Source organism: Prionailurus bengalensis, chromosome A2 (assembly GCF_016509475.1).
Source record: "Prionailurus bengalensis isolate Pbe53 chromosome A2, Fcat_Pben_1.1_paternal_pri, whole genome shotgun sequence".
In the NCBI taxonomy this organism is placed as follows: Eukaryota; Metazoa; Chordata; class Mammalia; order Carnivora; family Felidae; genus Prionailurus; species Prionailurus bengalensis.
In genome coordinates, this window is record NC_057348.1 from 140633207 (window position 1) to 140705295 (window position 72089).

Here is a 72089-nt window from a genome sequence, read left to right on the forward strand (position 1 = left end):
CAGAAAATATCCTCTTTCATATTTTCATCTCCATAATAATAGTGACTTGTCCAGCAAAAAGCAAGAGCTTCAGAATTAGCTAGAACTGGGTTGGTGCGCAAGTTACTTAATTTTTGCTAATGCTTACTTCCTCATTTAGAAAATGAGGATGATAATTCTTACCCCAGAGTGTTATGGAGACATTTGAATGCCATAATTAATTGTTTACTAAAAATCCTTAAATGACTTCATAATTCATTATTGATTATCTGATTTTAGAGACTTGGTTGAAACTGCTTTCCTGTAAACAGTCTCTTCATGACATTTTAATTAGAGGCTTGCTCTACTTAGGTTAACATTTAAGGTATAACAAATACTGCACATTTGTTTAAAGCAGTTTAGGCACCCAATAAATACTACTTGTATCTTGGATTTTTAAAGTTGTAGCTATTGCATATTAGGAATTAAAAACAAATGAGCCATACTCAATTGAATAAAAACAGTATTTGGGGGGGCACCTGGGTGGCTCAGTCAGTTAAGCATCCGACTTCAGCTCAGGGCATGATCTCGCGGTTCATGGGTTCGAGCCCCGCATCCGGCTCTGTGCTGACAGCTCAGAGCCTGGAGCCTGCTTTGGATTCTGTGTCTCCCTCTCTCTCTACCCCTCTCCCGCTCATGCTCTGCTTCTCTCTCAAAAATAAACATTAAAATAATTTAAAAATATTAACAAATAAATAAAAACAGAATTTTTTTCCTCAAAATTATAAACATTCATTGAGTAACTAAAGTACTAATTATATTCAACCTCAAGAGACTCACTGCCCTTTAATTGTGTTGACAAGTGAACCTATGCCTTGGAAGTTTCTTTTTGAATCTTTGAAGTTATCTCGTTATCTGTTTGTTTTGTGTGTGTTTGTTTTTTTTTTTTTTTTAGCAGAAGAGTAGGTTTCATAAAGATCTTGTCACCATCCCCCAACCTCACACTTGGCCCATCCCCCAACCTCATAGTTGGTCACAACTCTTCAAAAATTCTGAAGCAGAATTTCTGATGCCGAAATTCTGTTTTCCCCATTCTCTCAGAATTCCATTTTTTCTTGTGCCGTCTTCCAGGAGGTGAGTCTCAGGGACACTCCCATCCCGTCATAAAGTAGCCAGATCCTTTGTTGCCAGTCACTCTGATTTCCTGTTTCCCTTGTCTCAGGTGAGAATCCTAGGGCACTTCTGCTCTCCTCTGTTCTCGGTGAAGAGACAAGTACAACTGCTGCCTGCTCTTCTCATTTTCAAGGGTAAATGTGCTCAGGTTTTTATGGACTAGTGTAGGGGGACAGAAAGAACTATAAATATTAATGAATCCTTATAATGGCATTACAAGGTTGACTTTGCAGCTAATTTTTCTTTTTGGATAGCACCTGTCACACATTTTGATATATGTGATGTACTAGATGTATTTGTTTATTTTCATAACAACAGCAGTAATGGTTATTAATGATTACTCGTATCTCGTAGATGTAGTAAACATGCTAACAGCCAAAAGAAATTTGATGCTGACTAATAATTTTGTTAATTAACTATTGCTTCTTTGAGTTTTGGGAACTGATCTTCCTCCTCTTCTGTGAAATGGAAGCAGAGCTAGCTGGTTTGGCCAAACGGATGCATAACCAGCAAACGTTGTAGAGATGTCTGAATTCTACGCTAATAATTGGTTTTGCTCTTCTTTGTTTTAAATGTCACTTATTCTTGTGTCACTTACTTATTCCACTCATCCAATTTAAACCGTCCGGATAAATGACATTTGACAAGGTAGAAAAATATTTCCATTGGGCTGAGGGAAGAGTTTGAAGGCTGAGCTTGAATAGGTTGCTTTCCAAGTGGACTCTTCCACAAGATGCCAAGAAGCAGTCACAGGTGAATTCATGCAAGGCACAGTAACGGCCAGGGCCAGTTGATCTGCTGGTAGAGTCATGATCCGGGAGACTTTCTTATGCAGGTTCCCTCGCAGAACGTGCTGGGTGCTGATGAATGCCATTGGTAAGGCACAGCCACATCATCAGATGTGGCTCCACTGTGGTATGAATTTGTTGAGTGTCTCACTTCCACCAATCAGAACAATTCCATAATGCTCACATATTTAGAGTAAAAAATATTTTTTTTTTTTTTTAGTTTCCTAGAGAAGCTTTCATGTTGAAAGGTCTATGAATCATTAAATAGACCTTGGACTTTGCCTCCTTTTGTCATGCTTTTCCCTGCCTTTCATATAGAAGAGGGTGGAGGCAAGGGATAATATTAATAATAACAGGAACAACTTACTTTTTTTTTTTTTTTTTTTTGGTATTTACTATGTGTCAGGTCTCAGGGAGGAACAAGAAATTGCCTTTACCCTGTTGGATTCTGTGCCTGGAGCCTATAAATTGAACTGACAAAAGACAGATTAACGGGAGAAAAACATACAAACTTTAGTTAATATTTTTACATGTACACGGGAGACTTCATGGTAGTTTAGTCATTTATAAACGTTTCTTTGAGGAGTCTTCAGACAGATCGGATTCTTTTCTGGTTGCTGAAGAGATTAAATTAATGAGATCGGAGAACTTGACCAAGGCCACTTAATAAGAAAGGGCCTGTTCTTGGTATTCAAAACCCAAGTGTGTCAGACTCCAAAGCTTTTGCTATCAGAGTGGCTTGATCCATTCCACAGTAAAAAATACATTTTCTACTGAGACCCAGTGTATACATATGTAAGTATATAACTGATGGAAAACGGTTCATAAAATAATATCCTTTTACATGTGATGATGGTATTCTGGTGATTCCTGTTCTGACCTGCCCTATTCTATCCTACCCCAGTCATTCCACTCTAGTCTGTTTCACTTATTTATTTATTTATTTTTAGAAAAGTGATCATTACAACCAGTTAAATCAGTTTTATGGCCCACTAATAGTCTGTGGCCTGCACTTTGGGAAAAACATGTGAGGAATAGGCTTACCCAACATCACTTTCTTGGATAATCATGTTCACAACTACTCTCCTAAAACGCACAGGGCTGCTTAGGTGATGTTTTAGCCTTTGTTCTGCCGTGCATTTTTGTAATTATGCTTTGGCCACAGGTGGCCTCAGTGTGGAGGCGTTATCTGAGCTTCCCTATTTCCTTGAACTAGAAGCATGTGATCTCCGCTGAGGCCAAGTGGCAGCAGCCTCCCAACCTATAGATGAAGATAAGGGGCTGATATCATTGTAAGGACAACTTTCACTGAGTTTCTAAAATTTGAAGTAAATTTTGCTGCTATGACTCTTCCTCTTACATTCTGTCATTTTTTACATTCTTTCGAGGAGAGGTAGAGTCCTGTTACACCCCCAAACTTCTCCGTATCATCTAAAAATTTCAATATCCACAATAAACATTTCTTTGGCATTCTAGGACTAGGAATTCACAATCCCTAAATTTTTCTAGCGATACTCCTAACCTAATTATATATACTGGCTTTTCTGGTTGCTATAAGTCAAAAACAACTGTCTCCACACCTGACTACAGCTGTGTTTCTTATAGTTTGGGGTAAATGCCAATGAACCATAATAAGCAAAATTTCATAACATAGGTAGTCCAGCAGAAATAATATGCAAGTCTAGATTTTACAAGCTTCTTGTAAAAAGTACTTCATAGGGAGTGAGATTGATCTAGGTATTACCAGTATATCTTTCAAGAGTTAATACCTAAAGATTGAATAATGTGAATCTTCCAGCTCTTGCATAATAGAGCTAAAAGTGGAAACAACGTCTCAGTCCTTTTTCTGGATCTGGGCTCCTTAACCCCTAAGCTGTGGGTGTCACTGGCCTTCTGGTCCCATTGGCAGACGAAAGACTCTGTTAAGATAGAAAGAAAAAAGTTAAAAGTGAATGTATGAATTAAAAAAATTTTTTAATGTTTTTATTAGGAGCCTGCTATCTCACTAGGTGCCAAATATCTTAAATTGATAAGAAGAAAAATAACTGTCATATTGTCTTCTGAAACTGAGCTCGTATCTTGTTCCTTTTTTTAAAAAGAATTTTAATGTTTATTTACTTTTGAGAGAGTGAGAGACAGAGCGTGAGCAGGGGAGGAACAGAGAGAGAGGGAGACACAGAACCAGAAGCAGGCAACAGGCTCTGAGCTGTCCGCACAGCTGTCAGCTGTGTGTATTAGACTATAGCGCTCACTTCGGCAGCACGTATATACTAAATCGTATTAGACCATAGTGGCCACTTGGTTCTTTGATATAATCCCATGTGTAGATTTAGTAACTATAACTTTGACAATTCAGAGAAATAAAACCCAAAAGTCATTTGACTGGTCCAGGAAGAGAAACATTGGTTACTCACCAAATGTGAACTCATAGCTCACGTTACAGCTAGGATACCTTTGTGAACTTCATTGTGCGAGTCACCAGTAATCACAGAGGTACTTGGTACTCCCAAACTTTGACTTGATTGGTACTAAGGCCTTTTGCCTATTTTGCTAGGCAGCCGAGATGCTGCAATTACAGGGAACTAGGGCTGGTCCCAGGTTTATGATGGTGGGATATTGGGTTGATGGCATGTCAGGCATTACCAAGCTCAGTCTGGGGCTTGGCAAGTGGCATTGCGGAGAGGATCTCCAGCGAAGCTATTGTGTTTTTAACTAGCCTCTAGAATTTAGAGACTCTTGAAGACTTTATTCAATTATTCCAGTACTTAATTTCAGTCATATCTGGGTGTGTCAGTGCCTCATGCTTGGCTATAGAAGACATAATTGTCTTCTGAGTAATGTTTGAACTCTGTGGCTTCTGGATGCTATGCTTCATTTTTTGTTTGAACATTTTCATTTTAAAGTGGTACCATAAGCCATCATTTTGAATTTACTGAAATTCCAAGTACGTTGAGTTCATTTACTTAATTAAATGATTAACTCATCAAGCATGCATAGTAGTGGGGACTGACAAAAATTCTCTATTGACTATGATAATCATGCTCATTGAACTCTCTTTTTGACTAAGTCTCAAACGCTGCTGAGTTTCTGCATCCTTCCCTGTAGAATCTACTTCTAGTAAGAATCCTGTTAAGTCAGTTTAGCAAGAATTCCCATCCTTCACATCTGGTCACCTGGGATATCTGAATAGGTCTCCTAGCTTCTACTATCCTCCAGGTGATGCCTGATCACCCTGGTCTGCCTTTAGCAAGAATCCTGTTAGGTCAGGGGCGCCTGGGTGGCGCAGTGGGTTAAGCGTCCGACTTCAGCCAGGTCACGATCTCGTGGTCCGTGAGTTCGAGCCCCGCGTCAGGCTCTGGGCTGATGGCTCAGAGCCTGGAGCCTGTTTCCGATTCTGTGTCTCCCTCTCTCTCTGCCCCTCCCCCGTTCATGCTCTGTCTCTCTCTGTCCCAAAAATAAATTAAAAACGTTGAAAAAAAAATTAAAAAAAAAAAAAAAAAGAATCCTGTTAGGTCAGTTTAGCCAAAATCTTCCCTTACCCCAGATGTTCCTTCAGTAATTTTCCATCCACCGCTCCCTCCCCCCTCCCCATTTTGCTCCATGGCTGTAAAGTCCCACTTTTTCTTGTTGTATTTGGAATTGAGTCCAGTTCGATACTGAGGTCTCTTTCTCTTACTGCTCTGGTATTTTCTTTGCTGGCTTTGTAAATTCTGGATGATACATTTTGATTTTTGTTTGAACATCTTCATTTTAAAGTGTCCCCGTTGGCTGTAATTTTGAGTTTATTGAAATTCAGAGTATATCAAATTTATTTATTTAATTAACGAACTCATGTATGTATCTATTGAGTATCAATTAAGTGGCTTGGAAATTTGAACAACAACCTAATCTTACAATTAAGGGTACATTGTGTACATTCTTTCATAAGGTCTCTGGGGTCTACAAAGATATTTTGGACACAGAATGTCATTATAGGTCCATTCATGTTCTTTCCAAAGGAATTTTCTTCTTAGAATAAGATGAATTACTTTCTTACTTTCAATTAAACACTTTTGGTATTAAGCTATCTTGCATCTTCAAAGCTGAAATATTAATATCTTTTATAACATATCAATATAACTTGCTTAAGGCTTCAACATTTAGAATTCATGTTTAATCATGCTGTGGTTTTCTGGCTTCTGAGATGTATTACTTTCTAATTATATCATGGCTCAACAGGACAAACTTTTAACACATAAAATGAACATGTATAAATTATATCTCTATGTTTTACTATATCAATTAAATAAAATTTGATTTGGGGAACTGCTTTTGAGAGATTTTGTTATTTATTTGGCTCTCTTTTTTACTCTTCTCTCCTCTCCCTTCCTACCCTCGGGAAAGGAGCAGGCTTCAGGAAACTAGTGTTTTCCTATAAGTAACAAGTGTCAAACATGGCTTTCTCTATCACTTTGAAAACATTAATTCTAATTCATTTTAATTTTGTAAGGAGAAATTACTTTTCCAGTAGATGCAGTACTTCCTTGAAACCAGTTCATTCTTCATCTATACTAGACTATGGGAAATCTTTCATTAATTCAAACAAATGCTTAACAGTCAAAACAATTGCAATTAGGACTTGTTTTACCATTGGGTTCTTAAACTCATTTCAAATGTTAATAAAAAATTTATGGCATTTTTACATAAATTTTCCATCCTTACCAATCCTTTTTGTTGCTATAAGGCACTTGAATTTTCTGGGATTCAACACACGCACGCAGGTCCTCCTCCCTCCATCACACAACATCTTAAAACATTAAGTCTTTCCTTTTTTAAAAAAATTTTTAATGTTTATTTATTTTTGGGAGAGAGAGAGAGAGAATGAGAGACAGAGCATGAGCAGGGGAGGAGCAGAGAGAGAGAGGGAGACACAGAATGTGAAGCAGGCTCCAGGCTCTGAGCTGTCAGCCTGGAGCCTGATGTGGGGCTTGAACTCATGAACAGTGAGATCATGACCTGAGCTGAAATCAGATGCTTAACCAACTGAGCCACCCAGGAGCCCCAAGTCTTTCTTTTTTAAAGGTTTATTTATTTTTGAGAGGAGACAGACAGATTATGAGTAGGGGAGAGACAGAGGGAGAGCGAGAGCCAGAATCCAAAGCAGGCTCCAGGATCTGAGTTGTCTGCATAGAGCCTGATGTGGGGCTTGAACCCATGAACCATAAGATCATGACCTGAGCTGAAGTCGGATGCTTAACAGACTGATACCCAGGTGCACTGAGATTAAGTCGTTCCTTAATTGACTGGGTGAAGAGTTCCTGTTCCTTACCCAACATGCTGAATACTGAAGAGTATTTAGGTTTTTCTGGAGCAATTTCTGACCTGCTGACATTTCAGAGGAAAATTTTAAAATTTTGCTTCAAAAATAAGTTGTCTGTTTTTCTTTCCACTGCATAGCCCTATAAAGTGTCTGTGAAAAAGAATTAGAAGTTTTGTAATGTGCCTGCTTTTAAAACTACGTCTTTAGTAGAGGTAGTTTGACACTTAGTGCTTAGTAGTGGATACATGGACTAAGAATGAGCAATTTCTGGGGCGCCTGGGCGGCCCAGTCAGTTAACCATCCGACTTCTAGCTCAGATCATGATCTCACAGTTCGTGGGTTCGGGTCCCATGTCGGGCTCTGTGCTGACAGCTCAGAGCCTGAAGCCTGCTTCGGATCCTCTGTCTCCTTCTCTCTGCCCCTCCCCTGCTTGCACTCTTTCTCTCTCTCAAAAAATAAATAAACATTAAAAAAATTTAAAAAGCTAAAAAAAGAATGATCAATTTCTTTTTCTTTGTTTTTTAGAAGATTTTATTGTCAAGTAATCTCTATACCCAATGTGATGCTCAAATTTACAACCCCAAGATCAAGTCATGTGTTCCACCAACTGAGCCAGGTAGGGGCCCCAAGAATGAGTAATTTCTTTAGCCTTGAGGAGCTCCAGACTGTGCAAAAATTATCTGTGGGAGACACTGACAAAGTTAAGACAAAAGTAGACGAAGGAACCAAAGGACAAGAATAATAATGATAATACTGAAAACACTAATACTAATACTAATAAAGGGAAAGGGGAAGAAGGAGTTGATTGAATGCCTCCAAAAATAGTATGAACTTCTCTTGTTTCATCAAGTGAATCATCATGTCTATTTCTGGCCAAGTTATTTATTAAACATAGCTTAGTAAGAAATTTCCTAGAAAAAAAAATCTTGCTTGAAGGCGCCTTTCTTTGCTGAAAGCATGAATAAATTTTTGCTGCAAGAGAAGAAAACTGCACATGGATTTGTCTGCTTGGGGGATGTTATGTTGGTCTCTTAAGTTTGCTCAGAACTCAGCTTAGATTAGTATAACTTGTAACTGGAGGTACAAGTCAGACTTTGAGTTTAAATTAGAGACCAAGTAGAACTTCAGAAATGATACACAGCCTATGAAATGTAATTAGTATACAAAGGCTCCAAAAAGAATAAATTTGGGGCTGGGAGCTAACTCGAAGTTTTGCTTTGTACTTTTCACGTTAAAGAATGATTTCCAAAGTATTTATGGAGGTAATTTAGATACGTTAAAGTTACCTTTAGCATCCTGAGGCTAGGGGCTATTTGATGAGTATTGTCACAATGCATGTGTCATGTTCAGTTGTTCTGGGGACAGTAGGGTAATGGGGAGTGAGGAGGTGCCATGGAAAGACATCTTAAACCGTGGGGCTCTCCATCTTTTCCCCTCCCTTCAGTTCTCATTTGCTTTCACCAAAGTTATAATCTTGGCTTTATCAGTATTTGTCCACATTTCTGACTTTTCACCTTTATATTTATAATAATAATTTATATTCAAAATCTATAATAATTTTAATAGTAAGAGAATTGTATCCAAATTCAGTTTTTGGGCTGTCTGAGTGGCTCAGTCAGTTAAATGTCCGGCTCTTGATCTCAGCTCAGGTCTTGGTCTCAGTGTCATGAGTTTGACCTGAGTTGGGCTTGTAGCCTACTAAAAAAAAATAAATAAGAATATCAGACAAGAGGTGTCCAAAGACAACCCTATGACTGACTTCTACATCTATTAGTTATGATTTTCTAGAAACAAAGCATTTGTTCTGGAAATAAAGCATTTGTTGTAGAAGAGCAGATCTTACAATTAAGCCAAGAAATGTAGCTGTTTTGTTTGATTTTTTCTGTCTGTGACTTTCTTCTCCTTACCTCAAAAATTCCAACTACTAAGTCCTTCAAAAAGTAAAACAAGAACCCTTTGAACAAGCATCCTAGCGAATAAACAGTAAGAAGGCGGATGGTTCTTTTTCTCTTTCCACTAAAGAGAAGCTGAGCTTCAAATCTGTTCTGGCAAGATTCTGGCATTAAATTTTTTTCTCTCCCAGTTTTTATTTGAAAAACCATATGGTAGTTGAATGAAAGAAAGTTAGAAGATCAAAAATATGTAGGGGCGCCTTGGTGGCTCAGTCGGTTAAGCGTCCAACTTTGGCTCAGGTCATGATATTATAGCTTGTGACTTGGAGCCTTGTGTCGGGGGCTCTCTCTCTCTCTCTCTCTCAAAAATAAACATTAAAAAATAAAAAAGAAATCCCATATTTATTTAAGCATCTCATCATTGGGGATTGAAGTTGCTTTTAATATTTTCTCATGTCACAAATGCCACAATACATAGTGGTTAATAATATACTGTAAGTGTCTGTATCTACCTACATAGTTTTCATTACAAAATAATTTTGGACTAATTCTCAGATAAAACATTCCTGGTTCAAAGGTTTAGCTAGCATGTGTTCCAGTGATAAAATTTCTTTACAGCAAGAATAAGAATTAATTAAATAGGATTTGGGGTGTAGTCAAATCTTGAGCTTTTAAATTTATTCTAAGACAAAATGATTTTTTAAAGGAATGTTAAAGACTTGCCAATGCTTTAGGAAGACATTAAAACCAACAGGCTTCTGGCCTGGACACTACTGAAGACAAGTTTGGTGGTTGGCCTATGAAAGGACTTCTGGGTAAATATTACTGTTAGGAATTAGGGGGATATCAAAGGCTTAGCAGGAGTGCTTTAATAGGGCAATTATTCAGACAATGAGCAAGTAGGACACTTGAGAAGCAATCTCACAAGTATAAATTGAGAACAAGCCTTATACATACTAGTGGAGAGATGCTAATTATCTGGAGTTAAGTCAGGTAAGATTTTTCTAGGGAGATGAGATTCCCGTGTTACGTCCCTACTAGATGCTCTAAATAAGAGATGTTTTCTGGATGCTAACCCAGGTCTTCTCCAGTTCTGTGCCCCTACGCTTTGTCCAGAGATGTATGAAGAAGAATTAAATTTGTTTCATAAAAAGATTTACATATTTTTGTACCTATACATAAATTGTGTGTGTGTGTACACAGATGTCTATGAATATGTACGTCTTTTATTTAACCTTTTACTCAATTTACTTTCTCTTGTACTAACACAATAATGCAGTTCCGTAGTTTCCATCTTCCTCTCCCTTTTTCTCTCCACAGAAGGAGGTCCTCCACTCCATGCCTACACCTTTTTATCTCCCCTTGTTCACATACACCTCGATCCCACCAAGCTGTCTCCCAACACCTGTGGAGACCCTTCTGCCACTCCACAGATTGATTTTCTGGGTGTTCCAAGTGATCTGACCTCAATACAACTGTGTTTGAGAGGAAATCCCAGTCCCCCTATTTCCCCACCATCTTAACTCCTCCTCTATTCAATTTACTTTGAGATATGATGGAGCACTATTCCAAATAACACTTAAATTTGTTCCTCAGTAGGAGATTTTGGTTAATTCAATAGTTTCAAGCACACTTTTGATCTATTACTTCTGGTAGAAGTGACTCTACCTGCCCCCCTTCAGGAAAAAAAAAAAAAAAAAAAGAAATCTCATGATTCAATGAAAGGTTGTTTTCAATTTTTTTTTAAAAATTTTTTTTTTCAACGTTTATTTATTTTGGGGGCAGAGAGAGACAGAGCATGAATGGGGGAGGGGCAGAGAGAGAGGGAGAGGAAACAGGCTCCAGGCTCTGAGCCATCAGCCCAGAGCCTGATGCGGGGCTCGAACTCACGGGCCGCGAGATCGTGACCTGGCTGAAGTCGGACGCTTAACCGACTGCGCCACCCAGGCGCCCCGGTTGTTTTCAATTTTTGACCTGCCACTATAAAGTGGTCTTTCAAGAAATAACAAACCCAAATGAGAAGTTCAACTGAAATTAATTTTTATTTAACAGGCTTTTGCTAAGACATTGCTTGACACAGCATTCTGCACAAGTGGGAAGGCAAAATAAAAACAGCCACATTCACTTCTCTGTAGGCTCAGTAATGATCAGGGAAGATGAGACGAATGTTAGCTATTACAGGATTTGTATCCTACAGAAGAGAAAGTAACTTTAGTGACTCAAACACAAGAGCCCTCCATCTTCAAAAATTGAATTAAACTCCTGCACTTAATGTTAAGAGCTTGGTAAAGTTTACAGTCTCTGATACAGAAACATCAGGTAACAATATATTCTATATTTTCTTTTTTTTTTTCAGTTATAGATGAAACAACTTGCAAAACGTTCTTGAAACATGAAGCAAGAAGAGTAATATTTAAAAGTAACATGATCATTATACGTCTTTATCTATCAATGTGGCTTCATTCCACTATCTCATTTCTGTGCTTATATCTTGCATGAAATATTGGATAAGCCAAAGTGCGTAGGAAGAAATTTTCATAGTCATTCATCTCTGCAATGGGAATGCTCATGTTCAAGCGTATCTTCTTTAGGAGCTTTGTGGAGTCCAGTGGAGCAACACAGGCAGTGTTTACCTTCCTTCTGATTCCGTGTTGCTTGACTCAGGATTTCACAGCACCCCCTTTAATCCCAAATATTTCTTTCCTCTGGGGCTGGAATGTCCCAACTGAACGTTGTGCTACACAGTTTAATGTGCAGCTAGATCTGAGCCTTTTCTCTATAACAGGAAGCCCCCTAAAAAGTGCCACTGGACAAGCCATTACATTATTTTATGCTGATAGACTTGGTTACTATCCTCACATAAGTGAAAAGACTGGCCAAAGTATACATGGAGGAATCCCTCAGTTGGGATCCCTACAAAAGCACTTGCACAAAGCCAAGAATGACATTTCCCATTACATAGAAACAGAAGGTGTGGGCTTGGCTGTCATTGACTGGGAAAACTGGAGGCCTATCTGGGCAAGAAACTGGAAACCTAAAGATATTTACAAGCGTCTGTCTATTGAATTGGTTCAGCATCAACATGTACAACTTAATGACACAGAAGCAGCCGAGAGAGCCAAAGTAGATTTTGAAAATGCAGGAAAGTGTTTCATGCTAAAGACTTTAAAATTGGGAAAATCCCTTCGGCCAAATTATTTATGGGGTTACTATCTTTTTCCTGATTGTTACAATCATAATATTAAAAACCCCAGTTACAATGGAAGTTGCCCTGATGTAGAATATAAAAGAAATGATGAGCTCAACTGGTTGTGGAATGAAAGCACGGCCCTTTTCCCATCCATTTATTTGAATAGCAAATTAAAATCTTCTCCAAATGCCTCTCTCTTTGTCCGTAATCGTGTTCAGGAAGCCATTCGGGTTTCTAAAGTATCCAGTGCTAAACAGCCACTTCCGGTTTTTGTCTATACCCGTCCAGTTTTTACTGACTTGGATTTAAAATATCTTTCTGAGGTGAGTAAATCAAGGTGTAAGGGCTATGAATCAGTGTTCACAAATGGCGTTTAGGGAATTCAGCATTATTTTTGAAGGGAGTGAAATTTGGCTTTAAATATCCTTTAGGAATATGCACACAGGTGGTAGTTCTGCATTATTATGTGAATGCAAAATAAGAATATATTTCATTTTAGTGTAATCATATAATATCTTAGCAACAATGAAAAAACTAGATAGCACAGACAATGTAGTAATTCAGTTCCCTTTCTTTTTATTTCATGGGTCTGCCCTTTTGTCAATAGAAGCAATTAAAATAATAACAGAAAAATCTATTTTTGTTATAGTAGGGCAGTGGTGGCATGAAAGATAGAAATAAATAGTGGGAAAATATTTAAATTATCGTTACTGAGTCAGAATTCTTAGCTTTGATGTTACTGTCCTATGCATAACATTTCTATTTTATTTCTATCTGTTAACTCTTTCTGTCACTTTGCCAGGGTGACCTTGTGAATACAATCGGTGAAACTGTTTCTCTGGGTGTCTCTGGAATGATAATATGGGGAAGTCTCAATTTCAGCCAAAATGTGGTAAGTTTAATTGATAGGAAATAGATGAAAACATTTCTACTTCTAATGTTCTTGAGAATCGTGGTAGTACTGAATAATGAAATCAGTACTATGCTTGGCACATAGTAATGGGTGCTCAACTAATACTGGTTGCATCAAACTATCCTTCATTTGTGTGGTTATGTTATATGGCAGAAAGCATTGTACCTGTTTTCCAGTGAGGAAACAGAAATTCAGTGAAATTTATTCAAGTTCTCTAGGCTATCTGCCTAGTAAGTAGCAAAAACAGGACTACAGTCTCAGTTTTCTGACATAGTGTGTTTTTCTGCATTGTACTGTGACATCTCTCTCCTCAAAAAAACCTATGAACTAGTCAATGAAAGAATAGTCAGTTCATTCATTCATTCATTCCAGTTTATTAGGCACTTACTTTACTTCCTCATTTAGTCATTCAATGGCAGTTTATTACAGGGGTCAGCAGATGATGACCATGGACCAACTCTGACCTAGTACTTGCTTTTGTACAGCTCAAGGGCCAAGAATGATTTTTACCTTTTTATTTTTATTATTTTTTTTCTGAAGACTATGCAAAGTTTAATAGAAAGAAAATGTTTCTATGCCCCGCAAAAAGAAAAGTGTGAAGATACAGGAAGCAAAATGTTTAAAAGCATAGGTGACTTAAATATATACATATATATATATATATAATATACATATATATTTTTTTAATGCTTATTTATTTCTGAGACAGAGAGAGACAGAGCATGAGTGGGGGAGGGGCAGAGAGAGAGGAAGACACAGAATCAGAAGCAGGCTCCAGGCTCCGAGCTGTCAGCACAGAGCCCGATGCAGGGCTCAAACTCACAAACCGTGAGATCATGACTTGAGCTGAAGTCGGTAGCTCAACTGACTGAGCCACCCAGGCGCCCTGAGGTGACTTAAATGTTTTTCTTTACACTCAACTATATTTTCCTTTTCTTATCATTTATTTTTTAAAATTTAAATCCAAGTTAGTTAACATATAGTGTAATAATGATTTTAGGAATAGAATTTAATGATTCATGTAACACTTTGTACTCATCTCAACAAGTGTCCTCCTTAATGTCTATTGCCCATTTAGCCCACCCCCCAACTCAACACCCCCTCCAGCAACCCTCAGTTTGTTCTTTGTATCGAAGTCTCTTATGGTTTGTTTCTCTGTTTTTATATTATTTTTGCTTCCCTTCCCTTATGTTAATCTGTTTTGTATCTTAAATTCCACATATGACTGAAATATGATACTTGTCTTTCTCTAACTTATTTCGCTTAGCATAATACACTCTCACTCCATCCACATTGTTGCAAATGGCAAGATTTCATTCTTTTTGATTGCCCAATAATATTCCATTGTATATATATATACACCACTCCTCTTTATCCATTCATTAGTTGATGGACATTTGGGCTCTTTCCATACTTTGGGCATTGTTGATAGTGGTGCTATAAACATTGGGGTGCATGTACCCCTTTGAAAGAGCACTCCTGTATCCTTTGGATAAATACCTAATAGTGAAATTGCTAGGTAAGAGAATAGTTCTATTTTTAATATTTTGAGGAACCTCCATACTGTTTTCCAGAGTTTTGCACCAGTTTGTATTCCCACCAGCATTGCAAAATAGTTCCTCTCTCTGCATTCTCCCCAACATCCGTTGTTGCCTGAGTTGTTCATTTTAGCCATTCTGACAGGTGTAAGGTGGTATCTCATTGTGGTTTTGATTTGTATTTCCCTGATGATGGGTGATGTTGAGCATTTTTTCATGTGTCTGTTAGCCATCTGGATGTCTTCTTTGGAAAATTGTCTATTCATGTCTTTTGCCCATTTATTCATTGGATTATCTGGTTTTGGATGTTGAGTTTGTAAGTTCCTTATAAATTTTGGATACTAACCCTTTGCCTGGTATGTCATTTGCAAATATCTTCTCCCATTCTGTCAGTTGCCTTTTCGTTTTGCTGATTGTTTCCTTCGCTGTGCAGAAGCTTTTTCTCTTGATGAGGTCCCAATAGTTCATTTTTTGCTTTTGTTTCTCTTGCCTCTGGAGACATGTCAAGTAAGAAGTTGCTGCGGCCAAGGTCAAAGAGGTTGTTGCCTGTTTTCTCCTCTAAGATTTTGATGGCTTCCTGTATTACATTTAGGTCTTTCATTAATCTTGAGTTTATTTTTGTGTATGGTGTAAGAAAGTGGTTCAGGTTCATTCTTCTGCATGTTGCTGTCCAGTTTTCCCAACACCATTTGCTAAAGAGACCCTTTTTTCCATTGGGTATTCTTTCTTGTTTTGTCAAAGATTAGTTGGCTATACAGTTGTTGGTCCATTTATGGGTTCTCTATTCTGTTCCATTGATATTTGTGTCTGTTCTTGTGCCATACCATACTGTCTGGATGATTACAGCTTTGTAATACATCTTTAAGTCCAGAATTGTGATACCTCCAGCTTAGTTTCCTTTTTCAGGATTGCTTTGGCTAATTCAGGGTCTTTTCTGGTTCCATACAAATTTTAGGATTGTTTGTTCTAGCTCTGTGAAGAATGCTGGTGTTATTTTGATAGGGATGGCATTGAATATGTAGATTGTTTTGGGTAGTATCAGCATTTTAACAATATTTGTTCTTCCAATCCATGAGCATGGAACGTTTTCCATTTTTGGTGTCTTCTTTGATTTCTTTCATAAGCTTTCTACAGTTTTAAGTGTATAGATTTTTCACCCCTTTGGTTAGGTTTGTTCCTAAGTATTTTTTGTTTTTTTGTGCAATTGTAAATGGTATTGATTCCTTGATTTCTCTTTCTGTTGCTTCATCATTGGTGTATAGAAATGCAACCTATTTCTGTACATTGATTTTATATCCTGCAACTTTGCTGAATTCATGTATCAGTTCTAGCAGTTTTTTGGTGGAATCTTTTGGGTTTTCCACATGCAATATCATGTCATCTGCAAAGAGTGAAAGTTGGACTTCCTCCTGGCCGATTTGGATGAATTTTATTTCTTTGTGTTATCTGATTGCTGAAGCTAGGACTTCCAACATTGTGTTGAATAACAGTGGTGAGAGTGGACATCCTTGTCATGTTCCTGACCTTAGGAGGAAAGCTCTCAGTTTTTCCCCATTGAGGATGATATTAGCGATGGGTCTTTCATATATGGCCTTTATGATCTTGAGGTATGATCCTTCTAGCCATACTTTCTTGAGGCTTTTTATCAAGAAAGGTTGCTATATTATGTCAAGTGCTTTTTAAGCATCTATTGAGAAGATCATGAGGTTCTTATCCTTTCTTTAATTAATGTGATGTATTGCATTGATTGATTTGTGGATATTGAACCAGCCCTGCATCCTAGGAATAAATCCCATTTGATTGTGGTGAGTAATTCTTTTAATGTATTGTTGGATCTGGTTTGCTAGTATATTGTTGAGAATTGTCAAATCCATGTTCATCCTGGAAATTGGTTTGTAGTTCCCCTTTTTAATGGGGTCTTTGTCTGGTTTTGGAATCAAGATAATGCTGGTCTCATAGAATGGGTCTGGAAGTTTTTCTTCCATTTCTATTTTTTGGAAAATCTTCAAAAGAATAGGTGTTAAATCTTCTTTAAATGTTTGGTACAATTCCCCTGGAAAGCCATCCAGCTCTGGACTCTTGTTTGTTGGGAGATTTAAAAAAATTTTTTTATACATTTATTTATTTTTGATAGAGAGAGACAAAGCACAAGTGGGGGAGGGGCAGAGAGAGAAGGAGACACAGAATCCGGAGCAGGCTCCAGGCTCTGAGCTGTCAGCACAGAGCCTGACACAGGGCTTGATCTCACAAACTGCGAGATCATCACCTGAGCTGAAGTCAGACGCTCAACCTACTGAGCCACCCAGGTGCCCCTGTTGGGAGATTTTTGATTACTGATTCAATTTCTTTACTGGCTATGGGTCAGCTCAAATTTTCTATCTATTCCCGTTTCAGTTTTGGTAGTTTATGTTTCTAGGAAATTGTCTGTTTCTCCCAGATTGCCTAATTTGTTGACATATAATTGCTCATAATATTTTTTTGTTATTGTTTGTATTTCTGCAGTGTTGGTTGTGATCTCTCCTCTTTCCTGTGTGATTTTATTTATTTGGGTCTTTTCCTTTTTCTTTTTGATCATACTGGCTAGTGGTTTATCAATTTTGTTGATTCTTTCAAAGAACCAACTCCTGGTTTCATTGATCTATTCTATTGTTGTGTTTAATTTTGTTTTTTGATATCATTGATTTCTGCTCTAATCTTTATTATTTCCCTTCTTCTGATGGTTTTGGGATTTATTTGCTGTTATTTTTCCAGCTCTTTTAGGTGTAAGATTAGTTTGTATATTTGAGACCTTTCTTCCTATTTTAGGAAGGCCTGGATTGCTATATACTTCCCTCTTATGACTGCCTTTGCTACATCCCAGAGGTTTTTGGCTGTCATGTTTTCATTTTCATTGGCTTCCATGTACTTTTAAATTTCCTCTTTAATTTCTTGGTTAACCCATTCATTCTTTAGTAGGATGTTCTTTAATCTTCAAGTATTCATGGTCTTTCCAAATTTTTTCCTGTGGTTGCTTTCGAGTTTCAAAGCATTGTGTTCTGAAAATATGCAAGGTATGATCTCAATCTTTTTGTACTTGTTGAGGGCTGATTTGTGACCCACTATGTGTCTATTCTGGAGAATGTTCCATGTGAACTCGAGATGAATGAGTATTTTGTTCTTTATTATGGAATGTCCTGAATATATCTGTTAAGTCCATCCAGTCCAGTGTGTCATTCAGAGTCATTCAGAGTTTCATTGTTGATTTTATGCTTAGATGATCTGTCTGTTGCTGTAAGTGGGATGTTGAAGGCCTCTACTATTATGGTATTATTATCAATGAGTTTCTTTATGTTTATGATTAATTGATTTACATATTTGGGTGCTTCCCATTGGGGGCATAAATATTTACAATTATTAGATCTTTTTGGTGAATAGACCCCTTAATTATGATAAAATACCCTTCTTCATCTCTTGTCAGTCTTTATTTTAAAACCTAGTTGGTCTCATAGAAGTATGGCTACTCCAGCTTTCTTTTGATGACCATTAGCATAATAGATGGTTCTCCATCCTCTTAGTTTCAATCTGCAGGTGTCTTTAGGTCTAAAATGAGTCTCTTGTAAGCAGCATATAGATGGGTCTTGTTTTCTTATCCATTCTAATACTCTGTGTCTTTTGATTGGACCGTTTAGTCCATTGACAGAGTGAGTACTGAAAGTCATTGTGTTGCCTGTTGAGTTGGTGTTTCTGGTGATGTTGTCTGGTCCTTTCTAGTCTTTGTTGATTTTGGTCTTTTTTGTTTTGTTTTGTCTTTTCTCCACGCAAAACATCCCCCTTAAAATTTCTTGCAGGGCTGGTTGAGTGATCATGAACACCTTTAGTTTTTGTTTGTCTGGGAAACTCTTTATCTCTCCTTCTGTTTTGAGTGATGGCTTTCCTGGATAAAGGATAAAGGAAATATTCTTGGCTGCATACTTTTCCAATTCAGCATGTTGAATATATCTTGACATTCCTTTCTGGATTGCAAGTTTCTGTGGATAGGTCTGATGCACACCTGATCTGTCTTCCCTTATAGGTTAAGGTGTTCCCCCCCCCCCCCACCGTGTTCATAATTCTTTCCTTGTCTGTGTATTTTGTGAATTTGACTGTGATATGCCTTGGTGATGGTCAGTTTTTGTTGAATCTAATGGGAGTTCTCTGTGCTTCTTGGATTTTGATGTCTGTGTTCTTCCCCAGATTAGGAAAGTTTTCTACTATAATTTATTCACATAAACCTTCTGCCCTTTTTTCTCTCTCTTTATCTTTTGCGATTCCTATGATTCAGATGTTATTCCTTTTTAATAATTCACTGAGTTCTCTAAGTTTTGTATCGTGATCTTTTGCCCTTGTTCCCCTCTTTTTTCCTACTTCTTTATTCTCCATAATTCTATCTTGTAAATCTATGATTCACTGCTCTGCTTAGTCCATCTTTGTTGTTGTGGCATCCATTTGAGATTGCATCTCGGTTATAGCATTTTTAATTTTGTCCCGACTAGATTTTATTTATCTCCACATAAGGGGAGTCTATGCTTTTTTTCAACCCTAGCTAGTATTATTATTATCATGGTTATAAATTCTAGTTCAGATATCTTGCTTATATCTGTGTTGATTAAGTCCCTGGCTCTCATTTCTTCCTTGTCTTTCTTGTGGGGTGAATTCCTTCATTTTGTCATTTTGGAGGAAGGAAAAAATAAAATTAAATTAAAATTAAATAATTAAAAACAAAACAAAAAATCAAATAAAGGAAACTAGATTCTGGGTGAGTTTTGGTCTGCTTATTGAAAAAAATTTGATAGAATAGAGAAAAAAGGGAAAGAAAAGGAAGAAAAGGCAAGAAAAAATTTAAAAATTAAAAAAATTATATAATAAAATAAAATGAAATAAAGAGAATGAAATGGAATAAAAAATTTTAAAATAAAAAATAAAGTAAAAAAATATTTTTCTCTTTTTGTCAAGTTCTGTGGCTCAAGTTATGCAATTTTTTGTATTAATCCTCAGATCAATTTCCTAGGTGTTCAAAATGGTTTGGTGCTGATCTGGCTGCATTTCAGGGACAAGACAGTCTCAGGGTCTCCATGCTGCTCCACCATCTATCCCCATTATTAATTAAAAAAATGTTTTTAATGTTTATTTTTTGATAGAGACAGAGTGCAAGCAGGAGAGGGGCAGAGAGAGAGGGAGACACAGAATCTGAAGCAGGCTCCAGACTCTGAGCTGTCTGCACAGAGCTCGACATAGGGCTTGAGCTCACAAACCATGAGATCATGACCTGGGCTGAAGTTGGATGCTCAATAGACTGAGCCACCTGAGTGCTCCCCCTGTCATTATTAATTTTTTAAATGTTTATTTTTGAGAGAGGGAGAGAGAGAGAGAGAGAGAGAGACAGAGCATGAATGGGAAGGGGCAGAGAGAGATGGAGACACAGAATTGAAACAGGCTCCAGGCTCTGTGCTGACAGCTCAGGACCCACAAACAGTGAGATCATGATCTAAGCTGAAGTTGGACACTTAACTGACTAAGCCACCCAGACACCCCTGATTTTTACCTTTTTAAATGGATGGGGGAAAAAAGCCCCAAAGGAACAGTATTTATAAGAGATGAAAATTATGCAAGATTTAAATTTTAGTGTGTTATCAGTAAAGTTTTATTAGAACGTAGTCATGCTCCTTAGTTTAGGTGTTATGGCTGCTTTTGCAGTGCCAATAAATAATTTAAGAGCTATGGCAGAGACTGTATCATTCAAAACGCCGAAATATTTATTGTCTGTCCCTTTACAGAATACTTTTGCTGACCCTTGGGTTATTGAACATCTCTTATGATTAATGCCAGATAATTGTTTAGGTGCTAAAAATATAGTAGAGAATGAAGCAAACTCCCTTCACCATGGAGTTGCATCCTCACAAGTGGATATACAACATAGAGAGGATACATCAGGTAGTGATAAACATAAAGAGCAATGAAGCAGTGTAGGCAGGATACAAAGAGATAAAATGGTGTTATGGGGCAGTCTGATGAGGTGCTGTTGGAGCAGAGATCTGATGGAAATCAGGGACCAAGTCTCTGGATGCCTGGGGGTGGTAAGTGCAATAACCTTCAGGCTGGAATGTGCTTGCCAAGGAAGACCCAGGAGGTCAGTGTGACTGGAGTGCAGTGAGCAAGGAAGACAGAGGTAAGAGGTGTGGTCGAGAGGCAGAGCGTTGGATATAGGGCTTCCTAGGCCACCATGGGGCTTTTACTGAGATGGAAGGCCACTAGAAGGTTTGAGCAGAAGAGTTGCAATCTCTGGCAAACATTTCTTAGCTGAGTTGAAGATTGATGGTAGCCGGGCAGGAGAGGGAAAAGGGAGAGCAGGTTGTTGATGGCGTGCACCACAGGTGCTGGCATGTGTTTTAAATATAACCTAACAGTAGAACAGAGAGGATTGACTGAGGGATCAGGTGACAAGGATAGATAAGAGAAGTGGTTAAGATGACTCCCACCCAGGCTTTTGGCTTGAAGGAGTTGCCTCTGAGATGGGAAAGACTTTAGTAAGAATGGTTTGGTGGGGGTTGGGCAGGGAGGAAAGAGCCGGGAGTGGCAAGAGGGTGCATAGGCAATTGGGAATTACTTTTTAGAAATATTGCCAAATTGTTCAAAACTCCTCTAAAGGAGAGGAAAAGGAAGTCTTATTTTCCACAGGTTATATTTAGTATCGTCTATTTTAGGTAAAATTCTGAGTAAAACTTGTTCCATTAGGAAAAACATGTCTATTTTTGTTCACTATAGATGAATTGTATTCATTTTCTCCTAATGCATTTCTTTAGTTCAAAAAGCCTTTAACTGTCATCACCTAATCCTTTTCCTGCTTCCTTTATTTTCAACTTCGTTTAATTCTCTGTAGCAGGTCTTTCTCCCCCACCTCTTCAATCCTCTTGAGTCAAAACAAGAGTAAAGCTGTCGTCTGGATACTGCTGAATTGGAGCTGAACTTTTTCTTCTCTAACAGATGTGGAAATACTAGCCATGTAGGTGCCAGGGAGAACATCCCATGAAGTTCACGGCCCAGGGTCTTCTAGGATCTACAGAGAAGAGACTTTATACAGCACTCTAAGACCAGAAGAGAACTTTTGATCTTTTGTCCTTCAGATAGACTCGTTATATTGTTACTTCATTTATAAAAGTACTCAATAGTAGTCACCTTTATGAGAATCTTTCAAGGTAATCTGAACCCTTCTACCTACGTGGTAGAACTCTGTTATCTCTGACTTGATCACCCATAAAGAGAAATAACATAAAATATAAGTTTGGAGAAAGGTATATGTCCCTTTTGCAAATAGTTCATGTCAGAAAATTATTTAAAAATTATAATTTCCCCGAATATATTGTAATTTTCAGTCACTGTTTCTGAAACCTTTAAACTCTTTTCTCAAGGATCTTATTAATTCTATGATGGAATCACTTATAAATTCTCCATACTACTTCCATTTTTTTTTTTTTAAGAACTGAGAACTCCACCCTTAATCCAATGAGGAATGAACCAGGCATTCCCCAATTATTAGTATGGTGTGACATACTATTTAATTGTCACCCCTGTTTTTTTTATTGCACTTTAATATTAGATTTACATTGTTCTACATGACTGTCAGATCATCTTCAGTTTTAGTCATACAGGGACAGTTCTTCAACTTAAATATGGTTATTTTTACCTAATGACACTGCCTTGAAATTATCCCCTGTGGACTTTGTTTTATGTATTTCTGCTACTTTCCCCAATTTATGATTATTTTGAATGATTCTGAATGTTAGCTCTATCATTACTTCCGCTTTTTTTCTATGCCATTTGTAATCAATAGAATCATGAATTACTTGTCTTATTTCCTCTGAGTCACTGGCAACTGGAGAAACTGGTAATTGCAGGTTTAATGACTAAAAGTGACTTAAAACGATTGTTATTCGATGTAAGCAAACTATTTCCTTCTATTCCATTTTGTTAGATCCAGTGGTGTGCCAGGCAGCTCCTACTGGTCCCAGCCCATGAGACCTGATTGTTAAATATTCAGAAATTTTGTGAACTGATTGTTAAACACAATCATTATTAAAAATTAAATTATAAAGACTTAGAATGAAGACTTTAATTACATTAAAAACAAAAGTAGCAAATACTCAAAATGTATCAGTTACGTACTTCACTTTATTATCATCCATCCTGTTGAGGTTATGTACATCTGTTGCATCTGTATAAGCAGAAAAGGTATGTACCAGTGTGCTTCTCCTCACCATACTTCCATTCTGTATGCTTGATTCCCAATTCTTCACTCAGTGATTTCAGGTTGATAGCTTAAAATTGGCCATGGTATATGTGTTTGCACCATGGATATTGACAAACTCTAAAAACCAGGTCCTATCTTTTAGAAAGCCAGTTTTAGATCCTTCCAAAGACTACATCTTGTGTGCGTGAATGATTCTCAAACCGTTCTCATCCTTCACTCCTCTTTTTTGCCCAGCTCTGGTCTCTGTGGTCACCCAGACCGTTTTCTGAACTCTGTAAATTCTCCTATATCTTGGCCCTGGGGATACAGTGTTGAAGAATTTTGACAAAGTGTCTGCAATCATGGAGCTTATATTAAAGTTGGAGGCATAGAAACCATACACAAACAAGAAAAATATTTGATGTGATAAGTACTATGCAGAGAATTAAAATAGATGTAAGTAGATAGGAAAGGTGTCTGAGTTTCAATTAAAGCTGCAGTCTGATTGACAAGATTAAGTGACCATGCTAAACATTAGAGGAAAGAGCACTCCGAGCAGGGGTGACAAGTGAGTGCAGTTTGAAACGAATGTGCCATGCTTATGAAACAACTAGTATGCCTAAGGCAGAGTGGGTAAGGGAGGGGCGCTCGAGAGGAAGGAAGGGTTACCTCACATCAGGCTGTATATAAATTGGAAGAAGTTGAATTTTATATTAAACACCATGCAAAACTAGGATTAAGAAGAGGTTTTCTATTGCTGCCATAATAGTGACAACACGCTTGGTTTAAACAAGAGAGAATTATTATGCTACAGTTCTATAGGTCAAAAGTCCAGCATGGATCTGAAGGGGCTAAAATCAAAATGTTCGTAGGGTTGCATTCCTTTCTAGGGGAGGAGCCTCACTTGCTCATTGGGGCTGTTGGTAGAATTCATTTCCTCATGGTTGCAGCAAGGAGATGTCTATTTCTGGCTGGCTATGGCTAAGGGTCATTTCCAGTTTCTAGAGGCCACTACATTCTTTAGCTCTTGACCCTGTCCTCTATCTGCAAAGCCAGCAATGCTGGGTTGAGTCTCCTTTACCTTGGAATTTGTTCTCTTTCTTCCATCTCATTTTTTTAATCCCCACTGGAAAATTTTCTACATTTTTAAGGACTCATTGATTAGATTGAGCCCATCCAGATAACTCGGGATAGTCTCTCCATCTTGAGGTCCATACTCTTTTTTTTCTTTTCCTTTTTTTAAAATTTTTTTTTAACGTTTATTTATTTTTGAGACAGAGCATGAACGGGGGAGGGTCAGAGAGAGGGAGACACAGAATCTGAAACAGGCTCCAGGCTCCGAGCCGTCAACACAGAGCCTGTCGCGGGACCCGAACTCATGGACCGCGAGATCATGACCTGAGCCGAAGTCGGCCGCCCAACCGACTGAGCCACCCATGCGCCCCTCTTTTTTTTCTTAATGTTTATTTTTGAGAGAGAGAGAGAAGGAGAGGAGAGAAGGAGAGAGAGTGAGCACATGAGCAGGGGAGGAACAAAGAAAGAGGGAGACAGAGGATCCAAAGTGGGCTCTGTGCTGACAACAGAGAGCTCACAAGGGGCTTGAACTCACAAACCGTGAGATCATGACCTAAGCCAAAGCTGGACACCTAACCTACTGAGCCACCCAGGTGCCCCTCAAGGTTCATACGCTTATCTGTGAGTCACATCTGTAATGTTCCCTTTGTCATGTATGGTAATAATCACAGTATCCAGGGCAATAGGGTATAGACATTCTTGGAAGACCCTATTCTTCCTACCATCTATGGCATCATCACAAGGAAGATAACGAGAAATAGATCAAATGGAAGCTGCCAAGATTCTTCGACTCGCCTTCTGACCTACCACCACCACTTCCTTTGGTCTGCTGGGGACTGGCATAGCCAGCTCACTCGATGAAACTGCGGATCATGAAAGAAAGTGACTCTCTTCTGTGTTTTTAAAAAGACAGTGTCCCAGTTTTAGAACGCACCAGTCTCGAGATGAATCATGTTCATTACTCATCACGCGTGCTCTGACAAATACGTATATTTGTAAAAGAGCTGTCATAATTCACCCGTAACATTTAATATAAAGTATACTCAGTTGAACCTGTTTAGTTGTTTTGAGTTAGCAGTTGAGAAACCTCTCTTTCTCATTCTGTTTAAACTTGTCCCACAAATATGAATCTTATTATATTTATTTATAATTTATTCAGGGCTAACCAATGACATACACTGGGCCTCATGCTAAGCACTTTTATATACATTGTATGTTTCCATCTTCACAACAACCATATGAGGTACCTGCTATAATTATCCTTATCTTACAAATGATGAAGCTGAAGCATAGCCAGGTTAATTGACTTGTTAATTGATAGGCAACTAAGACTTAGAAAGCTTGAGAGAGTCCCGAGGTCATACAGCTAGAAATTAATAGAACTGTGACCAGTCAGGGAAGAGGGGCCTCAGAGACCATTTTCTGACCACTTGCTCTGCCATCCTGCCCCATTAGTTTCTGAATTATTGAAGAAGTCCAAGGCTAGGTTAAAGTTAAGGTTCGACCGGTCAGTTATTCAGCGACATGAAATGGCACGTGAAACTTACCTATAAACGTACAAAAACAGTTGGCATAAGCTCGCTCGAGAGGGTAAAAAAGATAAACTATTTCCTACCTCTTGCTGGGTCTTGTTTTATCATGTTTCCTTAGAAACCACTTACACAGTGAATTAATCCACGTCTGAGCTAACTTGTCCCTTGATATTCTAACCTTCTTATAATTTTACAGCAATCTTGCACAGAGCTTGACAGTTACATGAAGAATACGTTGAATCCTTACTTAATCAATGTCACCCTAGCAGCCAAAATGTGTAACCAAGTGCTTTGCCAGGAGCGAGGAGTGTGTGCAAGGAAAAATTGGAATTCAAGCGACTATCTTCACCTGAACCCAGTCAGTTTTACTATTCAACTTGAGAAAAGTGGAAACTACACAGTACATGGGAAACCCACACTTGAAGACCTGCAGGAATTTTCCAACAAATTTTATTGCCTTTGTTATGCCAATGTCAACTGTAAGGAGAGAGCTGATATGGCCAAGATTCATACCGTTAAAGTATGTATGGCGGAAGATATCTGTATAGATGCATTTCTAAATGCAGAACCCAGCGATTACCATTCTAGGTGGAAGAAACATGACACTCTCGGCAATATCTTATCCTCCATCCTACCTTCCACAGCATCTCCGTGTGTTCCTGGTCAAGATCTCAGTAGGTGCCGCAAAGCCAGATTTCTAGCTAGACAAACTAGAGCCGACTCCAAAACCACCCAAGTGGGCTATTAGATTGTATACATTCAAAACAGAACAAAACAAAAATAAACAACCTCTTCAAGTACAAGTTCAGTGCTTATTAAATTTTCTATCTACATACATTGTTTTAATATATTTCACATTTGTATACATATATATTTTAATTTTTTAATATTATTCATTTTTGAGAGAGAGATGGTGAGAGGCAGAGAGAGAGGGAGACACAGAATCCAAAGCAGGCTCCAGGCTCTGAGCTGGCAGCACAGAGCCTGGTGCAGGGCTTGAACCCACAAACTGTGAGATCATGACCTGAGCTAAAGTCAGATGCTTAACCAACTGAGCCACACAGATGCCCCTCACATTTTTATATTTAGTAGTTTAGCTAGCTTAGATTATTTTTTTGGGCAAGTGATAATGCCTATATACTGGAAAATCTATATTTAAAATGTGAATCAAAACTCATGGCCAAGATAGTATTTTGATTTTATGAGCACAGATTGCTTTTTTAATGATTAAATTGAACTTGTGATTATTATTAATTGCTAAACAAAGGATATGTTGGCTAGCACCTTTAATTTAAAAAATTGTAGTCAGGATAGTGTTACTTCTAAATCCATTGATATCACATTTTGATTTTGAAAATCAAAATAGAATATTGGTTATTAATGTTACAGAGAATTTGTTTTGTAAGATGATATCCAACTTTGTATTATTATTATTTTTTTTAGTGTTCATTTACTTTTGAGAGAGAGAGAGAGAGACAGAGACAGAGAGACAGAGCATGAGTAGGGGAGGGGCAGAGAGGGCCGGAGACAGAGGATCCGAAGCAGGCTCCGGGCTCTGAGCCGTCAGCACAGAGCCCGATGCGGGACTCTAACTCACGGACTGCGAGAGCATTACCTGAGCTGAAGTCAGTTGCTTAACCGATTGAGACACCCAGGTGCTCCCCAACTTTGCATCTTCTAATTGTCATGAATCTATAGCAAATATCTTACATACAGAGAATGTATATGTAGAAGTAACAGGTATCTGCTATATTCTTGGCTCAATCTATCAAAGACTGAATGTAAGGCCTATAACACTTAGAGGCCAGTTTTCCACTGAGACAAGTGAAGATTTAAATAATGCCAATTCACTGCAAATGAATGTCTTTATAAGTAGTTTTTAATTTGTAATAAACATGTCAAGAAATTATTATGGTAATAAACTATCTTTTTAAAAAGTTTTTATTTATTTATTTTGAGAGACAGAGCACAGGAAGGCAGTGAGAGAGGGAGAGAGAGACGATCCCAAGCAGGCTTCACACTGTCAGGACAGAGCCCAATATGGGGCTCGAACTCACAAATGGGGAGATCATGACTTGAGCCTAAATCACAGTCGGGCGCTTAACTGACTGAGCTACCCAGGTGCCCTGGTAATAAACTTTATCTTTTAAAATGTATTATCTTAAGTGTATTTGTCTGTCTCAAGCACAGAACTACGGATTTTAGCCATTTCATCTTGACAGTTTGTTCGAATTATGCTTTATAAAAAGGTAACCTTTAAACAGTGATTATCCTGTCAACTTGGTACATGGTTTAATAGGTATTCAGTACAAGTATAAACAATAGGCTTATTTTCTTTCATTCATGATGGTCTTTGATAATCTTGTGTGCTTAAATGGCCTTATTTCATCTGAACATGCATTCCCATCCTTCATGAAGTATTTACTGAATGTTTACTCCCTGCCAGGCTTGGTATTAAGTGTCACAGATTTAAGGTGAAATAGCATGGCTCTTGCATCAGTGAGTTTGTCATCTATTTGAAGAAGACAGATATTGACAGTGGGAAATGACAACACAGTCTGTGATAAATGCTATTATGGAATTTCTGCATGCTCTGGCATACAAATAAGAATTTGGAGGTGCCAGAGGAAAAATTCAAGGATGTCATGAAAGAAATGATGTGTCCACTACTCAGAAGACTGAAGAACGGTTAGAGTGGGGGCACAAGACAAAAAGAACTTCGGAAAGACTGAGTGTAGTTTTTACTGTGGCATACAGTAGATGATGACCAAATGGTGAAAACTTTTGTCTGCCAAACGAAAGTTTGGACTTTACAAGGAAGACACTCCCAGACTTCTTAACCTGCCCTGTTTTTCCATGCCTACCTATCACAGTATGCTCCATTTATCTGTTTTTACTCTCCATCACCTCCCTATAATGTAAGCATCATGAGGGCAGCTGTTTGGTCTACTTTCCTCTGGTGAACAGTAGCTGGGACTTCGTAGGGACCCACTAATTATGTATTAAACAAATAAAAGCCAATGGGGAACCACGAAAGAATTTTTAAAAGTGTCCTTTTATCAAATTCTTATTTATTTTAAAAAATATTTTAAATTTTATTTATTTTGAGAGACAGAGAGAAAGCGAGAGCATGCATGAGCAGGGGAAGGGCAGAGCGAGAGAGAAAGAGAGGGAGAGAAAGAATCCCAACAGGCTCTGGGCCGGCAGCACAGAAACTGATGAGGGGCTCAAACTCACGAACTGTGAGATAGTGACCTGAGCCAAAATCACAAGTCGGACCCTTAACTGACTGAGCCACCCAGGCACCCCACCACTAAAGAATTTTAAGTGCGGGAGTTGTCATGGCCGCTTTTCACAACGTAGGCCCTCTTGGACCAATGTTGCCCTTTTCCTTAGCTCTGTCTTTTATTCTCGCCTCCAGTCACAATTCTATTGTCAAAACCATGTTTTCATAAGTAAACCATGAAAAGAGACAATTTGATAATGATCTGGGAAGGATACTCTATATGGACTAGTTTACTTAGAATACATAAATGGCTTTCAGATGATCAGGACTTAGAAAGAATGGAGGCTGCAAGACAAATTGGAAAAGGCATGGATTCTGGAGTTGGACAGTTGTAAGGGCAAATCCCAGCCTCCAACATTTATTTACTCACTATACAAGCCTGAAGGAACTAACCTTCTATTCTATATAATGGCAATGCTATATACTTTTTAGGATTCTTGAAAGGATTGACTAATATAATACGCAGAAGGTATTTGGCCTCAGAACTAATTGTCTAAGTGTCTGTAGGAGGAAGGAGGTGGATATGTTTTTATTGGGTGTGGGAAGGTATCTGTATTGCTGTTGTCAAGTGGAATGTCAAAACTGTAGACTTCTTCCATAGCAGACTTGGCCATGAACCCAGTAAGAAAAGAGACCACTAAACAGAAAAAGAGAGTTAGCAGGAACAATTTATGTAATACACAACTTTATATACGATCAGGTTTACAGAAGCAAAGTTGGATTTCCTCTTAGATCCCGTATTTTCACTAGGGATCCTGTTTGTATCTGAGACACAAATGGTATCCCTGCTCTTCAGGAACTTGCACACTGATAGGGATGATAGATATGTCAACCGAAATTGTCCATAGAATGTGGCATATACAAACATTTTAAAGATGGGAGAGCTATAGAAACATAGTTTCATCCTGTTAACAGAGTATGCTAAAGGAATTGAGCAAGGTAGCTTCAAAAGATGCGGAATTCATTTGTTAGATACAGATTGCATCCCTAAACTCTCAAGTGTCATACAAAACCAGTCTCACAGGTACAGCAGAGGGCTTAGTTTCAAAGTTATTAAAGAAGGTACCTGCTTTTATTTTTGAAAGTGAACTGGAAAGAAGTACGGATATAAAGTAGACCGTTTGGTTTATTATAGAGATACATTCTACATTGTTGGAAGAAAGCAGACGTTTACTAAGAGATCATGAGTAGTAATTTAAGGGTACTTGCTGAGTAGTGATGAAGACAGGAAATGGTGTTTAAAAAAGAAAAAAGCTCTTGGGGCACCTGGGTGGCTCAGTCCGTTGAGCTTCTGACCTTTGATTTCAGCTCAGGTTATGATCTCACAACCATGGGATCTAGTCCCACATTGGGCTCTGCACTGGATATGAAGCCTACATGAGATTCTCTCTCTCCTTCTCCCTCTGCCCCTCCCCTGCTTACATGCACATGCCCCCCCTCTCTCTCTCAAAAAATAAAATAAAATTTAAAATTAAAAAAAAAAAACTCTTGGCAGTGAACTTTGGATAAATATATCCATCCAGGAGAATTCATTGTTGGATTCAATATAGCAAACATTTGCTGACATAAAAGTGGCTAACAGGAAAAATGACATCCCATAGGAGTGATTAGGACAAAACAAAGAGTAGAAGTCCACAAAATGAGAAATATTTCCTAAATGCTCATCTTTATTAATGAGGTAGTCATGAAAGAAATTAATTTCCCCAATTTTTCTATAAATTGGCTGCTGGTAAAGTAATAGTGATCTTTAGATGGCGTCTGACCTATTAAGGAAGAGGACAGTTAGGTACATATTATTTTGTGTAGATATTTGAGGACTATGAGACATTTACTTGCCATGTAACTTCGCACTGCAATGGAAGAGTGACTTCTGGCCTATATCCCTTCCACCCCACTCCCAGCTAAACTCAGTGAAGGCAAAGTATGTGCTTTGGATACTGTGACATAGCATACTTCTTGGTACAGGGAAGGTGCTTGATAAAAAGCTGAAAAATGCAGGGGTGCCTGGGTGGCTCAGTCAGTTGAGCATCTGACCTTGTCTCAAGTCACGATCTAGACTTCAGCTTAGGTCATGATCTCACAGCTTGTGAGCTTGAGCCAGCGTTGGGCTCTGTGCTGACAGCTCAGAGCCTGGAGGTTGCTTCAGATTCTTTGTCTCCCTCTTTCTCTCTGCTTCTCCCCCTTTTGTGCTTTTTCTCAAAAACAAACACAAACCAAACAAACAAAAAAACCAAAACAAATGCTTTTCTTTTTGTTCATAATTATATGTTTTCTCTTTGTTTTTTTCTCCTCTGTTTGCAACCAAAGAGAGAGGGAAGGGAGGAGGTGGAGAGAGAAGGTGGGAGAGAAGAAAAAAACTCATCTGCCCAGATGTCACAAATGTCACAAATGTCATTGCCTCTTCTTGCCTCAGACTTCCTTTAAGAAGTAAAAAGGATGAAGCCTCAAAATGGTGGTATTGTTTGGGATGTGTCAAATCCAATCTGCTGTGTACTCACAGGTTATAGTACAAAGTCACTAAGGTCTTAAGGTAAACTCTTTGAGGCATTAAATTTCCTGTAAGGAAAAAGGAAAGTTTTTTGTGATAGATCTTACTTCTGTATGACTAAACTTTGTTTAATATTTGATTCAAGATGGAGCTGTAAAAGTACTCAAAATGATTCAAATTATTATTGCACATTTTAAGCTTCAATAATTAAAACAATTTTTGTTTAAAGTCACAGGCAGTTTATCTTTCTATGACTAGATTAGGAGGGGGAAAAATGAAGAACCCACTGGTAGCAGGAAGAAGCAAGAGACTTCTAGGGTCTGGCATTTGATGAGATATATCTTCAGTTGCCGTACATTTCCATTGTTTTTCCATGGCAGAACATTTAGCAGAGAGAGCATGCATGCCTGAAGCCAGGTTACTCTCATGTTCCACAACGATGTTGTTTGCAGGGTTATTATTGCCACATAGTTGGCTGTGCCCCCAGACAAATGGGGTGCTGGTCTGTTTCCCCCAGATCTTTATCCCAGTCTCCATCCCAAGGAGGACACTGCCATTTGCTCTCAGCCAGAGAGCAAGGTTCCTGGTTTGGTTGACAACATCCTGCTCAATATGACTTTTATCGTCATAGCTGAAGATATGATGACTGATTTGGCCAGATGTACCTGGTGGCGAGCACTGAAGGGACAAGTCAAAATGGTCGAAACCATTTTGCTTTCGACATCAGGATGATTCTTTCTGCACTTGATAAGAGGGTAAGGAATCCTTTAGGCTCTGATCTGGTGGTTTTTATCACAGGGGGATTGTCATAGCTTTTCATGGTCCAGGGAATAGATGTAAATTTCTTCCAGGTTGGAAATGAAGGAGCGGAATCCAAGGGCTGGGTGGAGACACGCTCTGCCTACAGTCAGTCCCTTTCTCCTCACATCCGGGCCCCAGCAACGCTCACTTCCATCCCGGATGTTAGCAGGTGGGGACCTCACTTCCTGTAGCTCTAATAACTTTTTTTTAAAGTTTATTTACTTGATAAAGGAGGTGGATGGACAGAGAGAGGGAGATGGAATCCTAAGCAGGCTCCACACTGTCAGCGTGGAGCCCAATGAAGGACTTGAACCCACAAACTGGGAGGTCATGACCTGAGCTGAAACCAAGAGCTGATGGCATAACAAACTGAGCCACCCAGGTGCCCTTCATAATTTTGTTAAATAGAATCACTTGTACAGTCTTTTGTATTATGCTGTTCTAAAATCCTTTTTGTTCTTACAAAGTCATTGCTGCTTATGGTGAAATAATACAAAATTACACAGTGGAAAACTAAAAGTCCTCTTCCCTCCTCTCTCTACCAGTGATAACTCCCGGTTACAGTTTCTTCTATGTAATTCCAGAAATTTCCTAGAAATATAAAAGTGAATGTGCGTGTATACTGTTAAAAGATAAACTGAGGCATATTAAAAATTGTAAGAGTTTATTTGAGCAAAAACTGATTCAAATCGGGCAGCACCAAACCAGAAGTGGTTAGGAGGGCTCCACAGACAAGGACCAGGGGAAAGACTCATACAGAGAAAAGAAGGGAAGCAAGAAAGGAAATTATTGATTGGCTAAAGCTTTATGCCTATTGGCTGTTTATGACTGGTTGTCCCTAGTGTTTTAATTTTGTGACTTTGAGGCATTTGTAGGTTTAGATTTTGGTTTGCCCCTATAGGCTGCCACCGCAATACAGCCACATCAGTCTAAGGGCATTTTTGTTTAATTTAACAATATATTTAACATAAATAGGCCTATGGTGTCCACAATGGTCTACAACTTGCTTTTCCCACATGACAATGTACTCGGAGTATCTGTAGTAACCACAATGTGCTTCACTGTACCCTATCTGGCAATTCTTTTCAAATTCTTATTGTTGGACATTTCATTTTCTCAAGATTTTGTCTCCTCTATCAAAAATGTAGTTAGCATTTGTATGTATATGTGTGTGTGTGTGTGTATGTATTGGCACACTTTTGCCAGGCTGAGGTGGAATTGCTAATTTAAAGGGTATGTGCATTTCCATGTAGACAGACACTGCAGAATTCTCTTCTAACACGTCTGTTTCAACGAAGGAACTCAGCAATAGCGAATGAGACAAAGAAAGTTTTCCTTCCCAACACTGGGCATTGTCAAGTTCTGTCGTTACCAATCATTCATAAACTTGGTTCTTAAATACTGAAGTTCATGTTTTTTCATAGTTTGTTAAGGGCATTCTTTTTTCTTGCCAAGACGTTTCTTTTCTTTTTTTTTTTTTTTAAAGAGTAAAGCTCGTTTTGTTTCTCATTTATGCCCAGACTCTATTTTAGGAGATTGTTGCCATTTCTGAAAATGAACACAGACTTTTTCAGACATCAACCAATTATAATATGAAACAGGAAACCAAAGACCAGGTTTTAAAAGAACACTTTATTTCTTTTGCCTATTATTTTTCATGGGGTATTTGGCTTTAATGATCGTTAGTATATTTTAAAAGTACATTAGTCACGAAGAGCTACAAATTCCTCTACCCACTGAATCTCATTGTTTTCATGAGCTATACAGCCATATGAAGTTTTGGCAAATAACTCTTTTGTAAGAAGTATCTTTTAAATAAAATAAGACAGTTTTTCATGGGAAGCCTAACCCCTAGTAGGAAGATACAAGAATAAGCTAATCCCAGTTTAAACATTAGCAAGTTGTTGACTTTGGGTTAGTCCCTTGCCTTCTCTGACTTTGTTTCCTCAAATGTGAAAAGCCAGTTTTTGAGAAGACTAGAAAAAAATAAACAAAAGTTAGCTAGTGCAGTGCTTGTCATCAGAATGGTAGGTACTTGGAAAGTGATCGTTATTTATCTGAAGGCTTTATATAAGATCCTGAGTTTTCCCTCTACTAGATGATTTAGAGTTTACACTTGGAATCTAAGACTGGCTTTAAAATTTTCATTTTGAGGAGTATTGTATTCAATAAGACGTATTTATAATTGTTCTTTACTTAAAAAGGTAAGTAGGTTTGATTTGATTGGAAACAAATTGCCTACTTCTGGCACAGGGAGTTATTAGGCCAATATGCAACTCTTATCAGAAAAAAATTAATACATCTAGGAGTTTCTGTCTTTTGACTGATGTGCTGTGTTTCTAACTAGACCCTATAAAGTTTTAACACATTGTGTTAATCCAACTTTGTTCACTTACTTGGTTTCCAATTATTTCATCACTACAACACATTTTTAATAACAAACTTCAGAGTAGAAGGTAGCACATACAGTTTTTACTGAAATATATTTCTTCCCCCACACCAACTTGCTAATCCTAAATAATATATATAAGAACAAGGATGGGCTTGGGTTAATATATAATTATGTAATTTTGGAGAACATATCATTATGGATTACTTTATTTTTCTCTTAATTGAAGATCAGAGAAAAGATTTCTGGGTTAGTCATTTTATAAAAGTAGAAAAAATCATTAAGATTATAGTATGTAGTATATACATATTTTTGAAAGTTGAGCAGCCAAAGGTATACTTCCTGCATCATATACAAAACTTAAATCCTTGAATGGTGAGAGATTTCAGTGACTAAAGATTTTAGTAATGTCTCATTCCCATTTGATGTTAAGAACTAGCTTTCCTGAAATTGTCAATCACTGCCCGATCACTCTTCATAAATAAGAAGAGCTTCCATTTGTTATTCAATATTTAATTATATGTTTTACACACAACTTCCCATTTATTTATTTATTTATTTATTTTCGCATGAGGAAACAGAGCCTTAGATGAAGTGCTTCTCCATCGTCACATAGGTACAGCTGCAAAGAAGACCCTGGTGACTTTGACTTCCAAGCCTGTGCATTCTGCCATTACACAATACTGCTCTCCCTTCAGGTTAGGAGATGAAATAACGGTACGTAGAACTTAGGGCTGCTTCCGATTTCTTCTTTTTACTCCGCAGCACCATCTACCAACTACTGAGAATTTTTCTGAGTGCTCGACCCAGAGCGCAGGTGATCAAGGGGCACTCAGTTTCAACTGTACTTTCAACATGTAACTTTTATGGATTAAATGGGAAACTGGCATTCAAAGAAAGAGGGAGACTGGATAGGCTACCACAAGTTTGCCTCATCCTGACGTTCGTGACACACAGTGACAAACTGTACATTTTCAGCAGCAGGGAGAGGCGCATAACCGTGTCAATCCCAAGGCCTTTTCAACAATTCCATCTCTATGTCCTTGAAGCTTTGGTTTCAGAGAAGAGAAATGATAACTGGTCACATGCTAGTCCATTATGTCACCAGGAGAAAACCAGTCATTTTATCTTTCAGATAGAACATGAGGTATTAAGATGCTAAAAACAGAATATAAATAATGGCTGGTGTGTGGTTGCTTTAGAAGTTTTATGTCTTTGAGAGATGATTCTCTAAAAATTTGCTTACTTATAAAACTGATTTTCAAGCGATTTTATTTTTCTTCAAGTAACAAATTTAATTTGGTGAGTATTTTGGCAGGGAGAGAAATGGTGGGTGGGAAAGTTAGTGATCATATCTTCCTGTGATTGTTTTATGTATTCCCGGTGGATAAGCTGAGCAATTTTTTTAAAATGTAGACTCTAATATACTAGTCGTGAAACAACATGGTGTATGAGAGAGACCGAAAGAGAGACAGAGACAGGGATGGAAGGATAGCAGGATGAAGAGAGCAACAGAAGATTAGTCAAGTTCAGGGAAGTATGGGACTTGGTAGGAGGGGGAGTTGAGGCTGGAGAGGTAGATAGCAGTCATATATGAGGGTCTTCTGGGCTATGCTAATGAACCCCAAATTAATCCTTTAGGCAGCATTGAAACGGTCAGATTTGTATTTTACATCTGTGGAGAATGCCTGTGTGGCTCAGTTGGCTGAGCGTCCAACTGAGTGTCCAACTGTTGGAGATCAGGTCACGATTTCAAAGTTCATGACCAGAGCTCCACATGGGGCCCCGTGCTGACAGTGCTGCGGAGCCTGCTTGGGATTCTCTCTCTCTTCCTCTCTTTCAAAATGAATAAATAAACTTAAAAACAAATCCGTGGAGAAGGTGAGGTAAGGAGATATGGGCTCTTTGAGCCTAGAGGCAGAAAAACCAGTTGGAAGGCTGTTGCTATTATCTAGAGCAGAGACGATGACGTCTTGAACTTCAAGGGAAGTTTTAGGGATGGAGAGAAGAGGAGAGAAATAGAAATCAATAGATTGCTGGGGTGTGGGAAGGTTAGGGAAAACAAGGAATCTGATGTGACACCAGGTTTCTCGCTGGGCTATATGCCATCCACTCCCAAGAAAGGAGCAGGGATGGTGAGCAGTGTGGGGATTCATTTGAGCATGTTGCATCTGAGGTGACTGTGAGGTATCCAGAGAGTTTTGTTGTTGTTGTTTTCATTTTTGTTTTTATTAATTTTTTAATGTTTATTTATTTTTGAGAGAGAGAGAGAGAGAGAGAGAGAGCAGGGGAGGGGCAGAGAGAGAGGAAGACACAGAATCTAATGCAAGTCCCAGGCTCTGAGCTGTCAGCACAGAATCTGCTGTGGGGCTCGAAGCCATGAACTATGAGATCCTGACCTGAGCCGAAGTCGAACGCTTAGCTGACTGAGTCACCCAGGCACCCCTTTATTTTTGTTTTTAAGCCATACGATTTGGAAGCTCAAGGGAGAAAAGAAGGGCTGTGTCATTAATAAATAATAATAATAGTCGGAGAGATACAGTATGCCTAATATTTTGAGAAGATAGTGTCTGGAGTCAGACTACCTGAGTAATGAAGAACCATCATTTACTGACTGTGTGAGTTTGAGCAAGTTGCATAATTTCTCTGTGCCTTAGTTTCCTCATCTGTTGTGAGAATTAAATGAGTCGATACATGTAAAGCTTTTAGATCAGTGTTGGGCACATAGTAAGTACCATACACCGGTTTGTTGTATTGTTGTTATTTTTAATTCAGCTCTCATTTATTGCACACTTGCTCTGGGCCACACCTATGCTGAGAGCTTAGAGGCAGTTTCTCGCTCACACTCCATAACACCTTGTGATGGTGATACTGTTGCGATCTAAAGAAACTCAGACCTCAGGAAGGCTGATCAGATTGCCCAAAGCAACCCACGAGAAGTAAAGGGCACAGCCAGGATGCAAACTCAAGCCTGAAGGACAACAGGAGTCCAAGGCCATTAAGGTGATACCTGAAACCATGAGAGGGTATAAAGGGAGAGGAGCCAGGAAACACCCACGTTCCTCCAGAGGTGGGAATAGGGGCAGAGAAAAGCAACTGAAGACTTGCTGTGCAAAAAGCAGAAGCAGGTTAGCCAAGTCGATTGTAGCCGGAGCCCAATAAAGTAAGGATTTACTTTTCAGGCTGCTTTTATAATTCCTCCTCTTCCTCTACCCCTCACATTGAGATTTTACATTTTACACTTCTGTGCATGAAAAAAAAATTACTAATTAGACACACAAATCTTGACTCCTATACCAGAGGCATCACATTATCTGATAGACTTAAAGTATGATGGAAGAACTTAAAACTTTGAAGCTCTGAGCTGCTGATCTATGTTAGAGCTGAAGAGCTTTCTCCTTCCTTAGGCGGTGGTCATAGGGATTAATAATCCTATCTGCCTCTGTGTCCCAGTTCAGTGTTACTTCCAGGGTCCCCTTAGCCTATTTTCATGGTCTTTGTCTGGAGTTCCTGGGATTTATTCTGTATATATGTTCTAGCTTGCTAAGGCTGCCCTAACAAAGCACTGCAGAGTAGGTGGTTTAAACAACAGAAATTTATTTTATCACAGTTCTGAAGGATAGAAGTCCTGAGTCAAGGAGTCCACAGGATTCGTTTCCTCCAAGGGGCATAAGAGATAGGTCTGTTCCAGGTCTCTCTCCTTGACTTGTAAATGGCCATCCTCTCCCCGTGTCTTCCATCCATCCTGTATGTGTTCACATTTCCTCTTTGTGAGGATGCTAGTCATATTGGATTAGAAGCCACCCTAGTGATCTCATTTTAACTCGATTACCCCTGCAAGGACCTTGTCTACAAATAAAGTCACATTCCGAGGTACTGGGGTGGGACTTCAATATATGAATTTCGAAGGGACATAATATGGCCCACGAAAATATCAATATCCTAATGATGTTTACTTTAATCATTAAAGACTTTGACTTTGAATCCAGTATGGAAATGCAGTACAAGTAAAAAAAAAAAAAAAAAAACATATTCTCCCCCACCATTTTGTAGTATCAACGAAAGGAAACAAATTTTCATTTTACATCCTCCTAGTCAGATTTTCCTTTTCCAGGCCATAAAATATTTAATAAAGAAGCTTTCTTCCTTGTCTTGATGAAGAATAGAGATTTGCACTCAGTTTTAAAATTAATTTTCATGAGTGTACCTGCTCATTCAGCCAACTCTGTCTCTTGTGGTCAACATCCTTTAGGGAATGGGAAAACCATAACTACCATGACCAACATTCTGGGCATTAATTGCAGTCACTCTCCCAGGTGCTGTGGAAAGGGGGGCAGATTATAAAGATTCTCTGACCTCAAGATATGTTTAACTTCATGCTATTATTCTTAACCCTTTTTGTATCATAGAGGCTTTGGGAATCTGGTGAAAGCTAGCTTTTCTTCTCAGAGATATTTATATACAACGAAAAACAAAATTATGTATATAGCTGCTTTTGTTGCATTAGATCAAAACACTTTTATAAAGAATTGTGCCTTTTCCATACTCCTTTACATGCAAAATTAATTTCAGGCAACTTTCTAAAAAAATAGGAAGAAGGAAAGAAAGACATCCAATGTGCGCAAATAAAATTAAACCATAAAGTTTGTCTTTGCTAAAAAATAAACTTCAATGAGAAGGCATCTCTCCCATGGCTTGAATGAGAAGCTGAAATTACTGAATAGTGTCTGGCGTGACGTCTAGGTACCTTTCTGTAGGCTTTCTGCTTTGACGGGAACACAGGCTGAAAAGCTGCGCTCACAATGGCATGTTGTAGCAAACAGAATCAGTTCATGTTCACAAAAGACACAGTGGGCTTATCATAAGAGAACGCCAAGATATTCCAAGATTATCTGACGTGGATAGTGGATTTATGTTGTTTAATTTCCACTGGCTTCACATCACTGAGTTTCGTCTTCAGCAACGGAATGCTGTTGATGTCAGCAGAGGGAAGATTAAGAGTTCATGTTTCAATTTTCAGGTTGTCTGATCAGAAGTACTTTAAAGAGTTGCGGGGTTTCAAGTTGTCAGCATATTTCTGTATCACAGATTTGTAAAAGAGAAGGAGTTCATATTCTGCTTTCATTTCATGAGAAAACATTTTGAAAAGGCAATGATTCAAGGCACCAGCATTAACAAAGTTGATACCTTACCATAGACAAGCAGGGCCAGAGAAAGCAATGGGTGTAGAACTTACTGCATAAAGATTCTTCCTCTAAGCTGTGTCACAAGCACCACAGATGTTCTGTCTATTCACAAAGTGCCCAACGAGTTATATTTGCAGAAGAAACTTCTCAGCATTTCAAAGATATTGATGGATTTGAAATTTCTGAATGGACTTGCTAAATAGGAGTTTATTTTTGAAGGCATCAGCTGGCTGCATAAAGCAGCTTCCAATTCCTCCATTGGATGCCTCAAAACATTATTTTTAAAAAGTCGACCATCATGGACTAATTTCATTTTTTTGGAGGTACTGCTTTAACCTGTCTCCTTTGCCCCAAACCATATACTAACTTGACCATTTTGGGGGTACCCAGATTTTACCACTTACTTTGTTGTTATTTTAAGAGCAGGCTGATTCATTAGGGCCCACCCAATTTTGGTAAAGTCTTGCCTTTTCAACCCTAGTCTTCTTTTCTTAGAAAAGATCTACACTTGCAAATTTTTGGAAGAAAAATTATGAGATACTAGTCCTGCATTTTTGGTTTCGCGTTTCTTCCACTGACAAGAAGTCATCCTGCCAAAACAACTCAGGCTGTGGTGTTCTGTCACACGTAGGAGGAAGCAGAGCCAAAAAATATTTGGTATTCCTTCCTTATTATTTTCTTTGACATTTTCTAACTTGAGCCAATCCTGATGTAAACAAAGACAGATGCTCATCATCATAATGGCAGGGCACATATTTTAATTCCTACCAGTGGAAAGCTGTTCTGACATATGCCAACACTGATGAGGATACAGGTCATGTCTATAGGAGCAGCCATAATAGACACAGAAATAACGTATTCACTAAGGTGTTTGGGGGAAAAAATCACATAAAAATTACTGTTGTGTGTGCATTTCTGTCTCAGTGTACGTTCAAATGCATATCCATATGCCTGATTCACAGACCTCCCTCTGATGCCCCCGCCATAGACCCCAGGTTAAGAGTGCTGGCATGAGTGGACCGTATCTTCAACGAAACCCCAAATCCAGTGTGAGTCCAATGGTGGGAGAGACCCCCTTTCCTGGTAGTCTTAGAAAAGACCTCATAAGTCCCCAAGAAGATAACATTGGAGCTACAACTTGAAGACTGAGCAGCAGTTTATTAGGGTGAGAAGAGGACCAAGATAGAAACTGAAAAGGGAAATGCCATAACCGGGGAAGTTCCGGTAGTGCGCGTGGATGACTCTGAGAAGCTAAGGGTTATGTCGGAAATGTTTAGCTATCAAGACAGAGAAAACTACTCAGGCTTGAATTTGAACTCTGCTATTTTTCTACATGACCCTGCGTAAGTTTTGTAATCTCCTTTTATCTCCATCTCCTCGTTTTTTATTTATTTATTTATTTATTTATTTATTTATTTTTTCTCAACGTTTTTATTTTATTTTTGGGACAGAGAGAGACAGAGCATGAACGGGGGAGGGGCAGAGAGAGAGGGAGACACAGAATCGGAAACAGGCTCCAGGCTCTGAGCCATCAGCCCAGAGCCTGACGCGGGGCTCGAACTCACGGACTGCGAGATCGTGACCTGGCTGAAGTCGGACGCTTAACCGACTGAGCCACCCAGGCGCCCCATCTCCTCGTTTTTGATATGGGGATGGCAGATGAAAGTCAGCATGTGCTGGGACCTTGTATTTGTCCAAATAGGATTTCTTTCAACCCTCCTTGCCACACCATTTATGGACACCCGATGAAAGGGGATACAGCCACCCTCCCCTTCATTTAGGGTAAATAGCGATGGTAATAATAGTTTTGGTAATTCTAATAGCTGGAATAGAACGAGCCTATACTCTCTGCATGTGTTGTATTAAGTGTGTTGCATACATCATCACGTTTCATTTCATAACATCTGAGGTAGAAGCTGTCATCGTGTCCATGATGAGGAAAATGAGGTTTAGATAGGTTGAGACATAGCCAGAATTCCTCAGAGAGCATAGAGCCAGCCTTATGTCAGGCTCTTTCCTCAACCTACCCTGTTTTAAATTTCCTCCTAAGCTAGTCTTCTTCAATTATGTCCAATGAGCTCCAATTATGTCCAATGTGCCTGTACACACCCTCTCTGGTCAGCCTCTCAGGCTGATGCTTCCTTTGGATGGTCTAGTCACATTTGATTGACTTCTTTCCATGAGGCTGCTTCTCAGACCATCCTGGCTGCACACACCTCTGTGTGCAAGTGACACATGTCACCACTTGACCTGGCTGCAGGTCCTTATGTGTCTGTGAGAGGGAATTCAATGCACTGCTGAGCTACTGTCAAGACCAAGTAAAATGCTTTCCCCTGGAACATGCTAGCAACGAGTGCCCCTGTTACCTCTGAGTGACATAAAATTGTGTTAAGCAAAAGCTGTGACTGCCCCGGGTCTCACTTGTATGTTGAGAAAATTGAGCATAGGGGAGGACAGAGAACAAGAGGGGGGAAAAAGGAACAGCAAAAAATAAAACATTTTCTAAAATGGTGCTCATGGAGTGGAGGCTAGGTGCTTCTCTGGGATCTATACACACACATGGTGGGTTTCTTTTAATTTCTTTTAAGGAATTTTGTCAGGTTATAATCAACTAGGGAGCTTGTCCTGCCTGAGGGAAATGACTCCAGTTGGAGCTAGTTTGACTTCACTGTTTACATTTCTGAATTTCCTCCCTTGTATCTTCCTCTGTCAATGAGCTTATCTACCCAGCTCAAGGTTATAGGAAGAAAGTATCTTACTTGATATCTTAGTCTCTTTGGGCTGTTATAATAGAATTCCACGGGCTGGGTAGCTTATAAACAACATAAATTTATTGCCCACAGCTCTGGAGGCTGGGAAACCCAAGATCAATGCACCCGCATGGTCATGTTTTGGTGAGGGCCTCTTCCCGATTCACAACTGGCCCCTCCTCTCTGTGTCTTCACATGGTGGAAAGGCTAGGGAATCTCTCTGGAACTTTTTTTATCAGCACACTAATTTCATTCATGAGGGCTCCACTCTCATGAGCTAAGCAACTCCCAAAGGCCTCATCTACTAATATCAATCTGTGGGGGAGTTAGGATTTCCCCATCTGAGATGCAGGGGGACACAAACATTCAAACCATGGCAGCTAATTTCTGCCATTTTTGTTTATTTAGGTTGATTATGTGAAGTAATATGGTAAAGAGTAATAAGGAACAGAAGCAGATGATTGATCTTGGGGCCTGCCAGCCTCAACTTCCTGACCACGCCACCACTCTCAAGATTTGGGCTAAGGGTGCCGTCAGCCACAGCCCTGTAAACCTCTTGGACTCATTCCTGATTCCAATTTGAAAACTGTCTTATGCTCCCTGCCACGGTGGATGTAATCTTTCTTCCTGCTGAAGATAGTATATTGCAAGTCACCCAGATGGACCTTCTGGGTAGCATCATCTGCTTTTCTTAGTGTCCCTCAACCACGTTTTGACTATACAATATATTTTTGGTTAGGCTGTATGTCACAGGAAACGTTACAGATATAAATGAGCAAGTTACTTCTTTCAACCAAACAACCTAAGAGAAACTTTTGTCTGAAATCTCATAGATCACGTCTTTACCATAAAAAAAAAAATACTCATATGAGCTCTTGCCTATATTAACCATCGGATTTCCTACATGAAAGCCTCTAAATGAGAAATTCAGAACAAAGGAACTGCTACATTTATGTTTGCAGCGCTGTGGACACAAGACGGAACACAGTGCTACCAGCTCCTTGCATTATGGCCGCCTTTGAAGTGACAGCTGACCACACCACAGCTTCATCTCAGTCCGTTCCTACCCTGAGGAAGTCGTTTCAAAAGCCCAGTCACAGGAGCTTGTTACGCGCTGCCATGTTTACGATGATAATGCACAGCCACGCTGTCAAGGCTGCTTCCTCTGCCTGAGACCAGGCAGGTTCTCAAAAACACCTCAGGAACTTGTCACGAGTCCTCGCAAATCCCCCGTGAAGTGGAACATTTTTCATCTGCCTCCCAGCAGGAGGTGAAACATTTGCGTGCCTTGTTTAAGGTCACAGAGAAAGAGAAAGGCAGAGAGAGCCAGAGCAGACGGAAAGAACTGAGCGTGATGTTGGACCAATCTCTATTAGCCCCACAGAGTCAAGGAGGTGAGCACAGGTGGGATGCAGCAAGGCTGGAGGTGGTTTTCACAGTGGCAATGTTGCAATTCAGGGGACAGGGATGCTGGAAGTATGTCCTGTGTCTTTCCCTGAGCTAAGAAGGCATCAGAGAAGGGGGTGGGATGAGGAAGAAAGCGGGATCTGTCCTGGCGGGGTACAGGGCACAAAGAGACACCAGGGCTGAATGTTAAGTGATGGGGATCGCAGGGTGCCAAGTAGGAAAAGAGGCAGGGAAAGGTTTGTTTGGGGTCTGGGTCTTCATTTGTGTGGATGAGTGAATGACTACATGGACAGGTCAATACCATTGAAAGAAAAGGTTACTGTTACTCCCAGTTCTGCTAGAAACAAGAGGCACGGCTCACACACATGGACACGTGAGGAACAGGAGGTTTGTGCTGGGAAGCAGAGGTAGGAGTGGGTGTGGGTGGAGGAATGCTTAGGTCATGGCCTTTGTTGGGGTTTCTGTGGGAAAGGCAAGGCAGGACAGGGTCAAGAGTTTGTAATAGGCCATTTTTGTCAGGCTTGGGGCTATAAGGGTGGTCTCCAGCTCCTGGGTGACTCAATTGGTTAAGCATCTGACTTTGCCTCAGATCAGGATCTCACAGTTTGTGCGTTCGAGCCCCACATTGGGCTCTGTGCTGATAGCGTGGAGCCTGCTTGGGATTCTCTCTCTCTACCCGCCACCCCACCCCCCTCCTCCCTCCCTCTATCTCAAAATAAGTAAAACTTAAATAAAAAAAAAGATTTATACGGGTGGTGTCTAGTTGCCTGGTACCTGGCCCTGGTGCGATTAAGACAGAGGAATATGGCCCACTGGGGTGTGCAGACCAGATAGAGGAGAGAAAGCTTTGGATTGCTTCATTTGCTTATCAAATAGCATGCCCTTTGCTGTCTCTAGGAATTAGCTAGCCCTGGGAGAAGCAGTCTCTCCCCAGCCAGAAAGGTGTTTCAAGATGTCAATACGTGATAATACACAGAAAATAAAAAAAACAAACAAACATGATTAATATACCATTACCTTGGATTTATCAGGGAGGAATTAGTATTTGCAGCAACCATTTCTTCTCTAATAAAAAGATGTTAATAAATGTCTTATGTGACACACGTGATTATCGTGAGAACAAAGTAAGGTAATGGATAGTAGATGGAAAACACTTTAGAGAGTGAAAAGGTCATGATTTGACATAAGATGTCAGGGTCTTCCAGAGAGTCTCCCTCCTCCACCCCGTGCTGTCATCAGGAGGCTCTGCCCAAGATAAAACAGCCCTTTGATAGCCATCACACATGGCACCTGGGAAAGTAACCACCCCCGCCCAAATTAATTCTATCCATCTGAAGATGTGTTACGGCAACTCACAAGTCCATCAAATGAAGATATATATCTAAATGGAGCAAAATGTGAAGAAAAGAGGAGACGTACGGCTAACTCTTCTATTCTTGCTGCATAGCTAGCTAGCATGGCTATGGATCAGGCAAATGCAGGTTTAAGATCTGGATCACACTTCTGAACACTTCTGGACCCCAGGTAAATGTCAACTCCTGTCTACGCCTCTTTCACCAGTACAATCAAGAAATTCTGATGAGGATAACATGAGCGAAAGCATGACAGAATTTAGTGAGATGCTTGGCATAGAGGAAGTGCTCCCTGATGATAATAATAATATTAATAATAATTAGTAACTCATTAGCTGATTTATTATTATCATTAGGGTTATTCCTCACTTAGTTTGTATATAACTTCTACTTTATCACTGCTAATAATTTCCTCAAATTATATTTCCTGGGTGAAGTTTGTTATTCCCATTTAATAAACATTGAGTGCTTTAGGATTAAAGATATGTATTTTAAGATCAGTGAAGACCTGGAAATTACCATTGACTGTGATAAGGGCAAGATTACTCATTCTCCCTAGGCATCAGTTCCTAGAGGGTGGGAAGAGTTGCCAGCCATCCCCTAAGTGTGGAGGATGCCATCCATATTAGGAATCTGCTCAACTACATTCCAATCTCTAAGAAAATTATTCCATTAGAAGCACATTCTCTATAATACACTTGTTTCTTTTTCAGAGATCATTTCTAACTTGATAGCTCATTATTTTCCCCTCTTGTGATCTTACAACAATGACACTCCACAAAGTAGTTTCCTTACAGGTGTCCTACAGCCCATCTTTGTACCCCTGTGGGGACTCTGAAGACTAACACTTGACCAAGGAATGCCTTTGTTATTGGCCAATGTACTTGTGAAGTCTGTGTTTTATTTTTCCATCAAACTCAAAAGGGAATGCAGTAATACATATTCCCTAGAGAGATGAGATCAAAACAATAAGTTCTATAGTTTGTTGAACATGTGAACTATTACATTTTTCATATCATTATTATTATTGAGAGAGAAAGAGAGAGCATGCATGTGAGAGGCAGGAGGAGGAGAGGGAGAGAGAGAGAGGGTCTTAAGGAGGCGCCATGCCCGATGCAGGGGCATGAACGGTGAGATCATGACCTGAGCCGAAATCAAGAATTGGACACCGAAACTCCTGAGCCACCTAGGTGCCCCTAAAATGTTCATTTTAAGGTCAAAGCAGATTATAGAATATAATTCCTACTAAAAACTTTAATGTGAGAAAATTTAGCAGGAAAAAACAGCTCTGAAGAAAAGTTACAATTCATCAAATTGCATAGGGTTGGTTTAGGTTATAGAAGTAAGGTAACTAAAAAAATAAGCATAAATAAAAAAAACTTAAAAGACATCTGATAAACAAAGTAATGGGAATTACCTAAAAAATAAAACAAATTTTATCTGGAATAAGATTAGTATACTAATAAATGTCCTCCTTAATAGAAATATGTAGAGTTGCATCAGGTAATTTTTTTTAGCTGAAATTCAGTGATTCTTTTGGATCACCTGTAGCTTACAACTCTATCAGTTACTAATTACTTCCACAATTGATGATTATTACTATAATTCTCTTTTTTCCTTTTTATAATAATTGTCTTATTGAAGTATAGCATACATTCAGAAAAATCTACAATCTACAGTTCAAAGAATCTATAGTTCAAAGCATTCTCACATAGAAACACCTTTGTGTTTTTGTCCAGTCACTGTCCTCTTCATCAAAGACCATCACTGTATGGCTGTTATCATAGATTTGTTTTTCTACTTAATAATTTTATAAAAGTAAAATATACCCTTTTGTGGCTGCCTTTCTCTCCTCTGAACATTATTTTTGTGAGATTCATTCTGTGTTATAATGGTAGTTTGTTAATTTTCATTGTTGTATAATATTCTATGGTATGACTATCATATTCACGATACTATATTAACTACACTATACTATAATCTCACTAATTTATATAATTAACCACTCCTATGTTATATCCAGGAGAAATGTGTAGAATGTGCACCAAAGAATGGGTTCCAATATGCCCATTAGAAGCACTAATCCAGCCTAAATGCCTATCAGCATATTTTCTTTCAGTCTGGTGGCTTGCACTATTCCTCTCTTAATGGGTATTTTTAAAAATCAGAAGTGTATAATTTTTGCCTTATTTTCAAATCTAAATTTTAGTTAGTTAACATACAGTGCAATATTGGTTTCAGGAGTAGAATTCAGTGATTCATCACTTACATACAACACCCAGTGCTCATTATAACAAGTGCCCTCCTTAATACCCATTACCCATCAAGCCCATCTCTCACCCACTCCCTCCATCAACCCTCAGTTTGTTCTTTATGATTAAGAGTCTCTTGTGGTTTGTTTCCCCTCTTTTCTCTTTTCCACCTCCCCTTCCGTATGTCCATCTGTTTTGCTTTTTTTAATTCCACACATGAGTGAAATCATATGGTATTTGTCTTTCTCTGATTGATTTATTTCACTTAGCATAATACATTCTAGCTCCATCCATGTCATGCAAAGTACAAGAGTTAATTCTTTTTTATGGGATATATATATATATATGCCACTTCTTTATCCATTCATTATTCAATGGATATTTGGGCTCTCCCCATACTTTGGCTATTGTTGATAATGCTGCTATAAAAATTGGGGTGCATGTGCCCCTTCAAATTTGTATTTTTGTATCCTTTGGGCAAATACCTAATAGTGCAATACCTGGATCATAGGGTAGTTTTATTTTTAGTTTTTTGAGGAACCTCCATACTATTCTCAGGAGTGGCTGCACCTGTTTGTATTTCCACCAACAGTGCAAGAGGGTTTCCCCTTTTTATGCATCTTCACCAACACCTGTTGTTTCTTGTGCAAATTTTAGCCATTCTGGCAGATGTGAGGTGGTACCTCATTGTGGTGTTGATTGGTGTTTCTCTGATGATGAGTGATGTTGAGCATCTTTTCATGCATCTGTCAGCCAACTGGATGTCTTTGGAAAAGTGTATATTCATGTCTTCTGTCCATTTCTTAACTGGGTTATTTGTTTTTTGAGTGTTGAGTATGATAAGTTCTTTATAGATTTTGGATAGCAACCCTTTATCTGGTATATTGTTTGCAAATATCTTCTCCCATTCCGTAGGCTGCCCTTTAGTTTTGTTGAAGAAGTTCCTAATTTTAATGTAGCCTGATTTATCAATCTTTTTCTCTAAGGATAGTGCCTTTTCTGTCCTGCATAAGAAATCTTTGCCTAGACCAAGGTCATCAATAAATTCTGTTAACCTCTAGAATTTTTATTGTTTTAATTCTCATATTTAGACTTGCCATCTCCCTAGATTTTATTATTTTCTATGGTAAAAAGTAGGGTCAAGATTAATTGGATATCCTTTATAGATGTACAATTTAATGTTTATTTATTTTTGAGACACAGAGACGGTGTGATCAGGGAAGGGTCAGAGAGAGAGGAAGACATAGCATCCAAAGCAGGCTCCAGGCCCTGAGCTGTCAGCACAGAGCCCAACGTGGGGCCCGAACTCACGAACCGTGAGATCATGACCTGAGCTGAAGTTGGCCGGTCAACAGACTGAGCCACGCAGGCGCTCCTATAGATATACAATTTAACTAGCACCATTTATTAAGACCATTGTTCCTCAGTGTCACCTTATCCTACTGATTGTAAATAGTGCTAACCAAGTGGAGTAAAACCTGAGAAGAATGTTTCCTTTTCCATCACATATACATCTTCATGTTAAGTGTCTGGAATCTATGATAAAAGATTTCTCTAAATTTTTGTTGTTGTTAAGGCAGACTTTTTAAGATGCATTTAATGATCTTTAAACCAAGGCCACTACAAGATTCAACCACAGTCTTGGATTTTTGCCATAGTCTCGAGAAAGCAACTTAAATTGGTTTTTGTTTTCCTTTTTTCTTTTTAAATAGTTGTCAGGAAATGAGAGGGATAATGCCTGAGGTCAAACTTCTTCCCCAAGATAAGATATTTTTGCTGAAAAAATCTGTACTTCCATAAAAAGAAAAAAAAAAGGCAGACTTCTCACTGAAGTGTAATTAGCAACATGGAACTGGAAGATGTTTGTTTCTTAGGTTATTAAAAAAGATTTAATTTCTTTTCAATTTATTTTACTTTTGGGGCGCCTGGGTGGCGCAGTCGGTTGAGCGTCCGACTTCAGCCAGGTCACGATCTCGCGGTCCGGGAGTTCGAGCCCCGCGTCAGGCTCTGGGCTGATGGCTCGGAGCCTGGAGCCTGTTTCCGATTCTGTGTCTCCCTCTCTCTCTGCCCCTCCCCTGTTCATGCTCTCTCTCTGTCCCAAAAATAAATAAACGTTGAAAAAAAAAATTTAAAAAAAAATTTATTTTACTTTTTAAAATGTTTGTTTATTTATTTATTTATTTATTTATTTATCTATTTATTTAGAGAGCAAGCAGGAGAAGGGCAGACAGTAAGAGAGAAAGAGAATTCCAAGTAGGCCTCGCACTGCCAGCACAGAGCCCGACCCGGGGCTCGATCTCACGAACCATGAAGCCATGACCTGAGCTGAAACCAAAAATCTGATGCTTAACCGACTGAGCCACCCAGGTGCCCCTGAAAAAATTTAATTTGTAAAAAAAGTCTTGATTTTCAAGTTTCAAAAAAATTGCACACTTTGCTCAGGTGTCAGGAGAGGCAGCCTCACAGGTTGACAGAGTTGAAGGACACTGGGTTCTGAGCCAAGCTCCAGATTTCCCATTCCTGCTTTGTCACTAGATATTTTTTGCTACTCGTTTTCATTTTCTTCCTTCATCCAATTAAGTGTTCCTGGTCAGTACTTTTTTTTCCTGCTGTGACTGTGTTTCATTGTGCAACCTACACGGATGTACATGCCTGTCACCATGTCACAGTCTGGCCCCTGTTCATTACTTTCGTTACCCTTATTTAGGAAGCTTTCCTGAAGGCAAGAAAATAAAAGGCTGCTACAAAGGAATAAACTTTCATCCTCTGTAACTTACCAAACATAATTTTCAAGTCACTACTATTAAAAACTCACTCATAACCACATTAAGCTGAGAAGTTAGAATAGCCTATAATTCCTCATGAACGCTGCTTTTTTTTTTTCTCAATTTTTGCTACCCCAAACCCTAGACACTATTGGATTTTCTTGCAGTACAAAGAGTGCTGACTTCTTCCAGTAATTCTCAGGAAATGTGAAGTTCCTCCTCCATGTCCTCAGCTACTTCCACCTGGTAACCAATGGCAGGTATTTATTTGTCAAGAACTTAAAGGTTAAATTTCTGATTCTGAGACAGTGAAATTAACTTACAACTCGTAACACCATATTTCATTGAATCGAATACTCTGTCTTTGTAAGATGCAACATGATTTTAAGTTCCAGTAAGAAAGAAAAAAAGTTCTCCATTAAACCGTGAATGATCAATTGTAAGACCTACCATAATAAAAAATATTAACATGCATAAAAATGTCTTGGAATCTATGAAATACAATAATCATATTAGTTCTCCAATTAAATGATTTGCTGCATCATATCCAAGAAAAAAATAGAGGTGAGAGCATGATAGCTCCCGAACTCTGCTGTTTGTGAGAAATACAGGGTGGAGGGCACCTGGGTGGCTCAGTCAGACTCTTGATTTGGGCTCAGGTCGTGATCCCAGGGTCGTAGGATTGAGCCCTGCACTGGGCTTCATGCTGAGCATGGAGCATGCTGAGCTGTCAGCACAGAGCCTGATGCAGGGCTTGAACTCATGGACCATGAGATCATGACCTGAGCCGAAGTCAGACACTTAACCGACTGAGCCACCCAGGCGCCCCTGACCGATTATTCCTCTTTCTATTTTTCAAGAACTATTACTAAGTTAACAAGAATGATATAAACATAGTGTACTGTAAGTACAGCAAGTCGTTTGATAAGGCTCCTATGATATCCTTGAGGACTTGATGATGAAACATGTACTGGATAATATGAAGTGAATTGATATCAAAGCGGATCAAAAAGTGGGATTTTATCCTTGACCCTATCTTATTTATCTTTCTCACAAATGATTTGATTGAAAACATAATAACACGTTTGTCAAATTGGAATGTGACCAAAGCTAAGAGAGCTCACCAGCACTACAATCAGACTAAGATTGGCTGTGTGATCTTGACATGCTGAACATCAGGGGAAAAAAAAACTTTAATTGAAAAACTGTGAGCTTTAATCTGGGGGCACCTGGCTGGCTTAGTCAGTTAAGTGTCCAGCTTCAGCTCAGGTCATGATCTCACAGTTCGTGAGTTCAAGCCCAGCATCTGGCTTTCTGCTGTCAGCACCCAGCCTGCTTTGGATCCTCTGTCTCCCTCTCTCTCTGCCCCTCCCCTGCTCACTCTCTCTCTCTCAACAATAAATAAAAACATTTAAAAAATATATAAGCCAAACTGGTATAGTATATGTATAGCTGAGATGTCTGAAAAGCTCTTGAGCATTTTAATTGATTTGAACTTTATCATTATTATAAGGTATAATGTAACTGTTGAAAAGCTAAAAGTATTAGCATGCGGCCAGGAAGCTCACCAGCTCCCTTAATAGAATAACTAATTCCCCAGGCTTGGCAGTAGACAGAGAGTCTCCAGATAGAAATGAGCAGTGGGACGTCACAGCCTTTCTCTTACCCTTTAAGAGATTACACTTGTACTAGGGCACCTGGGTGGCTCAGTCGTTTGAGCATCAGACTCTTCACTTCAGCTCAGGTCATGATCTCGAGGTTCGTGAACCTGAGCCCCGTGCTGGGCTCTGCGCTGACAGCCCAGGGCCCGCCTAGGATTCTCTCTCTCTCAAAAATAAGTAAATAAACATTAAAAAAAAAAGAGAGAGATTACACTGGTACCAACAGCCGTACCCTATATATCCTTACTCTGGCACAAGCTATAATTTAATGAAAGGTGCTAGAAAACTGGAGAGAATTTGCACACAAAGACTACACAATCAGCCTCTGGGAATGGCTTTTTTTAAATAGCAGAACCTTGGCTCACCTCAGGATCCCAGGTGGGGGTGACCCCCTCCCTGCCCAACCATAACATTGGGTTTCCTCGCTAACCGTGCAGTTGTCTTCCTGTGCACTAATTTCCCCAACAACCAAGAGTCCTCCAAACACTTCTAAAGACCCCACGTGGAGTGAGGAAGATGGTCTATTTCTTTCTCATCATAGATCCCTTTCCCAGGTATAATTTTACTCCCTGGATGTATCTTTTCCATTAACTACTGACATTGGGAACGACTACCTCATCACAGTGAGGCCGATTTCTACTCTTGTGATTGGCATGAGAGCACACTTTGGCTTTACAAGGACAACTGTGTCATAACACAATAGTCCAACGTTAGTACAAGATACACACATATGGGCAGGGCAGGGTTGTCTTTTCTAACAAACCGTAATATTATCTGCAATATTTGATTTTGCAGTACACCAAATCTTGAGCGTTATATTCGGTTTCTGAGTATCAAAAAGAGAGACTTTGACAAACTGCGGTGTTTCCCAAAGAAGAAGCTCAGTTTGCAGAAATTGGAGGAGTGAAGCTTGCACGGTAACCAGGGAGATGATAGCTTTGTTTAAATTCCATTTAGATGAAGAAACACCTGAAGGATGTCTGAACTTAAGGTTTCTTTTCTCTCAAAGATCTCTGACTCTCGACTTCTATGTTGTTCTAGACAGAAGTATGAAGACCACTGGTATAAGAGACAGGGAAGCCGACTCTGGTTCAATATGATTAAAAACAAAAACTCTCAAATACCTAGAATTTCCCCCATAAAAAAGACTGCCTTATGATGTGTGCTATCTATTGTTTCAACTATCTTAAGAATTCTCCTGGAAGAAGAACTGGTTACTGAGTGGTAAATAGGGCAGCGTCTGCAGCTGGATGGCTTAGATCAAATCCTAGATCCACCACTTACTACCTGTGACCTTGGGCATGCTGTTCAAACTCTCTATTTCTCAATATCTTTGGCTGTATCATGTGAATAACAATAAGGTTGTTAAGGGGATAAAATGAGTTATAATTGACAAATTCTTGGAACAATGGATGGAAGATATTAAACACAGTAATTGCTGGGTGTTACCATTTTCAACGTTTCTGACATTCTTCACAGATAAGAAAAACTCCATTAAAGAATAGTTAGACAGGTCAAATGCTGGCTTATGGGTTTCTTTGGCTGTGTGCTATGATTTAAATACCAATTTAGTAGAAATAAGGAAAAGACATTAAATCATTTGATGCTTTTATAAAAAAATTTATAATTTGGTGCATTTTAGGTGACTTTGAGTTATGTTTGGTTTAGCATTCAAAAAAAAATTAAGTACAAGAGTAGTAAATACATGAGATCATGACCTGAGCCAAAATAAAATGTCGGATGCTTAACCAACTGAGTCACCCAGGCACCCCTAAGATAACACTTTTAAAAAATACTGAGTGACACAAGTTTCTCTGCACCACATCTTTTTTACATCATCCCTAGATCTACAGGTTAGCAGTGTTTACTTTTCTGTTCTTTTTCACTTGTATGTATGTTGCTTACATATGAAAATGAGCTTATTATCATAGAATTGTTTTCTGAATTATTTTTAAATTGTGTACTCAATGAAGGCAAAAGGAAATGTTGAGGAAATGATGCTATATTTTAAGTCAGGAAAGCTATGTCAGATAATCCTTTTCTTTCAATTAAAAAAATGTTCTTGATACGCATAACATTTTCCTTCATCTTTATTGAAGATAATGTAGCATGTAAATTATATAAGTAACACTAGCATCAATAATGAGTATTTATTTAGTGCTTATCATATATTGGTAAGATCTTGGGCTTAGTGTTTATTCTACGTTACTATTCTAACAAAATCCCTAGAATAGTCCTGTGTTAAAAAGAAAACCAGAGGCCCATAATGGAGTCGCTTGTGCTAGGTCATGGCACCAAACCAAATTAGGTTAATACCTAACCTAATTGCAATTTCAATCACTGCTCAAAATGCACTCTTAAATAGGTCAGTCAGGAATTTTCTGGTCAGCATTGATAAGGTAGTCTGTCACATGGACCCTTCTTTGATCACCCAAAGCGAGATGAGGTAATCCACCCTGTAAGACCTTTTTGCCACCAAAGGAGGGTGACCACACCTGAAATAATCCTTCTTCCTTTTTGTGATTTCCTTGTTGTGGCTTTAAAAGCCTTTCCCTTTCTATAGCCCTTTGGAGCTCCCCTCTACTTGTTCAATGCTGCCTGATCCATGAATTAATTAATAAAAACACGAGATCTTTAAAATTTTCAGTTGAATTTTTATTATTTGACTCCCGTGAGGTAGCTCTTATTACCGCGTGTCATAGGTAAGGAAACAGAAACACGGATTACAGATGTCGGTAAACATCAGAACTACAATTCTAACCCCTGTCAGCCTCAAACCAAAATTTTGCTGTTTAACTTGCCACTGTTCCCAAGTATGCATGGCACAGTTGTAAAATGCAAGATCATTTTGGATAGTATGAGCATAAACATTTTTTATTTTAAGAATTGTGTATTGGGGCGCCTGGGTGGCTCAGTCGGTTAAGCGTCCGACTTCAGCTCAGGTCACGATCTCACGGTCCGTGGGTTCGAGCCCCGCGTCGGGCTCTGGGCTGATGATGGCCCAGAGCCTGGAGCCTGCTTCTGATTCTGTGTCTCCCTCTCTCTCTGACCCTCCCCCGTTCATGCTCTGCCTCTCTCTGTCTCAAAAATAAATAAAAATGTTAAAAAAAAATTAAAAAAAAAAGAATTGTGTATTTATTTTAAAGCATTTATTTTACTTTTTTATTAAAAAAAATTCTTTAATGTTTTTATTTATTTTTGAGACAGAGAGAGACAGAGCATGAGCAGGGGAGGGGCGAGAGAGAGGGAGACACAGAATCTGAAGCAGGCTCCAGGCTCCAAGCTATCAGCACAGAGACAGATACGGGGCTTGAACTCACAGAGTGTGAGATCATGACCTGAGCTGAAGTTGGACACTCAACCGACTGAGCCACCCAGGTGCCCCTAAGGCATTTATTTTAAAGACCTACTTCTCAGTAGGTCTCATGAGATGTAAGGGTACTGATCAAGAAAGAAAGGGATCCTGACATTGGAATGGTGACATCTGGGAATATTTAAAGAAAGCTAAACCTCAAAGTGGCCTAGAATCACTCAACTTTTCTCTTCTCTGTTTTGAGGGAATAATTCTAATCCCTGGCTTTGCTGGAAATAGCTAACCATTTCCCCCTTATTAAGAAGGTGATGGCTCTTAACTAGTTTTAAGAATATGAATTTACAGAGCCTCGCAGATAAAATGTAGATTTAGATTACAAAAAAAGAAAAGTTACAACCAGAATTGACTGATTTATATTCTTAAAAATCTTAGTTGTTTCATATATTCCTCCAGTGTAATAATTATTTCTCAGAAGCTGCTGTGGTAAGTTACAGTCTTAGCTCCTGATCCCTTGACTTCAAAAAGAAGACCATATGGCAGGGGAGTCAGAAAATAATCCAATAATGTCCCAGCCAATATAAAATGGCATTTGTGACATATACGTCAACGGATGGCCTGCTGGTCTATGAAGAGCTATAATAGGTCTGCCTTATTCAAGGGAAAATATTCCCCGATGGGTTAGAGGGAATAGAAGCAGGAACAAGCATTCTAAGTAGGCAAAATAACATGTGTAGAAACACTGCACACACAAAATAGCATGCACACACACTATGGTGGCAGGGATAATTCAAGAAAGGGCTTTATAGAGGTCTTAAGGTAGAGAGGGCAGTTGGAACAAGGAGGCACGATATGAGACTAGCTTTGTTAAAGAGACTTCCGTTCAGTGGTAAATCTTATTCTTCAAATTTCAACTAACATTTTAATTGCAATGTTTTATTTTAATTGCACTTAGGTTTTTTAAATTTTATTTTATTATTTTAATTTACATCCAAGTTAGCATATAGTGCAACAATGATTTCAGGAGTGGATTCCTTAATGCCCCTTATCCATTTAGCCCAACCCCCCTCCCACACCCCCGCCAGTAACCCTATGTTTGTTCTCCATATTTAAGATTTTCTTATGTTTTGTCCCCCTCCCTGTTTTGATATTATTTTTGTTTCCCTTCCCTTAGGTTCATCTGTTCTGTGTCTTAAAGTCCTCATATAAGTGAAGTCATATGATATTTGTCTTTCTCTGACTAATTTCGCTTAGCATAACCTCTAGTTCCATCCACGTAGTTGCACATGGCAAGATTTCATTCTTTTTGATTGCCGAGTAATACTCCATTGAATATATATACCACATCTTCTTCATCCATTCATCCATCAATGGACATTTGGGCTCTTTCCATACTTTGGCTATTGTTGATAGTGCTGCTATAAACATGGGGGTGCATGTGTCCCTTCAAAACAGCATACCTATATCCCTTGGATAAATACCTAGTAGTGCACTTGCTGGGTCGTAGGGTAGTTTTATTTTTAATTTTTTGAGGAACCTCCATACTGTTTTCTAGAGTGGCTGCACCAGCTTGCATTCCCACCAACAATGCAAAAGAGATCCTCTTTCTCTGCATCCTCACCAACATCTGTTGTTGCCCGAGCTGTTAATGTTAGCCATTCTGACAGGTATCTCATGGTGGTTTTGATTTGTATTTCCCTGATGATGAGTGACGTTGAGCATTTTTTCATGTGTCGGTTGGTCATCTGGATGTCTTCTTTGGAGAAGTGTCTATTCATGTCTTTTGTCCATCTCTTCACTGGATTTTTTGTTTTTTGGGTGTTGAGTTTGATCAGTTCTTTATAGATTTTGGACACTAACCCTTTATCTGATATGTCATTTGAAAATGTCTTCTCCCATTCTGTCGGTTGCCTTTTAGTTTTGCTGATTGTTTCCTTTGCTGTGCAGAAGCTTTTTATTTTGATGAGGTTCCAATAGTTCATTTTTGCTTTTGTTTCCCTTGCCTCCAGAGATGTGTTGAGTAAGAAGTTGCTGTGGCCAAGGTCAAAGAGGTTTTTGCCTGCTTTCTCCTCAAGGATTTTGATGTCTTCCTGTCTTACATTTAGGTCTTTCACCCATTTTTAATTTATTTTTGTGTATGGTGTAAGAAAGTGGTCCAGGTTCATTCTTCTGCATGTCACTGCCCAGTTTTCCTAGCACCACTTGCTGAAGAGACTGTCTTTATTCCATTGGATATTCTTTCCTGATTAGTCAAAGATTAGTTGGCCATACATTTGTGGGTCCATTTCTGGGTTCTCTATTCTACTCCATTGATCTGTTCTTGTGCCAGGACCATACTGTCTTGATGATTACAGCTTTGTAGTATAGCTAAAAGTTTGGGATTGTGATGCTCCTGCTTTGGTTTTCTTTTTCAAGATTGCTTTGGCTATTTGGGGTATTTTCTGGTTCCTTACAAATTTTAGGATTATTTGTTCTAACCCTGTGAAGAATGCTGGTGTTATTTTGATAGGGATTGCATTGAATATGTAGATTGCTTTGAGTAGTATTGACATTTTAACAATATTTGTTCTTCCTATCCAGGAGCATGGAATCTTTTTCCATTTTTTGTATCTTCAATTTTTTTCATAAGCTTTCTATAGTTTTCAGTGTATAGATTTTTCACCTCTTTGGTTGGATTTATTCCTAGGTATTTTATGGTTTTTGGTGCAATTGTGAAGGGGATCGATTCCTTGATTTCTCTTTCTGTTGCTTCATTGTTGGTGTATAGGAATGCAACTGATTTCTTTGCATTGATTTTATATCCTGAAACTTTGTTGAATTCATGAATCGGTTCTAACAGTTTTTTGGTGGAATATTTTGGGTTTTCCATGTAGACTATCATGTCATCTGCAAAGAGTGGAAGTTTGACCTCCTCCTGGCCAATTTGGATGCCTTTTATTTCTTTGTGTTGTCTGCAGAGACTAAGACTTCCAATACTATGTTGAATAACAGTGGTGAGAGTGGGCATCCCTGTCATGTTCCTGACCTTAGGGGGAAAGTTCTCAATTTTTCCCCATTGAGGATGATATTAGCATTGGGTCTTTTGTATATGGCTTTTATGATCATGAGGTATGATCCTTCTATCCCTACTTTATTGAAGGTTTTTATCAAGAAAGGATGCTGTATTTTATCAAATGCTTTCTCTGCATCTATTGAGAGGATCACATGGTTCTTGTCCTTTCTTTTACTGATGTGATGAATCACATTAATTGTTTTACGGATATTGAACCAGCCCTGCATCCCAGGTATAAATCCCACTTGGTCGCGGTGAATACTTTTTTTAATGTATTGTTGGATCCGGTTGGCTAATATCTTGTTGAGGATTTTTGCATCCATGTTCATCAGGGAAATTGGTCTATAGTTCTCCTATTTAGTGGGGTCTCTGTCTGGTCTTGGAATCAAGGTAATGCTGGCTTCATAGAAAGAGTTTGGAAGTTTTCCTTCCATTTCTATGTTTTGGAACAGCTTCAAGAGAATAGGTGTTAACTCTTCCTTAAATGTCTGGTAGAATTCCCCTGGAAATTCATCTGGCCCTGGACTCTTGTTGTTTGGGAGATTTTTGATTACTAATTTGATTTCTTTACTGGCTATGAGTCTGTTCAAATTTTCTGTTTCTTCCTGTGTTGGTTTTGGTAGTGTATATGTTTCTAGGAATTTGTCCATTTCTTCCAGATTGCCCATTTTATTGGCGTATAATTACTCATAATATTCTCTTATTATTGTTTTTATTTCTGCTGTGTTGGTTGTGATCTCTCCTTTTTCATTCTTGATTTTATTTATTTGGGTCCTTTCCTTTTTCTTTTTGATCAAGCTGGCTAGTGGTTTATCAATTTTGTTAATTCTTTCAAAGAACCAGCTTCTGGTTTCATTGATTGCACTTAGTTTTTCTTAAGGTTACCTTTTGGGTACTAAGAATACTTGTCTTCCTTTTACTGTAGTAATATTAATTTTTTTTATAATCAGTTTATTTAAAAACAGAGTAAGCTTTAATAATTTCATAATCAATATGATTATAGAGGTGCATAGGTTTTGAAAAAACCAGGAAGGTGGCATGGACAATGACTCCAGATTGACCAACTCTTTTTTTTCTTTAAAGTTTATTTATTTATTTTGAGAGAGAGAGAAAGTTCATGTCAGGGAGGAGTGAGAGAGAGGGAAGGAAAGAGAGAGAAAGAATCCCAAGCAGGCTCCTCACGGTCAGTGCACGGCCTGATGCGGGGCTTGAATCCATGAAATGTTGGGTCATGACCTAAGCTGAAGTCAGATGCTTAAATGACTGAGCCACCCAGGCGCCCCACCTTGAGAAAGTTTATACTAGGCCAGTGTTTGGCAAATTATGGCCCTTGCGCCAAATACACTCCTCCTTTTGTAAATAGCCTATCATTGGAACACAGTCAAACCCATTCAGTTATTGCCGATGGCTGCTTTCCCTCACACTGGCAGAGCTGAGTAGTTGAGACAGACAGTATAGCCCGAAAACCTAGAATACCTACTATCCAGACTTTGATAGAAAAAACTTGCTGACCTATCTACCAACCAAGCTATACTTGTAAAGCATTTTTGAAAACTTAGCAATCAGTATACTCATGACACAGATACATTTAACAGCTCAACTGCCCTTTCACTATGCTTGTCCCTTTTCTATATTCAAGACAGTTAAGTGCCTTTCTACAGGGCAGGAGCATTCCAGGACACCTAAGGCTGGAGGCCATGGGAGAACACTGGGCTATTATGAGAGTTTCTTTGTTTGCTGTCTGACAGGATGGATTCTGTCTTCTGCTCAAATTCTGTTTGATCAGAAACACTGAGGCATAATAAAAGGAACAGATGAATTACTGAGGCCCTGAGGCTCCACTAAAGATTAGAGTAAAACCTGAACTTCAAAGGATCCTGGTGAAGAGGGAAGGTGGACAGCTTTGAACTCTCAATGGGGATGAGGCAGGGGACTTGGGACGAGGGAAGGTGGAAACCATCATTCCTAAATGAGCTTTTGCAGAGCAGTGTGGGGATTACTTCATGTGCAGGTCAAGGCTCTGCCACACGCTGGGTTCATGTTCTTTTTCAGCCTAACAAAGATACTCTGACTAGGTCTTCCATGATGAGGGTTCTCACCAGAGAACATTTCTCCTGGTTACCCGTGCGTGTCCTGTGAACGGGCGCAGGCATATCTCTGCATTACAGCTAGATAATGTTAGGAGCTCTTGCTGTGTCCGGAGCCCTGTTTCCAGAATTCCACATCTATTATCTCACTTCCTCCTTACATGGACCCCATGAAGTAAATACTACTATTATCGCCATTTTACAAAGGCAGGTGCGGAAGGACAGGGGGATTTAGTAACTTGCTCAACATCACATAGCTGGCAGTTGGCAGAGTGGGGATTGGAGCCCAGGATTTGCCACCACTGCTTCTATTCTGACCTGTGCGCCCTGGTGAAGGCACAGTGTAAAGCCACACTCCCGTGCTTTGGAGAAAGAGGTCTTTTTTGAAGAAGTGAATATCAGTGTCAGTCCCTGAAGAAGAGACAGGGGTCTGGGCCAGAAGCTGGGATGAGGAAGGTTGGCCTTGGAAAGGCTAAAGAAGGAATTCCTGTCCCCACACTTGGTCCTTTTCCCTCTTCAGATAAGATTTTTAGGGAGGCAGAAGTTTATTTTTTATATGTTTTTTAAAAATGTTTATTTATTTTGAGAGAGAATGAGACAGTGTGAGCAGGGGAGGGGAAGAGAGAGAGAGAGGGATGGGAGAATACCAAGTAGGCTCTGTGTTATTAGTGCAGAGCCTGCCTCCAGTCTACTCCCAACTGCAACATCATGACCCAAGCTGAAATCAAGAGTCAGACACTTAACTGACTGAGCCACTCAGGCACCCCAGGAGGCAGAGGTTTAAACATTAGTTCTTGGGTGCAGACTGCCACAGTCAGCCCCCCATGTGGAAACAAGGCGTTGAACAAAGACATTTTAGGTGAACCAACTGGGAGCTATTGGAGATTTTCAAATAAAGGACTAATACATGTGCTTAAAAAAAAAAAAAAGAAGGGAGCCTAGGTGGCTCAGTTAGTTGAGCCGCCAACTCTTGATTTCAGCTCAGGTCATGATCCCAGGGTTGTGAGATCAAGCCCTATGTCAGGCTCTGTGCTGACAGTGTGGAGACTGCTTGGGATTCTCTCTCTCTCTGCCCCTCTCCCCAGCTTGTGTGCTCTCTCTCTCTCTCTCTCTCTCAAAAAAAAAACAAAACAAAACACACAACAAAACAAAACAAGCCCTGCGGCTTTGTTGAAGATATACTGGAGGGAGGAATGTAGGAGACCCGAGTGGAGTCAAGTACACACAGTTGCAAACGTGCACAAAAGAGGAACCGGGAGAGCACGGTGTTGGTGCCATGGCCGCCCTTGCCCTGGGGAGGTCAGGTAAGACGTGACTGCCTGGCTACCAATTTGGTCACTTGGAGGTCTTTGGTGACCTTACAAGAGTATTTCCATGAACAGTGGAGACAAACCTCACTGGAGTGGATTCACCAGAGAATGAACTGTGAACATGTAGACTGCAGGATGGAGACTTTGTTCTCAGAGGAGTCTTGTCGTGAAGGGAACAGGCAATGAATAGACACAGTTGTGAAGTCCCGGGGCATTTTATTTTGTCTTCTTTATCTTATTTTTTTTTAAAGAAGGGTGCTATTCAAGTATGTCAACTGGTAAGTATGATCTAGTGGAGACAGAAAATTTGATGACACAGGAGGTAAGGGGATTACTGTAGGAGCAAAATCCTTGAAGTTTATAAGAAGTGGTCAGGGACAATGCACCAGTGAGGGGTTGGCCTTATCCTGGAACCCAGATGTTTACTCTTAAAAATAGGAGGAAAGCCAGACTATGTGGATTTGTAAATGTAGGGAGGCTGATAGTTTGGTTGATAGCAGGGAGGAAGATAAGAACGCTTTCATCCGACTGCCTCGATTTTCTTAGTGCCTAAGAAGCAAGGTCACCATCTGATGAGAAAATAGGAGAACGGGTATCAGGAGAAGGGGTATCAGAGCTTTGAGGAAACAGGAGGAGCTCTGTGTGATATTGTGATTCATAGTAAGATATATATGTTTGGTCTTTCCCCCATTTCTGGAACAAAGTTCCTAAAATCCTTGGAATTTCCTAAGTGATGAGAGCAACCAACGTGTCTCTTATTATGTTAATGAGGTGACTTTTGGAAATTGCCTCCGGATGTAGGGATGGGGGCTGGTTACCAGGAGAACCCACTCTGTGGTGAGAGGGTTGAGGGACAGCACTGGAGATTGAATCAACGACCAGTGGTTTCATCAATCCTGTCTATTTAATGAAGCCTTCATAAAAACCCCGAACTATAAGATTTGAGAGCTTCCAGGTCGGTGAACTCATGGAGATTAGGGGAGAGCGGCATGCTTTGAGAGGGCATGGCATTTCTGGCCTCCCTCCATACCTTGCCCGGTGCATTCTTCCATCTGGTGCTCCTGAGTTATATCCTATTATAATAAACCAGTGATCTAGTAAGCAGAATGTTTCTCTAAGTTCTGAGAGCTGCTCTAGCAAATTAATCAAACCTGAGGAGGAGGTCATTGGAACGTCTGATCTTATAGCCAGTTAGAAGCACAGGTGACAATCTGGGCTTGTGACTGGCATCTGCAGGGGGGTGGGGTGAGGGCAAGCCCTCAATCTGTGGAATCTAATGCTATCTTTTGGTAGATAGTGTCAGAATTAAGTTAAATTATACTGAATTTTCAGACACCCTGCTAGTGTCATAAGAATCGCTTGTGGTGTGCAGAAGCTTCCCCACCCCCCCATCTTGGAATTGAGTCCAGAAACACAAAAGATTATAAAATAGTAAGAGAACTACTTATCTAGGGAAAGTATTTGTATTGCCTGCCAGCATTGCGGTGCACTTGAATTCTGAGTGCTAAACTAAATATCAGTCCTTTTAGCTCCTTTCTCCCTATCATCAGCTGCTGGATGATGGAATAGACACAGCAGAATTTTCCAGGTTTTTGGTTTTGGAAAGATGTACAAGAGAGAGACAAGCAAGGGAGAGAAGGTTATACGCATGTGAGGGAAACCAGAATATGTCACCTCAAAATATCCCTCTTTGACATGAAATTTTTTTTCAGGCTGACGGCAATTAAGAAGTAGTAAATGTAGAAAAAGTTCCCCCTTTTCTACCCAAAGGCAGGAAATAAATTTTCCTTTTGTTGGAGACAGACTTTTATCAATCCAAAAACTAGAGAAATCTACAAATAGATTTTGTGAAACAAACCCTTATCTTTCTAATTGCTTCTTTGCCATTTACTACCTGAAGCCCCCACCCCTTTGTTTTGTCCGTTCCTTGCAAGCTTGTTTCTTTGTCTAAAAGGTATAAAAGCTTCCTGCTCTGGTCATTTCTGTAAGAAAATATATTTCTGCTGTTTTAAGTCCACAAGTTTCTAGTGATTTATTACAGTAGCCCTAGGAGACTGATGTAGTCATATTATTATTAATCTAAGGATACTGTATTTTAGCCTGACTAAATGGTAAGTAAGTCTAAATTTGATTACACAGCACAGTTGAACGTGGGCATTTCTCGTGCTCCAGGATTCTGGAGAAGGGAAGGGGGAATGGACTTCTTGCATGCGGAACAGATGGTGCAAAATCAGTAACTGAAACACACTTTCCTATCTTTTTAAAAGAAGTTTTATTTATTTATTTTAGTAATCTCTACACCCAATGTGGGGCTTGAACTCGTGATCCTGAGACCAAGAGTCACATGCTCTTCCGACTGAGGCCCCCAAACACACTTTTATAGCTTAAGGACCTCAACAGTTTTAGACCTTACGTCTTGCTCTCTTAGTGCACACCAGTGGTTTTCAACATGGGGAGAGTGCTGCTGGCTTCTAGTAGATAGAGCAGCGATGAGGTTAACATCCTACAGTGCACAGAGTAGTCTCCCACGACAAAGACTTACGTGGCCCAAAATGTCTAAAGTGCAAATATTGAGAAATTTGAGGGTAAATATAAATATATTCCAGTTGCTCCTTCCTTTCAACTTAGCACGATTTTTGTTTATATCAGTACTCAGCATTGAAATTATCTTGATTGTTTACTGTTGAGCCGAGTCATGTACTATGTGGTTCCTTTTTATATAACTTTTGCTTTTCATGAAGGTGATCATTGACTCCTTTCTTTTTCATTTATATATTTTTCTTCATAAATACCATTAAATCCTCCTACAGCCTCAATTAGTCTCTCAGTATAATTTCTACATTGTCAAACTTGCCAATTAGTGTAAAGTTCTTTTTCTCCCAGAGAAGCTGCTTTCCGGAGCCTTCCGTTTTTATGCTCCAAGTTAGAAAAGGCTGCAAAATGGGCTCAGAGAGATTAAACGGGCAGAGGTCACACAGCTAGTCTGTGGCAGAGGTGGGACTCAAACCCAGGCACGGCAATCTGTCCCTTGCATTTCTTATTGGTGTCTGTTTGGATTGTCTGTGGGGCTCTCTGAACGGGTGGAGGTTGGCAGCCCAGGTGGTGAAAGATTCACCCAACGCAGAACAAAAGAGACAGAAGTGTATTGAATACACAGCAAGGGAGCGGTGGGCAGAGCAGTAAAGGAGAGACGGTCTGCAATGAGGTAGTGGTGAGGGGCCACAATTATAGGGTGGGGTGAGGGAATAAGGGAAGGTATGGAATTAACCCTATTTTGGTAAGCTTGGGAACTGCGCCTGGTTTAATTGGTGAGCTGTGGCCTACGGCTATTTAGAGATGGGTTGCTTAATGAGCCCCTTTGCACTGTCTGTTTGCATGTAGCTCAGTGGTGGCTGTGGGCCCTTTTTCTTACTCAGGTTTCCATCGTGCAAGCTGGTTGCCTGAAAGTGGCCTCTACATTAGCTATTGCCGAAAGGATGGTGTGCAACCAACCGTCCCCAAACTCAGTGCCTCAAGAAGCAATTATGTATTATTTCTCATGTGTCTGCGGATGGCTGGGGTTAGCCAGGGTTATCTGGGGCAGCTCATCAGCGGCTGATGGGCTCCATTTACCTACAAGCTGGCCCAGGCATGTTCTCCTGTCGACAGCAAAAGTGCAGGAAAACAAACTGAATTGTACAAGTGCTTTCCAGCCTCTGACAATCACATCCTCCTAATCTCCCATTGATCAAAGCGAGCCACATGGCCAAGCCCAAAGTCAAGGGTCAGAAAGGTTCAGGATACCCATGAGGGTAGGGTGGGGGGAGCAAATATTAATTAACAATAGTTGTATCTACCACGTTGGCTAACTAGTAAGATACATAAATGACAAGAAACTCTTATCAAAATATCTAATGATGAATATACATAAATCGGTTGAGATGTCTCAATTAGTTGCTTTTTGCTAAACACAAGCAATTTCTTTAGTTTTAACCATGAATTTTCACAGAAAATATGTAAGCATTAAAAGCATATTGATGAGAACAAAGGCAAGAAAAATGCAGTTTGAATTAAATCTCCTTACAGCTTGCAGCCCATGGACAGGGACCTAAAACATACAGAGCATGACCTTCTTCAGGGAGCTCTGGCTGCCTTAGTGCCTTCATGTTTTTCATTAAAGACTCAAAGTAACCTGATCTTAACAGCAGCTGCCCCTCAAGGTCCTAAAAGGGTCAAAATGGCCTAGAAAGTTACTTTATGTCTATCCCCTCCCTCCACAAATTTACAAGTATATCATCAGTCACTCCTTGCAATCCCAGGAAAGCTCTTCCTGCCCACACATCCCATCCCTGTGCTGTAACAAAATCACCTGTTTGCACCAAAAACGTCTCAAGAATTCTTTTACAGCCGTTCACTCTCGAACCCCAAACTTCTACTTTTTATCAATATTGCAATGCAGTATTGAATGTATCAAAACACTTCAATCTGATTTGTTTATTTGCTTTCTTGTTCTCTTTTGTAGTTTTTGAAATTTGCACACCTAAATGGGCATACCCATTTGAAAATAAAATGTTATAGACAACGAAATTGAACTAACTTGTTTGAACTTTAAAGTAGAACACTGGGGTGCCTGGGTGGCTCAGTTGGTTAAGTAACCGACTCTTGATTTTGGCTCAGGTCATTGTCTCATGGTTTGTGAGTGTTGGGCTCTGTGCTGACCACTGGGAGCCTTCTTGGGTTCTCTCTCTCCCTCTCTCCGCCCTTCCCCCACTTGCATGCTCTTACATACTCTCTCTCAAAATAAATAAACTTAAAAAGTAATAAAGTACAGCATTAAAGTATATTGCTCTCAGACTACATTAATATTTGAATGATAAAAGTTCAGAAATAATTAATATTCCTAGAATTAAACCATATCCATACTCTATAAACTTATAACAGCATATTTTAAAAATATGCTACTATAATGTGCTAATGTAACCATTACTTAGGGACCACTGAATGATAAATACATTCAAAAAGAAAACAGGGACGTTTTAAAAGATGAAAGACTTGCAAATTTCTGTTTGAAAACTTTAAGCAAATTACTTTCAGATACATGCTTGTCTATTAAAAAATGTTAGAGTTCAACTGTATAAATCCCTTAATATACCTTGCGAAGTAATCAAAAGAACCCCTAGACTAAAACAAGAAAGTTATTAATATATATTTATATGTATTATGTTTATATTATCATTTATTAGGCAATATTGTTATGTGATTTTTCTACGATGCTCTATTTGTTTTAATGCAGATATCTTTTAACTCTGAGATAACAGATAAGCAAGACAAGTAGACAAACAGTGTTTCTATACAACCATAAAACCAGTCGGAGATACATTCTATTACTAAATCCTTCCCTCTTTCTTGTTTGTACTGCTATAACCCACGGCTGAATGGGTTTTTCACTCTTTGTTTCCCCCCATGTGGAAGTAGGTCAGGTTCCAGGACTTTCTCCTGTTAGAACTCCCGTGGAGGTTGAGAAACTGTAGAACCCGGTCGGTCTGCAAATAGGCTCAGAGTCAGATCGCACACATACTTACGGGGGTAGAAAATTAGGGTCCACTGAAGGAGTCATAGCCATCTGTGCCCTCCTGAAAAGCGCCCTTAGCACAGGCCTGCTCGTAGTGCTTTCTTGCAAGCGGCAATTAGGAGACCTGTCTTCCCTCTCCTGCTGAAAACACATGCTCTGAAACCTCGTGTGCAGCAGCCTGAGGGCGGGTAGTAGAACAGGGGGAGCAGACAGACCGCGCACCCGGCCCGGAAGTACCGCTTCTGCTTATTTGCTGACCCCAGGTCCTGGAACTTGCCAGCCCCAGACTTTAAATCCTGCTATTTCTTCCTGGGAGCAGATCGAAATCGCCCAGATCTGCGTTGTGTAGAGATTCCGTATAAAGCCATTTAATTTACAATTGTTGCTTTGTGCCTCTCAGTCGCTGTGAAAATATTAGGTATTTGTGCTAATGCAAGGATTTTCCGACAGCCGCAATTTCTGGGGAGTGAGCCAAGGAATGACCCCGGAGCGCCCCAGTGCCCCTCCAGGGATCAGGTTTGTGACCTCAGGTGGCCCAAGATGAGTCGGTTTCCATTCACAGATACTTTGAGGTGCTCTCCAACCTCACCCCATTCTGAACCACAAACTTACAAGGTTGTTAGGCACCTTTGGTCTTTAAACACACACAATATACACACAGCCCTTTAAAAGAGGAGGGAAGCCAGCATCTGGCAAAATGAATGTGTAGTAAAATTAAAAACAGGAAAAATAAATTATGCCAGCTATTTGTTTTAAACAGAATGCAGTAAACTCATGGGGAGTTTTTACACGTGGCAACTCTGTCGGTCTTAACACTACTACATTTTAAGACAAAAATATTAGACAAAAATATGAAGATAATCATGGGGATATAACGTACAGCATGGTGACTGTATTGCATATTTGAAACTTGCTAAGAGACTAAATCTTACAAGTCCTCACCACAAGATGTAACTTGTAACTATACACATGTTAACTAGAGTTACCTAGTAACTCCTATGTATTTACAATATAAACAGATAGTGAATCATGTTGTACACCTGAAACTAATATAATGTTGTATGTCGGAAAGAAAGAGAAGAAGGAAGGGAGGGAGGGAGGAAGAGAAAGGAAAGAGAAGGGAAAGAATGAGGATGACACAGTGTTTCATCTGGCACATGCTTAAGACTAAAACTGTTGGCATCCCAGCCCCTCCAATCCTTCCTCTACCACACCCACTAAGTCTCCAGAACCTACCTTCCAAATAACTGTCCTGTCCACTCTGCCACAGCCTTACTCAGACCCTCAGTATTTCTTACCTGGATTATCACAGCGACCTCCTGGTTTCACTATTCTCCCCCACTGCTGATCAGACTAATCCTCTAAAATCCGTATCTGCTTACAGACAGTTCACTCTCTCGTTTCGATTAAACATCCATAGGATAAATCCAATCTTGGCGTAGAATACACATCTCTAAATAGCCTGACCCCTATTCCGGCCTTTTAAAAACAAATTTTTTTTTTTAAATGTTTATTTTGAGAGAGAGAGAGAAAGAGAGAGAGCACGCGCAAGTGGGGGAGGGGCAGAGAGAGAGGGAGACACAGAATCCGAAGCAGGCTCCAGCTGTCAGCATAGAGCCTGATGAGGGGCTCAAACTCAGGAGCTGTGAGCTCATGACCTACTGAGCCACCCAGGCGCCCCCACCCTGATTCCAGTCTTACCCTGTAGCCACTCCTACCAGATTCCCTGCCTCTCTACCTCTGATGGGAGTGTCTCAGCTCTCCATTCCCATCCCAGTCAGGTGTCTATCTATATGCTTGATGAAGGACAGAATTTGTTTGTGAGGGATGCAGCTACCTACTTCCTTGTGGTTATAGTGAAAGGGTACTTAATACCTACTCTCATCAATGAACTTGGAAGGACAGCATAATTCCAATCAGACTTTAAAGGAAGTCTTAACAAGCGTGGAATTTTGAGATAAATAAATGTATCATTTATGCAGGTTTCCTTTGTTTTAAGCCTAATCCCAATAGGTAAAAAATATACTTAAAAGTATCTATTTTTTTATATGAAATTTATTGTCAAATTGGTTTCCATACAACACCCAGTGCTCATCCCAACAGGTGCCCTCTTCAATACCCCTCACCCACCCTCCCCTTCCTCCCACCTCCCCATCAACCCTCAGTTTATTCTCAGATTTTAAGAATCTTATGATCTTATGATCTTAAGATCTTATGGTTTGGCTCTCTAACTTTTTTTTTTTCCTTCCCCTCCCCCATGGTCTTTGGTTAAGTTTCTGAGGATCCACATAAGAGTGAAAACATATGGTATCTGTCTTTCTCTGTAGGACTTATCTCACTTAGCATAACACTCTCCAGTTCCATCCATGTTCCTACAAATGGCCATATTTCCTTCTTTCTCATTGCCACGTAGTATTCCTTTGTGTATATAAACCATGATTTCTTTATCCATTCATCAGTGGATGGACCTTTAGGTTCTTTCCATAATTTGGCTATTGTTGAGAGTGCTGCTATAAACATTGGGGTATAAGTGCCCCTATGCATCAGCACTCCTGTAACCTTTGGGTAAATTCCTAGCAGTGCTACTGCTGGGTCATAGGGTAGGTCTATTTTTAACTTTTTGAAGAACCTCCACACTGTTTTCCAGAGCAGCTGCACCAGTTTGCATTCCCACCAACAATGCAAGAGGGTTCCCGTTTCTCCACATCCCCGCCAGCATCTATAGTCTCCTGATTTGTTCATTTTGGCCACTCTGACTGGCGTGAGGTGATATCTGAGTATGGTTTTGATTTGTATTTCCCTGATGAGGAGCGACGTTGAGCATCTTTTCATGTGCCTGTTGGCCATCCGGATGTCTTCTTTAGAGAAGTGTCTATTCATGTTTTCTGACCATTTCTTCACTGGATTATTTGTTTTTTGGGTGTGGAGTTTGGTGAGCTCTTTATAGATTTTGGATACTAGCCCTTTGTCCGATATGTCATTTGCAAATATCTTTTCCCATTCTGTTGGTTGACTTTTAGTTTTGTTGATTGTTTCCTTTGCCGTGCAGAAGCTTTTTATCTTCATGAGGTCCCAGTAGTTCATTTTTGCTTTTAATTCCCTTCCCTTTGGAGATGTGTCAAGTAAGAGATTGCTGCAGCTGAGGTCAGAGAGATTTTTTCCTGCTTTCTCCTCTAGGGTTTTGATGGTTTCCCGTCTTACATTCAGGTCCTTTATCCATTTTGAATTTATTTTTGTGAATGGTGTAAGAAAGTGGTCTAGTTTGAACCTTCTGCATGTTGCTGTCCAGTTCTCCCAGCACCATTTGTTAAAGAGACTGTCTTTTTTCCATTGGATGTTCTTTCCTGCTTTGTCAAAGATGAGTTGGCCATACGTTTGTGGGTCTCGTTCTGGGGTTTCTATTCTATTCCATTGGTCTATGTGTCTGTTTTTGTGCCAATACCATGCTGTCTTGATATTACAGCTTTGTAGTAGAGGCTAAAGTCTGGGCTTGTGATGCCTCCCGCTTTGGTCTTCTTCAATATTAAAAAGTATCTATTAAGAAGGGCCTCTGGGCATTGGAATTAAGTTAGATGTGGCCCATGGGTGGTGGGGACAATGGGGAGGAAAGAGAAAAGTACTGTCTCCTACACAACAGAGAAGCCACAGCAAAGGCTAATGCTCTTGGTTAGTGTGGTTTATGGAATAATTTTTCATCTCTGATAAATCATAGCTAAATCTTCCTCTCTAGGGGTTCCTGGCTCAGTCGACTGAACAGCAGACTCTTGATTTCAGCCCAGGTCATGATCCCAGGCTCATGGGATCAAGCCCTGCTTTGGGCTCTGCCTTCAGCATGAAGCCAGCTTGGGATTCTCTCTCTCTCCCTCTGCCCCTCTCCCCTCTATCTCACACCCTCTATCTCACTCTTTCTCTAATAAATAAAGTGAAAAAAAAATTAAATCTCCCTCTCTAATTTGAAGCCAGTTTTTAAAGGGAAGTGAATTGAAGAGTTAGTTTACACACTTACATGCTCAATTTACAATTTACCTACACAATCTCCCTGCACAAATTTTGTATCACCATTTATTTGCTCAATAAAGGAAGAATTCAAGGAGGACTGAGCACAAAAAGACAAGATTAATCTAAACCTCCATTTATCTGGATGCCAATAGGGACTGACCCCACAGGAGAGGGTCATTTGTTAATCAAACAGTAACTGATCACGGTGGGGCCCAAGTGTTTGGTACCATATCTAGCTGAGTAAATTCTACAGACAACACCTAAGAGGGAGAAGGGGGCAGGGAGAATAGATGGCCAACAACAGAGGAAAGCCTTTAAAAAGAAAGAGATTAAGGGTATTGGGTAGGGGGATGGGCTAAATGGGTGAAGGGCATTAAGGGGGGCACTTGTTGGGATGAGTACTGGGTGTTACATGTAAGTGGTGAATCACTAGATTCTATTCCTGAAATCATTATTACACTATATGTTAACTAACTTGGATTTAAATTAAAAAAAAAAATGTGGTAAACTACTGATGTATACCAAAAAAAAAAAAAAAAAAAAAAAAGAAGGAAGGAAGGAAGAAAGAAAGAAAGAAAGAAATGAAAGTATCAACAACAACAACAAAAAGAGATTAGGAGATTATGGGACTCTAAAAAAGCACCATCAGATATAGGGAAGAACCTCCTATTGTTTCCGAACACTGATGGGCTTTCTTTACACCTTCTCCTTTCACTCTAGTCCCATACACCCACTGAGAAGTGAAACTTGCACTTACACTCCTTTCCTTCGAATGCACAAAATCTTATATTTGAATTTCAACGTTTTGGTTTCCTAAGAGCTTTACGATAAGTTGATACAGAGG

The 72089-nt window shown here is 39.4% G+C and overlaps 1 protein-coding gene and 1 pseudogene across 2 annotated transcripts; one reads left to right on the plus strand and one right to left on the minus strand.

The window, feature by feature from the left end:
• The first annotated feature begins 1081 nt into the window (after window positions 1–1081).
• SPAM1 (sperm adhesion molecule 1) lies at window positions 1082–26402 on the plus strand. Of its 2 annotated transcripts, none has more exons than XM_043589390.1 (4): window positions 1082–1180; window positions 11467–12623; window positions 13103–13192; window positions 25796–26402. In XM_043589390.1, exons 2-4 carry the CDS (start codon window positions 11667–11669, stop codon window positions 26345–26347), a joined length of 1599 nt encoding a protein of 532 aa, XP_043445325.1. In that variant the 5' UTR covers window positions 1082–1180; window positions 11467–11666; the 3' UTR covers window positions 26348–26402. The 2 variants fall into 2 exon arrangements, with proteins under 2 accessions (XP_043445325.1, XP_043445326.1); XM_043589391.1 differs by having other exon boundaries at window positions 1179–1265.
• A 5225-nt stretch (window positions 26403–31627) lies between these two features.
• On the minus strand, window positions 31628–40338 carry LOC122488325 (annotated as a pseudogene).
• Between the last annotated feature and the right edge of the window lie 31751 nt (window positions 40339–72089).

Bases quoted from the DNA above. Each gene is read 5' to 3' on its own strand.
- SPAM1 (XM_043589390.1), top strand. From the start codon at position 11,667: ATGGGAATGCTCATGTTCAAGCGTATCTTCTTTAGGAGCTTTGTGGAG. The intron at 12,624-13,102 runs GTGAGTAAATCA...TCACTTTGCCAG, and splicing joins ATTTAAAATATCTTTCTGAG to GGTGACCTTGTGAATACAAT. The intron at 13,193-25,795 runs GTAAGTTTAATT...ATAATTTTACAG, and splicing joins TCAATTTCAGCCAAAATGTG to CAATCTTGCACAGAGCTTGA.